This window comes from Trichosurus vulpecula, chromosome 1 (assembly GCF_011100635.1).
Source record: "Trichosurus vulpecula isolate mTriVul1 chromosome 1, mTriVul1.pri, whole genome shotgun sequence".
Classification (NCBI taxonomy): Eukaryota; Metazoa; Chordata; class Mammalia; order Diprotodontia; family Phalangeridae; genus Trichosurus; species Trichosurus vulpecula.
Window position 1 is genome coordinate 3,718,088 of NC_050573.1, and position 71,884 is coordinate 3,789,971.

Here is a 71,884-nt window from a genome sequence, read left to right on the forward strand (position 1 = left end):
ACTCCTCACTTCCATCCATCCTGTGTCACCAGTCACTGCCAAATCTTGTTATTTCCATCATTGTGTCCCCAATGCAGCCATGTCAGGCCCTCACCCCCTCTCCTGGCCTACTTCAATAGCTTTCTGACTGGTCTCATTTAAGTCTCTCTGCACTCTAATTCATCCAATGTGATGTTTAAAAAGCACAGGCTTGACACTCTACCCTGAGCTCCAGTCATTCCTCGCACCTTCAGCAAGAATTGGAAAGGGCTTCTTGCAGAAGGTGGGACTTTCGCTGAGACTTGAGTGAAACCAGAGAAGACTGGAGGTAGAGACCAGGAGGGAAAGCATTTCAGGCATGGGGATAGCCTGAGAAAACGTCCAGAGGTAAGAAATGGGAGGGTTGTGCTAGGAATGGCAAGAAGGCTGGCATTACTAGATCATGCAATAAAAGGAGGGGAGGAAGGTGTAAGGAGCCTAGAAAGGTGTTTGGGGGAGGGGAGCCAGCATATGAAGGGCTTTGAATGCCAGAGGATTTTCTATTTGATCCAGGAGATAATAGAAAGCCACTGAAGTTTATTGAATAAGGGGCTGATATGGTCAGACCTGACCCCATGCCTAGAATGCTCTGCCCCTACCCCTTCATCTTAATTTCCTCATTTTTCAAGACTCAGTTCATCCCACTTGTGCAGGAGTCCCTTGCTGGTCCTCTACACTGCTCGGGCCTTGTCCTGAGATTACCTACTGCGTCCAGACCTCATTATTTGTATGATGTTTCTCTTACTAAAATAGGAGCTCCTTGAAGCCAGACACTGTTGTAGGCTTTTTCTGTACCCACTACGCTTACTTAGCACATAGCGGTACTTAGTAAATCTTTACTGATTGAACAAATGCATGCTAATTGGCTGAGCTCTCCCTGAGGCCCTGATGTTGAAAGCCCATCATATCTGGCAGGCCCTAGGCCTCAGACCTTGCTCACCTACAACAATCCTCTTGCCATGCCACCCTCAATAAGCACATTCAGAGAGTCCTTTAAGGTCTGCAAAGCATTTTAAACCTTACTTCATTTGGTCCTCACAATAAGCCTTTTATTATCCCCATTTTACAGAGGAGGCTGGAGAGGCTGGGTGACCTGGCCACAGCTACACCACAGCTAATGTCTCGGGCCAGATTTGAACTCTAGGCTTGCTGACTCCATCCACCATGTCAGCTAGTTATGCTGGACAATAATTTTCCACCTCTTGCTCTGAGAATCACAAAGACCTGGAAATAAAGTGGATGTCTGCCAGTTGGGGAATGGCTAATCAAATGCTAAATGGAATGGATTTTTGTTGTTGTTGTAAGAAACAACAAATAAGAGGGACTCAAAGCAGTATGGAAGTACATTGACTTATGCAGAGTGAAAACAGGAAGGCCAGCAGAAAAAACCACACACGACTTCGATGATGTACAAGAAAACAGCCCAAAAGCAAGCCAAATGATGATTAACTGCAATAACCTTCTTGGTTCAGGAGAAATGAATTGAAAAAACATCAATTAAGTGCTTTGTCATTGAGTTTCGGCTGTGTCTGACTCTGTCACTCCATCTGGAGTTTCCTTGGCAAAGATACTAGAGTAGTTTGCCATTTTCTTCTCTGGTCCATTTTACAGATGAAGAAACTGAGGCAAGCAGGGTTAAGTGACTTGCCAGGGTCACACTAGTGTCTAAAGCTGGATTTGAACTCAGGTCTTCCTAGCTCCAGGCCTGATACTCTATCCCCTGCACCATCTAGCTGCCTTCTAATGGTGGAGACAACACACACAAGAAGGCTGAAAAGCAAGAGGACAGAAGAAAGGGAGGAAAGAGAAGGAACACAGTGAAGCAGTGGGGTGGGAAATGGCCTGTCTGAGGGGCTATGAGCCTCAAGATGCAGCAACAAGATGGCTGGCAATGCCCTGCCTCTAATGCCTTCTTCACCAATACAAATCAGCTTCTGAGCTGGAACCACTGGACACAGCCAAGGACTTTGGTGAGAAAAGCTCTCTTCTATGGGTCTTCTGGAGCCGTGGCCAGGCAGCATCTCCATAGGTCTACTTCCTGACATGATGGCTGTGGAGGCTGAGATGGAAGCAGGGCCATAGGCTAGAGGGTGCTGCCACTTCCAGAGCTTACATGCCCACTGGTGACAGTTAGTGTCAGTGCTGTTCAGGAACATGGGTCCTCATCTCTTCAACAATGGCTGTGGGAACCAGTCTGGAAGTAGGGCTGGTACTCTGAAGGGCAGGGTTTTTCCCAGAGCTCTTGGGTCCAGGGTCCCAGACTATCCAGAGTGGGGTCTGTAGGGAGATGGTGACCAAGGTGGTTGCCATCTGCCTTGCCTGGCACGTGTTGCCTCCTGTCTGTGCTTTGAGGTGCCCACTGCTTCAGTGAAGTAGCGTACCTGGCCCTTAGGCTGGGGAGGGGGGCAGGAAGGGGAGGAGAAGAGAATCGTTATTTAGCACCTACTGTGCACCAGGCACTAGGTGCTTTACAAATATCTCATTTGAGCTTTACAACAACCCTGAGTCAGGTGCTCTCATGATCCTCATTTTAGTTGAGGCAATGGGCAGAGGAGAAGTGAATCATAGCTAGTAAGTGTCTGAGACTGGATTTGAATTTAGGGTTTCCTGACTGTGCACTGTGGGGTGCCCTCGGCTCCCAGTGGCCTCATGAGGAATTAGCCCTTCCTGACTTCAGGCCTAAGTCTCCCTACACTGCGGTGCCTTCTAGCAGCCTCTGTAGATGGGGGACCATCTCTCCTTCCTCGAATTGTGGCTTCCCTGTTGACGGGAGTGGGGGTGGGGCATGCACTGCTTCTTCCAAGGCTCTTGGGCTGTCTCCATCTGGGTTTGAGAGGAAGTGATGACAATAATTCAGGGTGCTTGGTTGCAATTGCTTACAAAGAGGATTCTCTGTGAGACTAGTGATAAAGGAACTGGCATAAAAAGGTAAGTCATCATTAAAACCACACACACACACACACACACACACACACACACACACACAGCTGTTGTCCTTCACTCTCGAAGTGGACCGAAATGGCATCACAACTTTAGAGTCAAGTTCCAATGTGTTCTACTGTAGGTGATCAGACCAATACAAAGTCAGAATGCTCTACCACAGGTTGGGAACAAATAGTCCATGTAACGTTTGGGGTAGATTCTCCAAATTTACACATCTTGCATTTCTTTTGAGCTACTTCAATTCTGCTTTGCTCATAAAGCCCTGATGAGGGCACGCCATGCTGGGCAGAGTGCCTCCAATGTCACACAATCATTTTCAAAGTTCTTCAGAGAGACCTTGAGAATGTCTTCGTATCACTTCTGACCACCATGGGAGTGCTTGCCCTGTGTGAGTTCTAATAATCTTTTAGGCAAGTATATCTTTGACATTTGAACAAGGTGGCCAGTCCATCGGTGTTGGGCTTTCTGCTGTAGAGCGATTGCTTGGCAGTTCATCTTGAGAAAGGACCTCAGCGTCTGGTCCCTTATCCCAGGTGATCTTCAGAATCTTCCTGAGATAATTCAAATGAAAGTGATTCAGTTTCCTGGCATGGCGCTGGTAGGCTGTCCAGGTTTCACAGGCATACAACGAGGTCAGCACAATGGCTCTGTAGACCTTCAAAGCTAGTCAGTCTAATACCTCTTCTCTCCCTCTTCTCTGAGAGGGAGCCTCCCCAACACTGAGCTAGCCTGACACACAGACCAAAAACAAAACCCCAGAGCCTGGTATGTGGTAAGCACTTAATACATACCTTATCTAAATCAAACAATTACTCCTCTGAAATCTTGGCAAGTCCCTCCCCTCTGTAAAATGAGAGAGTGGACTTACAGTTGATCCCTTCCTCCCTGGCTTAGCACTTCTTTGAGAATATCTGTCCATCAGACTTATTTATGAATAAATCTCTTTACAGCAATTATTTTAAAAGAGTGAAGTTTTACTGTAGACGGTGACAGTAAGTAAAAAAGACACACCTAGGCCTTGGTCAAGAGTAGACAGACTTCTTCTAAAGAAGAGAAGTTGGGAGGGATTTGGGTGCTCGAAGAACTATGATGTCTCAACTAGAACAAAATACCACCCAGGGCTATTGCTTTCTTTCCAGTTCACCATGATATCTATCTATCTATCTATCTACATTTTTTTTTGCCACATCAACTAAGAAGAGTGACCATGTTTTTTTTTTTTCCACCTTTTCTATAATATTCGTATGCCTACCCTTCCTATACACACACAGCATTCTTATATATGGAGCTAGAATTCCTGACTTCCTGAGTCGGGGTAGGGTTAGGGAGAATTCAAGGGCTATTTTGCCCAGAGAAAGCTAGGACCAAGGTCTGGGTCAGGCTGTAGAGTGAAGTCAAGGCTGTCTATAATCAGGTGGAAGATCTGACCTTTCCACCCTGGACATTCCCTCTACATCAGAGGTGTCAAATGTGCTTGGCCACATGTGGCCCCCAATATTCCTGAGTGTGGTCAAACTAGATTAAAATATAGTGGGAAATAAGTAATAAAATAAGAATAAAATATAAATGTTAATGTGTAGCTTTCTAAGTCACTATGCACCTGCAGGTATCCTTACATATGGCTTAGTGGCCTGTTTCTGCTTGAGTCTGATGCTTCTGCACACTGGATGGGGAGAGAGGAGCACCTCAGTTGATAGATCCTCTAGAATTTGGGCTGATATTCTGAAAGGGATTTTGAAACCCAAGATCCCCTTAGGAGGAGCATCCAAGGCAGCTTGGGGAGAGTTCTGGACCTAGTGTCAGAAAGACCAGAGATCAAATCTGGCCCCACACTTACTGGCTGTGTGACTAGGTAAGTCACAACTTCTGTCTGCCTCTGTTTCTTCAACTGTAATGGGGATAACAGTAGCACCTAGCTGTCAGGGCAGTTGTGAGGATAAAATGAAGTATTTGAAAAATATTCTGTAAAACTGAGTGCTCTATAAGGGCTAGCTATTTTTATCCTCAACGAACCAAGCTTTTCTATAAGCAGAGAAAAATTTCCTAAATATCCCACCCCATCTAGGTCCCCTAGATCTCATCTAGAACCCATTCCAGTCCCACCATGGCCCTAAGTTTTTATACAGCCATATCTTTTGTTTCTCTCTGAGGTAGTCTACACCTTCAATATACAATAGTGGCCAAGGGAGGCCAAGCATCCCCCTTGCCCAGCATCCCAAAGTGGGTTATTGGAAGAGCCAATACTAGAACTCAAGTCTTGTCTCTCTCAACTGGGCTCCTTTCTTCTGTGTTGGTGTAATGGTAATTTAAATTTGAAGATCTTTCCCACCCATTAATAGGCCCATGTGACCTGCTTATGTCACAGGAAGCGTAAGTCACATGTGTTGGGATTAGCTTGCTGAAGGAGAGGAACTGGAAGGGTGGAGCAAAAAATTCTCAGAGGGGTTAGATCTGAAGGAGAGAGCAGACATGTGCTAGCTGTGCTGTGAGTGTTGGTTGGTGGCGAGGCCTAAGCAGGGGGTAGGAAGGTTATGGGATGGCTTGGCTCCCTGCTGTGATGTTGTGTTTTAGGTTTTTTGCTGTTATTATAAAGTGGACTTACTGGTTCTGGAATTTGCTTGCTGCTTGGATGGGTTGGACTTATTGGTTTTGGAAGAGTCTTCGATAAATGTTTACTGGAGACCATTAGAGAAGGGTGGAGAGAGTGGAAGAAAGAACATGACAACTGGAGTAAAGTTCTGGAAAAGGATCAAGGGTACAGAAAAAGGGGCTAACTTCATCAAGGGGTCAAGACAAGTTTTCCTCTGTGATGTGAACAAAGGAGAGACAGATAATTCTCAGAATTTTGAGAGGACCATTGGAGGAGCAAGGACATGACACATCACCCCAATACTCATAGCCAAATAAGAGTAACCATAACGTAGCATTCATACATTCTCTTCTCTGGGGCATGGCAGGAAAGAAGACCTTGGAAGTCCAATCTCTTCATTTTATAGTCAAGGAAACAGATGCTCAGCGAAGTTGGGTAACTGGCCTAGAGTCACAAAGGTATGAAGTGACAGGCAGAATTGGAACCTAAATCCTCTGATGCCATACCCAATGCTTCTCATCCTGTACCATGCAGCCTCTTTTGGGTAAACCACACTCTCAGGACAAATGACATCAGGTTTCTCTCCAGTGTGAATCATTTTTTATGTCAGGTGTTGTCCTACCCACATATTCATTATATATACAAGTAAAGATACTTCTGACTTTGGAACCAGAAGAAACTGGTTGATGATTTTCATGATTTTTAAGAAGGAGCAGAGCTGAGGAGATGAAGGTCTGCCCGATGGCTATGATAGTCTTGATAAATTAGAATTAAGACATAGTCACTTGCACAAAACGTAGGGGATGTGGGTGGGATGGTGTTGTCTTGACAAAAGAAGTGAAAGATCTGGGACAGCTGCTGAGAGAAAGTAGGCAAAGATTGATTTGTTTCATCTTTAACACTTCTTTTTGCCTGGAATTTTTCATAAGGGATGTAGCTCTGGCTGAAATCCTTCCTGTGTTCATTATATTCATGAGACTCCTATCCAATAATAATTATCTGATATTCAATAAGCTTTTTGCTCTGGCAGATGGGCTTTCAATTATATACATAAAATTTCCCCCTCCATTAAAGAACCAATTCTTTAGGAAAAAAAGTTATTTTTATTATGAACTTAAACAAGAAACATGAACTCATACATGCAAAGAACATAATTTGAAATGGAATGTTATAGTTTGATCTCTCCTTGTTAAGGAGTGTACTAAATATGGTAATAACAAAACTGTCCTGCTTGTCTGTGTCTCCTCATCATGAACCAATGTTGCGTAAGGTGATTGTTCAGAAGGAAGATCTTCCCTCAGTCACGACATTCATAAAGTTTCTTTCCAATATGAATTTTCTGATGTTGAGTAAGCTGTGATCTCTGGCTGAAGGCCTTTCCACATTCACTGCATTCATAAGGTTTTTCACCAGTGTGAATTCTCTGATGTAGAGTGAGTCCTATCCTCTGACTGAAAGCCTTTCCACATTCACTGCAATCATAAGGTTTCTCACCAGTGTGAATTCTCTGATGTAGAGTGAGTCCTATCCTCCGTCGGAAGGCCTTTCCACATTCATTACATTTATAAGGTTTCTCTCCAGTATGAATTATCTGATGTTGAGTAAGTCCTGACCTATGACAGAAGGCCTTTCCGCACTCACTGCATTTATAAGGTTTCTCCCCAGTATGAATTCTCTTATGCAGATTAAGTTGTGACCTTTGGCTAAAAGCCTTCCCACAGTCATTACAATCATAAGGTTTCTCACCACTATGAATTCTCAGATGTAGATTAAGCTGTGACCTTTGGCTAAAGGCCTTCCCACAGTCATTGCACACATAAGGTTTTTCTCCAGTATGAATTCTCTGATGTAGATTAAGTTGTGATCTCTGGCTAAAGGCTTTCCCACAGTCATTGCATTCATAAGGTTTCTCTCCAGTATGAATTCTCTGATGTAGATTTAGTTGTGACCTCTGGCTAAAGGCTTTCCCACAGTCATTGCATTCATAAGGCTTTTCACCAGTATGAATTCTCCGATGTCTAGTAAGGCTTATTCTGTATCGGAAAGTCTTCTCACACTCATTACATGCATAACGATTCTCTGTGGTATGAATTTTATTATGTTGATAATTATGTTGAGTAAGTTGTGCTCTCAGGCGGAATGCCATCCCACATTCATTACATTCATAAGGTTTCTCTCCAGTATGAATTCTCCGGTGCCTAATACGGTGTGTACTTAAGCGAAATGCCATCCCACATTCACTACATTCATAGGGTTTGTCTCCTGTATGAATTCTATTATGTCGATTAAGTTCTGTTTTGTGACTGAAGGCCTTCCCACATTCACTGCATTCATAAGGCTTCTCTCCTGTATGAATTCTCTGATGTTGATTAAGCTGTGTTCTCAGGCGGAAAGCCTTCCCACATTCATTACATTCAAAAGGTTTCTGTCCTGTATGAATTCTCTCATGTTGAGTAAGCTGTGACCTCTGGCTGAAGGCCTTCTCACATTCATTACACTCATAAGGCTTCTCACCAGTATGGATCGTCAGATGTTGAGTTAGCTGTGTTCTCAAGCGGAAGGCCTTACCACATATATTACAGTCAAATGGTTTCTCCCCAGAATGAACTGTTTGATGTTGAGTAAGCTGTGAGGTAAGGTAGAAGGCTTTCTCACATTCATTACATTTAAAATGTTTCTCTCTAGTATATTTTTTATGATTTTTAATAAGTGCTAAATTATACCTAAAGGATTTATCACATTCATTATAACTGGAATATATTTCCTTTAAGCACATTTGATTATATTTTCTATGATCTATATACAGTTTGTGTTTTTTCTTGGTAGAATATTTATGGGAACTCTTTCCCACTATTGTCTGTTTTGAAAAGACAGTTGGTCCCAGACTGAAGTTTCTGCTATATTTACCATATTCACAGACTTTCACTTTATTTGTAGATTTATTTACCATGACTTTTGACGGTTGAAAATATTTTTCTTCGTTGCTTTGCTGTCTCTTTAACCTGGCATAATATTCCCAGACTCCTCCCAACTTGGAGATGAAAGGATCATCACTTTTGAGTATTTCTTGGGATAATTTTTCCATAGAAATGACCAACTTTGGAGGTGATTCCTTGACTTCAAGTAGAGTCTCCCAATCTGAAAAATATAAGAAATGTAAACATCTTCCATTCACCTGTCACTTAGTCATGTGCTTTATTCTCCAGCAAAAATATATTTTTTAAACCGATTTCCTCCCAAAGCAGCCCTCCAAACAGCTTTTTCCCAAAGAATAATTTGCTCCCCAAGCTGGTGAGTTTGCTTCTAGACTTCAATTATCTCATCCATTCCATAAATTTACTTTTTAAACAGTGTAGAAATCTGTACAATTACTGTTTTATGATGTAATATTGAGAGCTCTTACAATGTTAGACCTTATCTTTTTGAAAAATTATTTCCTTTGTTATACCTGACCTTTTGTTCCTGTTTTAAAACTACTTCTTGGAACTGTGCTTGAAAATAGCATAAAACTACCGATTAAGGCAATATCATTTTGATTGTGTTGGTATGGCCCATCCATGGATACCGAATACCTCTCAAAATTATCTGTCATCTTATATTTCCATGAAAATAATACAGTATTGGTAGATGTGATAGGCCAAGTTCCCCTAACCCTCTTCTCACCTCCTTTACCATAGAAGTTAGCCTAGTTCTCTTCCTAAAAGCTAAGGAAGTTGTCCCCAAGACTTGAACGGCATAGGGGACGAGAGTTCAAGCCCCTTGGCTATATTGATGTGGATGAACAGAACCGACCACACAGAACAGACCTGGCAGATGTCCCAAGTCAGACTCAGTATGGCACAAGAGGTTATCTTGGTGACAGCTACCATATACAGCATCTCCTACGTGCAGGCCTGTTCTAAGCGCTTTACAAAGATTTTCTTATCTGATCCTCACAACAATCTTGGAAGGTAGGTGATTATTACTCTCGTCATACAGATAAGGAAACCAAGGCAGGAAGGGAGTAAGTGACTTCCTAGGGTCACCCAGATAGTAAATGTCTGAAGCCAGATTTGAATTCAGGTCTCACTGACTCCAGGCACAGCACTCTACCACTACACCAGCTGGCTGTCTCCATATCTGGATGGTGGCTCTTCTATATAAAAAGAAATGTACAGTAGATAGAAGCGAGGTAGGCAACGCTGGATGAATCTGAATATCCAGAGAGGGTATATACTTGTACGCTGCTATTGTGATAAGTCATCTCCATTAGTTTTTAGACTCATTTTCTAACTGTTACTCAGTTATCTTATCACCTACAAAATACTCCTACCTCCTCTTCATCAATACTCAGTCTCTTAATTTGTTTTTCATCTTTCTGCCATAGATAACTTTTCTAGTACTAGTAACACAGCAATAGAAAAGAGGGTCACCAGTAAAGCCAGAGCCAGGGCAAATAAGCCAGTATCTCAACAAGACTAGAAACTGGCCAGTGTATGGACTGCGCCTGGAAACAGTAAGAGAGGAAGGCTTCCCCAGAGAGTTCCAAGGGGATGAGAAACCTACAGCTGGTACCTTAGAAGATACCAGGAATGTCAGCATAGCAGCACTCATACCAAGATGGCATAGAGGCTCCTGGCCCTCTGTCCTGAGATACCATAGAGGACCCTGAACCTCAAAGATCTAGGGAGGCTTAATTCAGAACTTGGAGGTCAGTGTAAGAAAGCCCAGGCTAGATCCAGCAGGGGAGAGACAACACATAACCAATGACCCCACTCAGAAGCCCAGTAAAGGAACTAAAACTGGAAAGATGAGTAAACCAAAGAAATCACTGGTGTAAAAAAGTACTCTATATCCAGATATGCCCAGTGATCCAGTCTAGGACCCAATAACAATATAACCGTAGAGATTTAAAAGAAACAAACGGATTTTTCACAAGGATTACGTGAATACCTAGGAGAAATGTATCAAGAGATTAAAAAATGTAATAGCTCCGGTGGTAAGAATTAGAAGGAAAATAAGTAGCTCAGAAAATGGTAAGACTTACCCACAAAATGGGACTCTCTCTGAAAACTAAAACAGACCAAAGAGAAATCAGTGTCTCAATAAGACCACAGGAAATATTCAAAGAAAATAAAAATATTGAAAACATACAAGAAAATGTGAGATATTTAATGTAAAAAAACTGACCTGAAAAACAGGTCAAGGAGAGAAAATTTAAGAATGAGTGGACTCCCTAAAAACCATATTTTTGGACACTATTTCAAGAAAGCAAAAATGAAAATCATTGATCACCTCCTCAAAGAAACCCCAAAGAGAAAAGTCCCAAGAATGTCCACCAACATCCAGCATTCCCATGTCATATTGCCATCATCCAGAAAGAAGCTGGTCAAGCCCCAGCAACCACAGCCTGGACCATACAAGAGCCGGCAGCTTCTACTCGAACTGAAGAGATTCTATGATACAATATTCCAAAGGGGAAGACTGAGGCTTCCTTAACTTAGTTAAGACTAACTTAGCCTATGAGGGTGAGTGGCAGACAAGGGACCCTAAGAGAACAGGCAAGGGGGCAAACTTTCAAGAATCTCCAAGTGTCCCCCGGAGAGGGTCCCATGTGACATGGTGCTAACATTCAAAGTGGTAGGGAAACAAGTATCCCGTCAGAGCCTTAATATCTTCAAAGCAAAGATCCTACAGCTGTTGTGTCAGGCTTTATTCTGCAGTCTGGTGAAGTTCACGGTTCCCTTCTTAGAAGAACTGGTTTCTTATAACTGAAGTAAATGCCAAATCTTAGTTAGGCGGCAGTGAACAGAAAGCTATTTTTCGCCATTCCAGTTCAGAGATCCCCTGAAATCTATCCCACAGGGGTCTGTAGATCCCAAGTTAAGAACCCTTGTTTTAAAGGGTACAGAGAGAATTAAGAAAAAGACAGCACAGAAATAGACTGATTCTGATCTGAGGGTTTAAAGATGAGAATAAGAAGGTAAAAGTAACATACTAATGTAGAAAGAATGAAGAAGGGGTGGAAATTGCTAATTCTCATTCTTGAGGTGTGCGAGGAGAGAATACAAACATAAGAGGATATTGGAGAGAGTATTATTTATTCAGACTTGCCCTGTCTATACCAGTCAAAGGACAGACAGGCTGAACATGCAGAGAGCTTGGTATAGAAACACATTAAACTCCAAAACACTAATTATTAGAGAAATTAAAGTAAATCTGAGGTTCTACCTCACACGTATCTGATTGACAAAAATGACAAAAAAAAATAACAAACAATGGAGGGGTTGTGGAAGGACTGTCACATTAATGCAATGTTGGCGGAGAGGTGAACCAGTCTGGCCATTTGGGAAATGCTCACAAAGTAATTAACTCCCTAACCCAGAAATGCCATTACCAGGCTCAGATAACTGAAAAGATCAAACAAAGAGGAAGATGCCCTATATGTACAAAATTATTTATGGTGGCTCTTTTTCTTGAAGCAAAGAAATGGAAACTAAAGGGGCACCCATGCTCTTCTGGAATGGCTAAACAGATGTGACCCATAAATGTACATGAATATTGTTCTTTCATGAGAAACAACAGAATAGACCATGTCATTGAAACCGAAAAATACCTGTAATGAAATAGTACAAAATGAAGCCAGGAGAACCAGGAGAACAATTTATACAGAGAAAACAATGTTGTAAAGAAAACCCCTGCAAGATTGAAGGACTTTGGTCAAAGCATTGACCACTCAGGTCTCTAGGGAGGACTGATAAGCAGGCCTGGGACCCACCCTGACACAGGACACACATTCATGAGGCTGTGAGAGGCGTACACTATACGGGATGGTTTTGCTTCACCATACTTGCAGTAAAAAAATCTCTGTCTTAAGCCTTTCTACTAGAATTTAACATTTAAAATCTATTTTCCAAAAAATAAACCATATAAAAGGTCATATGAAATAAGTAGTTGTCTTAAAAAAAATTCAGTAAGCCCATGAACGTTTGGTCAAAGGATAACAGTCAGAAGAAGTAGGTTCTGCTGATGCCTATCCTAGTCACCTGGTGCGGCTCACTGTCTCTCTGGCCTCTGAGCTATCTCGCAGCTCGGAATCTGCCCAACAGCCTTGCACCCATTAACAGATTTTGTATATGTGTGTAACAACTACAACCATGTAAGTGGAAACAAAGCCAGCAATTCTAACAACCACACGAAGAGAAAGTGCACCAGTCCCACTTTCTCTCCACAGAGGTGGATCCTATGCTATGGCACAGTACACAGACTGCAAGCACCAGTGCTGCTGTGGCAGTGGTGAGTCTGGGGCTTCTGCTCGTGCTCTCTCTCTCTCTCTCTCTCTCATTCTTTCTAACAAAGATAAGGTAGGGGAGAAGTGAGGGATACATTTGGGAATGAAGGTGATGAAAAAACAAATGGTAAATAAAATGTCTAATTAAGGGGAAAATCCCCAAGACAGGTCCAAATGACAGAATTAGATGGAGCTGTCAGCAGGGACTGACCCAGCAATGCCCTCCTTAGCCATCTTTCCTCAATAAACATATTAACCCAGCTTCATTTATAGAAATAACCCATGTGTTCAACAGTAGAGATGTAGTAGCCTGCATCACTATGGCTGGAAGTACAATTTGAGCAAAGCTAACTTTGAAAAATTCTAACAATCTTAAAAAGAACACAGACGAAAAGTAAATCAGAAGGGGATATGGAAGAAAACAGGATTCTGTTATTTTGTTTAAGTTACTAGATACCTCAAAAGAGAAGAAACAGGCATGAGTAGTCAAGGCAGGCAAAGAGGATGGAAGCGAATGAGGTCATCCCAAAGAGAAGAAGACTAAAATCAATCCCCCACCAAGGCGCCTCTTTCTTTGAAATTAGACAAGGCTGTGACAGAGGCTACAGCGCCAGATCCACATTTCCTTCCCAGTCCTGGGAATTCTGAGGGGAGTGCCCTGTCCTATGACCTTGTGAGGATGCTCCCCTGCGGATGGCTGGGCTGGGACTCACCTGAAGAGTTGCTTCTCCAGCCTCGTCCCCCTGGCTTCCATGGTACTGCCCTTCGCTCCAGCTGATAAATCACAGATGGTTTGGATCCCACAAGCCCTGCTCATCAGCAACAGGAAAGTGTTAGGAACAGAAGCTACCTCAAAACCCAATCCCTGTCCTTGCTACTTCTGGGGAAACTGGGCAGGCTAGGAGGGTCCAGAAGAGGCTCTTCTAGAATGTCTTACTAGCAAGTAAGGTGGTACACACCTCAGAGTAGATACGGACTAAAAAAAGTCTCACTAGTTCAATTTCTGAAGAGGAGGGCAGTCTTCTGTTCTTTAAATATCCGGATCTGGGGCTTTAGGGGAGAGTCTAAGACCTAAGGGAAGGCAATGGGGACAGCTTCCCAAGCGTATAAAGCAAAGCTTTTAACTTGCAAACAGGGACTTTCTACTTACAAACGAACACTCTCAGTTGGCCACAAAAGAATTAGCCATCTCAGACTTATTCAGGCCAAATGATGGTTGCTCAGCACTGAAGATGCCCCCATAAATATTTACTTAGGGAAGAAGCAAGGACCATCCCTGGGAAGATCCCAAGTTCCAGCAGAGCTTCCTCACCCAGGAACACCAGGTTGCTGAAGTTCTCCAGCATCACCTCCCGGTACAGCTCCTTCTGAGAAGGTTCCAGGTGCCCCCACTCCTCTGGGGTGAAGACCACAGCCACGTCCTGGAAGGTCACTGATTCCTGAAACACCAGACACGAATGCTTATCCAGGGACTCTACCTCGTACAGACTTATAGATCTAGGGAAAGAAAGAAAACTCCAAGACAAGGGTTCTTAACAATTCTTGCCAAGGGCCCCATTCTGGTATCTAGTGTTTTTAAATGCATAAAATACATACATAGGATTAGGAAGGAAACCAAACCAAAGGCTGCTGAAAATGAAGATGCCCTGTAATAGAAGAATAAAAGGCTTGCCCTGCAGTCTGAGCAGTCACATGATGCTGGACTCAAAGGCCCACCTTGCATGCACCTTAGCTCTGAGCACTGGATGCTCCACCTTCACGGAAAGTTCCAGCATCAAGGCAATCAGGACACTGCCTTTAAAAACGCAACTTTGTACTGTCTGAGTCAGGAGAGTCACATGACTGCCCCCAGGCACGACCAAAGGGAGCAGGGGGGAAGTTAACCCAGGGCTAGGATGATGTGAAGCTAAAGTGGCCAGACGGAGGAGGCCTTTAAAAGGTTCAGGATTCAGCAGATTCTGAGTAAGGAGGACTCAGGGGCAGCTGGGTGGTACGGTGGATAGAGCGCTGGGGCTGAGGGAAGGAAGACTCATCTTCCTAAGTTCAACTCTCGCCTCAGGCACTTACTAGCTGTGTGATCCTGGGCAAGTCATTTAACCCTGTCTGCCTTGGTTTCCATCTGTAAAATGAGCTGGAGAAGGAAATGGCAAACCACTCTGCTACCTCTGCCAAGAAAACCCCACATGGGGTCACGAAGAGTCAGACAGGACTGAACACCACCAGCTATGACTCAGTTTATACTAGATTCTGAAACACGCAGTGAAGTAATTGCTTTGTTTAAATATGTTCTGCGTTATAAAAAGTGCTTAACTTTTTTCTTTTTTACATTTAAGTTTTTTTACTTTTTCAATTACATGTAAAAAAATTTTTAACATTCATTCTTTTAAAATTTGGAGTTCCAAATTCTCTCCATCCTCCCCTGTCCTCCTCCCCCCTTAAGAATGCAATTTGATAGTCATGCAAAACATTTCTATATTAGCCATGTTGCAAAAGAAAACACAGACTGAAAAAAGAGGAATAAAGAAAGTTTTTAAAAAGCATGCTTCAACTGGCATTCATATGCCTTCAGTTCTTTCTGGTGGACAGCATTTTTCATCTTAAGTCCTTTGGAACTGTCTTGAATCACCATACTGATCAGAACGGCCAAGCCATTCACAGCTGGTCACTGTACAGCATTGCTGTTACTACTGTACACAGTGTTCTCCTGGTTCTGCTCACTTCACTTTGCCCGAGTTCGTATAAATCTTATCAAGTTTTTTTCTGAAACCATCCTGCTTGTCATTTCTTATGGCACAATAGTATTCCCTCACAATCATATCCCATAACTTATTCATTTATTCCCCAACAGAAGGGCATCCCCTCAATTTCCAATTCTTTGTCACTGCAAAAAGAACTGTTGTATTTTTATACATTTATGTCCTTTACCTTTTTCTTTGACTTCTTTGGAGTACAGACCTAGTAAAATGCTATTGAGAGATCAAAAGTTATGAACAGTTTTATAGCCCTTTGGGCAGTTACAAATTTTTCTCCAGAATGGATGGCTCAGTTCACAACTCCAACTTTTCCCCCACTATTACTGTCCCAATTTTTCTATACCTCCAACAGTTGTCACTTTCCCTATATGTCATATTAGCTGATCTGATAGGTGTGAGGTAGTACCTCAGAGTTGTTTTAATTTGCATTTTCTCTAAAGAATGGTGAGTTTGAGCATTTTTTCATATGACTGTAGGTAGTGTGGAAAATATTATACTATTTTATATCATTTTTGTAATTTCAATAAGACTCAGGGCCTGAACTACTTAACCAGAAGAAAAGCCTGATCCTAACAGTCTCTTTGTTCTCTGAGTAAGCTCAGAGATATCTCTATCTTATATCAACAAAATCCAGATGGAGTATTCCTTGCTCTATCCATGGCCATTAAGGGTGAAAACCTTGACCCCAGACACTATCTTGAATTATGTGACTTTTCCTTATCTTAATATTTTATGGGCATATACTATGTTGTGGAATGTTAATGGCAAATTAAACACAGAGATACTGGGGTTGTAATTCCAATTGACACTTTGTCAACTATCTAATTTGTTATATTTACAATCTATTCCATTAAGGAAAATCCTCTTGTATCATGGTTAAACATACATGGGGGTCATAAAAATGAGGTCATACAGGCTTGCTAGCTCTGCTAAAATAACATATATAAGTTTTCTCATTGCTTTGTTCAGGCAGCCAGAGTTCATACTCTGACTCCTTGTACGTACAAGTAAGCTAGCTCCGCTATGCTTTAAGGGAAAATAATAAACAACATGGATTTTTCTATCACCTAGCTCTGTTGTTTTCTTCAACCAATTTTCAGGTTTAACAGTAGCTTTGATTTCTTCTTCTGAAAACTGCCTGTTCATATACTTGGACCATTTATCAATTGGGGAATGACTCATATCCTTACAAATTTGACTCAGTTCTCTATATATTTGAGAAATAAGGCCTTTATCAGAGAAACTTGCTGTAAAAATTTTTTTCCCAATTCCCAGCTTTCTTTCTAATCTTGGCTATGTTGCTTTTGTTTTTGTAATTTTTCTTATTTGATGTAACTAAACTTTTTTTTTATTTGATGTAACCAAAATTATCTATTTACATTTCATAATGCTATCTCTTGTTTGGTCATAAATTCTTCCTTTATCCATAAATATGACAGATAAAATATTCCATGCTCCCATAATTTGCTTGTGGTATCACCCTTTATTTCTAAATCATGTACCCACTTTGACTTTATCTTGGTATATAGTGTGAAATACTGGTCTATACCTAGTTTCTGCCAAACTACTTTCTAGTTTTCCCGACAATTTTTGTCAAATAGTGACTTTTTGCATTCATTGTGCCTTCATTAATGCAGATTGAGGCACACTTCAAGCTCGCCTTTTTTTCCCCCTTTTTTTCTTCTCTTTTGTGTTTGTTTTTGGGTTGTTGCTTTTTTTTTTTTGTTCTGTTTCTTCTTTCTCATGATTCATTCCATTGGTCATAATTCTTCTCCACAACTTGACTAGTGTATAAATTAATTCAATGCAAGTTATACATGGTAGTTATATGAGATTCCATGCTGTCTTGGGGAGGGAGGGGAGGGAGGGAAGAAAATCTGGAACTCAAAATTATGTAGAACCGTGTGTTGTAAACTAAAAATAAAAAAAAATAAAAATAACAAAAAAACAAATAGTGACTTTTTTATCATTTGGGTTTGTCACACACTAGATTACTATGGTCTTTTACTGCATATTCCCGCTCCATTGATCCGCCAGTCCCTGTCTTGGCCAGGACCAGACTGTTTGGAGAATTACTGCTTTGTAATACATTGGAGATCTGATGCTGCTGAGCCATCTTCCTTCACATTTTTCTATTGATTCCCTTAATATTCTTGCCTATTTTTTCTTCCAGATGACTGTTTTAATTATTTTTTTCTAGCCCTGTAAAATAATTTTTTTTTGTAATTCTATTGGTATGGCACTGAATTAATTCTCCCCAACTCTGTGAGGCAAACAGCACAAGTAAGTACTCTTCCCATTTTAAAATCAGGGAAAAAAATCTAATAAAGAGAAGCCAATGGATCACATAATTTGCTATAGCTAAAGTTGACACTGTATGCTATGTTGGTCTACATCACTATGACCAAAACACTCACATCCTGAGAGAGAGTGGATGGACTTAGAAGGCAGAATGAGCCATATCTTTTTTTGACTAATTATGCATATTTGTTATAAGGGTTTTATTTTTCTTCCTTTTTTTTTTTCAAGGAAGAGAGGGAGGAAGAAGGCTGGGGAATATATTTTTGTTAACGGGAAAATTTTTTTTTTTTAAAAAAAGAAATCAAACACACATGTACTTTGCCCCCAGAAGAACTAAGTCACACCTTTCTATCTTGTTATTTATTGAAAATCATCCACGTTTTCCACATCTTATTATTAACGTACGATCAAGTATTAATTTACATTTAAAGAAACAGCAGTAACACTGCATTAATAACAAATAGGATTTTGATTAGATGAAACACTCCCACCTGCTTCTGCTATTTCTTTGGCACTGCACAGTCTCAGACTAATTCAGCATCTTTCCTGGAGTGGCCTCCATGTTACTTCCACCTCAACTCACACAAGTTTACCTTTGGCTAGGCCTAGAAATCGTAAAGAGAGTTTCCTCCAAAGTCACCTTTTACTAGGAACTATTAAGGCCATTTGTTTCTGGTCTAATGGCTAACATTATTCTAGTGTTTTGTCTTCACTTGTCTTCACTGCCTCACGGAGTTGTCTTCACTTCACTTCACCTTACAAACATGTAAGGTATAATTATCTAGTTTTTACAGAACAGAAATCTGATGCTCGGAGAGTGTGACCTCGGCCTGAATGCTGGTGACTCCTTCCACAAGACCAATACACGTCTAATTCATTACATTTAGCTTGCAGAGGAAGCTGTTTCTGATTCTCCTCCCAGCCTGACAACCCTTGGTATGGTTTCTAGTCTTCTCGTGACTTCCTGACCACCTGTTGGACAACTTCACCTAGGTATGAACCAGACTCGGAGGTAGCCACCTTCCCCATTGTCTGCTCATACCTATCTTAATGACTCCACTAACCCCCAAAGAAGAGAACATGGGACTCAAAGCCTCAACAAGCTCCTCCACCCTCTTCCCTCTCTGACCACCCCCAGCACTTAATGCCTTCTAGACCCAACAGGGAGCTTCAACAATAGAAGGTGGTACAACATCAACCCTTGCCTGCCCCCATTAGTCTCCCCTCCAGTTTTGCATTAAAAAGAGACACTGGGGACAGTTACAACCTTCTCTTTGGTTGGGCATTGGCATCCTGGTTCTAATACTTTCTCTTTCCCTAAGTTCTACCTTGATGCCTTCCTCATCAAGTAGGGGGCTCAGTGCCAGTGAAAACTGCAGTCAGTCACTAGCAAAACCCTCACACAAGAGCAGTGCAGAGAAAACATCCTCTACAGGCCATGGCATTGAACAGGAGATGCCAGACATGTCCATCTCCACTTTCCATGCCATCCCCAGGCAGCTGGTAAGGTGGAACACCAGCTTCTCATCACATGCCCAGGAGGCACTGGGGGAAAGTTCCAATTTCCCAGAGATAGATCAATCAATACTAACCCAAGAAGGAAAAGGGTTCTTCGCTCCGGGAGTTTCTTGGCTCCAGCCTTTAGGAGGACTTGCCTCATCTGCTAACCTTCTGGACAGAGTCCCAGCTGACTCTCTCTAGCCCTTCCTTAAGTCCATCCAGGCCTCAAGACACCCTCCGCTCAAAAAATAAAAATAAAAATAAAAAGATCTTTAGAAACAGGGGAAGTGGAAATGGTTCAGACAGCTCCTTCCTAGAAAAGTTCTGGGGGCCAACTTGTAGAATGATCGAGGGGGGCTTTGCTTTTTAATGATGCATGTGGGAAAGATAAAACTTTATAATTATGGTAAGAAGAGCTCACCTGGAAAACAAAGGGGATCCTTTGGCTGGCTTGGTCATAATCTTGGGAGTTCTCCTTTGCCATCAGGCCTGAAATGGCCTCTTCCTGCAGTTCCTGGTTCTGCTTCCTAGACCAAGACTTGCATATCACCATCAAGTCCTGAGTCTTCTCTTCTCCAGGTTAAAACAAGCCCAGCTCCTTCAATCTACAAGCATTTATTAATGACTTACTGGGTCGGGCTGTGCAGCTAGGGGGTGCCATAGTGCATAGCATGCCAGGTCTGGAGTCAGGAAGATTCGCCTGAGTTCAAATCCAGCCTGTGTGGCCCCGGGCAAGTCACTTACCCTTTTGTCTGTCTTAGTTTCCTTAATAATAAAATGAGGAACATAACAGCACCTACTTCCCAAGGTTGTTGTGAGGACAAAATGAGATATGCACAAAGTGCCTGACAAAAGAGCTAAGAAATGCTTGCTTAAAAGAGGGCCTTGATCAAGCATGCTCGGGCATTAAGAAGGGTCAAGATTTTGTTATTCTGGATTCCTCGCTGGACTGGGAGCTCCAGGGCAAGGATGGCCTATGTTTGTAAGAGCTTCTGTGGAAAGCAGGTGAAAATCAAGGAGGGAGGAGGAAAAAGAGACCCAGCTGAGGTTAGATCATCCAAGTACTGTAGACGAATATCTCATTACAACAACTCCGTGAGGTAGGTGCTGTTATCCCAATTTTTACAAATGAGGAAACCGAGGCAAACCGAGGCTAAATGACTTGTCATACAGGGTCATACAGCTAGGAAGGGTGTGAGGCTGGATTTGAACTCAGGTCCTAGGCCTGGTGCTCTGGGCACTGAGGCACCAGCTGCCTCATGAACTAGATGTCAATATAATGTTGAACCGGTAAAGTGGGTCAAGATGGGGAAGGAAGTTAGGAGAAATGATGGCCAGGGACAATATAGACGTCAGCAGAGTGACTGGAGGGTGGGGTGAGGAGACAATGAGATGAAGAAACAAGAGTTTTCTATGGAGGCCGGAGAAGTCAAACACTGGGGCTGGGTGTGGTCCACCACGCTCCCAAGTGTAGCCCAAAGCAGATGACAAGGTAATTGGGAAACAGTAAACAAAATAAATCAAAATGCAGCGAAACATAAAGAACATCACATTCTAAAACTAAATCAATATGCACCCGAGTGGTCCCCAGGGCTTTGAGTATGATGCCGCTGGCCGCTTTCTTCACATACAATTCCATCTCCAGTCTCTATGCACAAGCTGTCCACCATGCTGGAATGCACTTCAACCTCAGCTAGGGGGCACCACAGTGCGCGGAGAGCCAGGCTGGTGTCAAGAAGACTCATCTTCCTGAGTTCCAATCTGGCCTCGCACATTCACTAGCTGTGTGGCCCTGGGCAAGTCACTTAACCTCCGACTGCCTAGCAAGATGGATCCCCTGGAGAAGGAAATGGCAAACCACTCCAGCAATGTTGACAAGAAAACCCCAAACAGGGTTACGAAGGATAGCACAACAAAAGAGAAGGAATCATTAGAGTGCCTCAGAGGGACTAGCGAAGGCAGTCAGAAGCGGGATTTGGGAAGGAAAAATTGGGCGAAATGTGGGAGAAAATGTAAAAGCATCTGAAGGAGAACAATCTTGGTATTCCAGATCTGCTTTCTGGCTGGAAAAGAAACAAGAGGAAGATATAAAGAGGACACAGGAGGAGGACTGAGGACTTGGAGTCAGCACCTCACAGCTAGACTGTGGCAATGACTGCTGGGGGTCTGCCTGCCTCTGATCCACGCTCCATCCACACACCAAAGCACATGTCGGATCACGTCACACACCCCTCCCTGCCACATAAACTCCATGGGCTCCCAGATCAAATACGAAAGCCTGTGGCCCTTTCCATCTTTCTAAGTCTTCCTTTGCCTTACTCCTTCCAGTACTGTTTGTCCTTCATTTCAGAGAGTTCCAAGGGCGTCATGGGGTGATGGTGTGCCTCCGGCATGAACTGGATTCAAGTGAGGCAGGGTGGCACAAAGTCGTCAGCCTCACTTTCTCTTTCAGTCATTGAAGTACAGTGACAGGACAAAAGTCAGGATGACTGGCGATAGCCCAGGATGGCCCAGTGGATGACCTGGGCATCTTCAATGTCTGACCAAGCTCCAAGCACTTCACAGCACCTGCTTCAGCTGCTTTCATGGCCACTAGAACTGTTCGCATCCGCCCACATCAAGAGGTCTTCATATGCTTGGGGTAAACATCCCCTAACTCACCAAAGGGTTGGAAGCCTGTTAATTACCTTCAACCTGGTTTAACCTGTCTGCCAAGACAGTTTGGCAGGTTCCAGGGCTGTATCCCAAAGAGATCATAAAAATGGGAAAAGAACCCACATGTACAAAAATACTCATAGCAGCTCTTTTTGTGGTGACCAAGAGCTGGAAATTGAGGGGATACCCATCCATTGGGAAATGGGCAAATAAGTTGTGATACATGAACGTAATGGAATCTTCTTGTGCTATAAGAAATGATGAACATGCAGACTTCAGAAAAACCTGCAAAGACTCATATGAACTGATGCTAAGTGAAATGAGCAGAACCAGCAGAACATTGTACACAGTAACAGCCACAGTGTGCAAAGACTGATTTTGATAGACAGCCCTTCTCAGCAATTCAAGGACCTAAAACAACTCCAAAGGCCTCATGATGGAAAATGCCATCCACATCCAGAGAAAGAACTATGGAGCTCGAATGTAGAGTGAAGCAGACTCTTTTCTTTTTTGTTTTGTTGTGCTTTTCTTTCTCATGGCTTCTCCCATTCCTTATAATTCTTCTATGCAACATGACTAATGTGAAAATGTGTTTAACAAGAATGTATATGTAGAGCCCATATCAGATTAACGCTGTCTTGGGAAGGAGGGAGAGGAAGCAGGGGGAGAAAATTTAAAACTTACGGAGGTGAATATTGAAAACTAAAAATAAACTAATTAATTAAAAAAAAGGGGGAAAAAAAGACACTTTAGTGAGGTGTGGCCTCTTCAAGGCTGCTTATCCACCTTCACCCAGCTCTCACTTGTGGTTCCACAAAGCCGTAGCTTATGCAGCGGCCACATGTTGCATCAAGAGTGGCCCTCCCACCAGAGGTTTGAGTCCCCTGCAGAGACACTGGCCAGCTGGCCTGCTGGCACTTAAGACCCTCCATCTCCAGACTTTAGCTTTTTTCCAGGACTGTCCCACATGCCTGGAAAGTTCTCTCTCCTCACCTCTGCCTCTTGGCTCCTTTCCTGACTCCCCTTAACGATTGTGCCAGTCTCTGCTGTCTCCAACTCATCCTGTCCACGGCTGTTTGCATGTTGTCTCTGTTAGACCATGAGCTCCTTGAGGGCAGGAACTCTGCTTTCTGCCTTTCTTTGTAACCTCAATACTCAGCACTGTGTCTGGTGCACAGAAGGCACTTAACAAATGCTTGTTGACTGATCCACAAAATGGCAAGCCCTCTTCTTTCTAAAATATCTCATATTTAATTACTTTGCATATACTTATGTTAATAAGAACACTTTATATTTATGCTGCACATATTTATATATGTACATGGGAGCAGAGATTGTTTCATTCTTTGTACTTGTGTCCCCAGTGCCTGACACATAGTAGGTGCTTAAGAAATGCTTGTTGAAAGAGAAGCAAGCAGGAAATGAAATGACATTTTGCTTAATGAAGCAGTTCTGATCTAAAACATATGCGCTTAATATTAAAGCAACCAAAGTCTTGGAAGAAAATCTAAGTTAAATTTTATATATAGTAGATGGATCCTTAAGGGGCTCTAGAGACCTTTAAGGATCATCAGTCAGACCTTCACAAATTCAATAGAAGGGTAAACAACATTAAATAAAAAACTAGATTTAATAAATCTAGGGAGGCTTCTAAATGGAAACTTTAGCCAATACATGTACTTCTCAGGGTCTCATGGGACTTACACACACACACACACACACACACACACACACACACACGATCAAGTGTTAGGGCACAAAGAACTTAATACCAACAAAAAAAGGAGGAAGGTTAAAACAAATCACTCCATAACACAATAAAACTGTCATCAACAAAGGAAAAATGAAAAGATGCAAAACTGAAGACCAAAGAATCTGTGGACCTAACAATGAGTGTACCAAGACCAAACCATAGAAACAATAATGATGTTAATAAGAACACAACAGACAACAGAGACCCTCACCTGGTGGTGGCTGGTGGTCAGAAGTACAGGGGTCATTCTCTTTTCAGGGTTGCTTCCTCTTGAAGAATAGAGTTGTCTAAGGCAGAGCTGTGGAAGAAAAGGAATCAGGAGAGGGATTACTGTTTTGTATAATTGACTTAATGCCAACACAGTCAATCAAGAGGCAAGGAAGCTGTCCTTAACTCCATCCAGTTATATAGCTTCGCTAAGTATCCTTCCCCTGTGCCTAATCCAAGCAAACCTACTTTGGGGAGCCATCAGGCATCTAAAAGCATCTACTTTTGTTCCAGTTCCCGCCCTGAAGCACTAGACCAAGCTGAGTTTGGAGATCCTGGGCTGGGGAATGCTTAGACATACATTGGCGCTCCCTTTCTTTACCATGGACTTGGAAGGTTGGGGCTGCTTGGTATTTTATGGGGGGCAGGACCATGCACTTGGGAGGCTGGGGGCTGCTTGGCATTTTACGGGGGGCAGGACCATGGACTTGGGAGGCTGGGGGCTGCTTGGCATTTTACAGGGGGCAGGACCATGCACCTGGGAGGCTGGGGGCTGCCTGACACGGCCAGGATCCTCTGGGGATGCCTGCGGCTGTCGACTCAGGACCTTGCTACGGCATCCTTCTCCTAGCCTGTCTACGCACGTCTTCCCCTTCCCGCCCCCACCCCCAGGGCCTCTGCAAACTCTGGGCGTCTCCCCTCCCCCCCGATCCCTCTCAGCTCTTCCCAGACAGTAAAGGCTTCTGTCCTGCGATCGGGCTCTGCTTCCCGGAGGGTCCCTTCTCGGCCGGACTTTCCTCTCACAGGGTCTACGCCACCTCACTAAAGCGCCTTCTCCAGGAAGCCCTTCCGGATTCCCCCAGTCACCTGCAACAATGTTGCCTCTACAGTAGACGAGCCGTCTCGGGTACGCGTCTCCCCACTTCGGTGCTAGATTACAGTGGGAGGGCATCTCACAGGGAACACGGAAGAGTCCCACTCTTCCCCTCCCCAGCCCCACCCCACTTTACAGTGGAGGAAAACGAGGCCACGGAGACTTAGCAACCCAGCTGAGACTTGAACCCAGGTCCTCCGCCTCCAAATACATCCCAGGCTAAGCCCCCCCCGACCCCGCCCCCACCTCCTGTTTGGGGGTGGAGGGCAGAGGGGAAGGACTCGAGCCCAGCTTCCGTTGGAGGCCCCCTCCCCCCGCGAGCCCAGGATCCGTTGATGGGCGGTCCCCCCACCCCCACCCCCGCCTGTGCACGGACAGCCCTGCCCTCGAGGAGCTTCTTCTCTGGCCCCAAGGCCCAAACCTCCAGCCCTCGAGCACAAGCTTGGGGTCCTGCCCAGGGGTCGTCCCACCCCCGGGGCACGGAGGGAAGCAAGGCCATCCAGGTCAGGGTCCAGGATCAGACTGGGGACTTCCAGGTCATCGAGTCTGCTCCGCCCCCATTTTACAAAAAAAGTAAACAGGCCAGAGCCGGCGTGGGGGCGGGACGGAGTGACGCATCGCCAGGGCCCGTGAGGGGCGGCCCGGGGATCGGGAGAGGACACTGGGCCGCTCTCTCCCCTCCTACCTCTCGGGCCGCTCCTCCCCGACTCCCGGCCACGCCCTGGTTCTGGGGCTAGAAGAGAGGGAGGGGAAGCAGGAACCCGGGGGCACAGGAGCAAAGCGGAGGTGACGTCACGGTCCCCGCCCCTGGCCTCCTGCTTCTTAGTACTTGGGGGGAGGGCCTTTCAAGAGCAAAGCCTTCTGGGAAACGTAGTCCGGATGGCCACGGGGCGCCGTGCGCATGCTCGGATCCCGCCTTGGATCCTAGTGGGAGTCCACGCCTCCTTGGTCTCCAGGCGCTTCCCTGCTGCACGGCCTGACCTGACCTGATCTCCCTGGGACCTGAACATCCGCCGACCGGGGGAACCCGACCCAGGCCCGGTGACTGAGCCCCTCCCGTCCACACTCTAGCGCTCTGGCCTCAGTGTCCCCCTTTCTCAAAGGGGCCCTGTCCACTCTGAGCAACTTCGACAGGAGATCGAGGAACAAGCGAAGCCCTCCCTGGGTTTGGGGACCAGGAGGAGGAAGAAGACACGCCCTCTGGGAGCCACGACCGTAGACAATCAAGGCAAGTCACTGGGAAAAAGTGAAGTCGGGAGAGGCCCCGGGCCGGGATCCCTCTGGGCTTCGAGACCGAGCATCCAGGGCTCATGCGCACGTGCCCAGGGCTGGGGTCTGTTGGCTTGAACAGGCATATGTAATCCTAGGATTTTGTTTTTCTTACTCTATTGGGGTGGGGTGGGGCAGGGCGGACAGAGAAAAAAATAAATGCTTATCATTTAAAAAGATATTTATTTTAGAAACCTGTAAGTCAACAATCATCAGAGCTATTGTCTTCTCACAAAAATATGTCTAATTAGCGGAACAGACTAGATACAAAAGAATTAGAAGCATTTGAACTCAGTAACAACTGGAATGCCTGGTAAACTCAACAACATCCACTCCTTGCGGAGCGACTCCCTATTTCACAAGAACTGATCAGAAAACTTGAAAGCAATTTGGGAAAAATAGAGTTAGACCAGCCTGTTCACTTTCCATCACAGTGAGTTCTGATACCCAGCTTGATTACAAAAGGTCATATTTTTTTTTAGCGTGGTAGAAAGTGGATGGACACATATTTGCAACTAAAGCTGAAGAGAATTCTTGACCTATTGATTATCGATAAACTAGAGATTGTTTATAGAAGAATGTAACCAACATGATTAAGGACCTTCAAGACTGTGCCCTATGAGATTCATTTTAAGAAGATAAAGATGACTACATTTGAGAAGAGAAGCTATCATAGACAACAAGCATTAAACACATATGTGTTGTGCCAGATACTGTGCTACAGTGCTGGGAATACAAACCCAAGCAAAAACTGCTTTCAAGGAGCTTCTGTTTTAATTAGGGAAGTTGTTATTTCATCATGTCTAACTCTGTGAACACTCCAGACCCTTCTATTCTCCACTATCTCTTGAAGTCTTTCCAAGTTCATTGTTCCATGATACTACCTATCCATCTCATTCTTTGCCATCCCCTTTTCCTTTTGTCTTCAACCTTTCTGAACGTCACTCTTTTCCAATGAACCCTGTCTTTTCATTACATCCTCAAAACATTTAAGCTTCAGCATTTGACCTTCAAGTGAATAGCCTGAAGTAATTTCTTTAAGCTTTACGAATGGCATCAAAGTCAGCTACCATACTGATGGTAAATTATTTAACTTGAAAAGGCTACAAGCCAAGATTAAAGTGGAGGGAGAGTTGGCATGTGACCTTTTTGTTGACAGGTGATTGTACACTCAATGAAGCCTCTGAGATATTTAAGAGGTCTGCAGAATATGCAGTTTGAAATGTCTCATATACAATTGGTGCTTATGCTAGAAATTATACACATACACACACACATACATGTACATAAATGTGTAGGTATGTATATATTACATATATATATGAATCATATGCATAAAGATCATGGTAAAGTATATGGAAGCTGACGAATTTATTAAGAGAGAGCCCATAGAGGAAGAAGAGGAGAAGGCCTCTAGACACATAGAAGGATAACCCAGAGAGAGCAATGTCAAGAAAGTCCAGAGAATGTCCAGGAGGAAAAAGTTAGCAGTGGTGTCACGTGCAGCAAACAGGTTGAAAAGAATGATGACTGAGGAAAGAATATTAGATTTGTCCATTAAGAAATTGTTGGTCACTTTGGAGAGCAGATTCAGTGGAATGATGAAGTTGGTTACTTGTTTGAAAAAGGTTGGAGTAACAAGAGGAAGTGAAACTAGCAAGAATAAGCAGCTTTTTTTTTTTTGGAGATCCAGTGAGTAGCCATCCTATAGGTGGATGATGTGGACTGAAGGAGTAGGCCATGAGATTTAAGGACAACAAGGAACATGAGGTTAGGGAGTTTGAGGGTGCATCTATGTGATTATTAGTCTCCTAGTATCAAGGCAGCTAAGTGGCTCAGTGGATAGAGTGCCTGACCTAGAATCAGGTTCAAATATGGCCTCAGACACGAGCTGTGTGACCCTGAGCAAGCCACTTAACCCTGTTTGCCTCAGTTTCCTCATCTGTAAGATGACTCAGAGAAGGAAATGACAAACCATTTCAGTATCTTTGCCAACAAAACCCCAGTAAGGTCATGGAGAGTTAGACAGGCCTGAAAACAGCAAGTATGACATGGATTGGGAAGGAAAGTAATCTATAAAGCTATTGAGGTATTGAACTCCTTGAACAAGAAGGGAGAATGATCTGCGGGTCAGAGAACTAAAGCCACTATAACTTGGATTGGGTGCAAATTTAGATTGGAGGAAAGTTTCTAAGTGAAGGAGGTAAATAAAGGGAGATCCTAGGAGTGATGGTGGGGAGCAAGGAATATTCTAACTCCTGTTCCAGGACTAGTTTGTCAGGGGGAAGACTGGAAAAGGGTAAATGTTGTCTTGATTCAGGAGGGGAGGGGGAGAATGAAATCTACAAACTATAGGCCAGAAAGCTTGACTTTACTTCCTGGGAACAATATTTTTTAAAAAATTCTTAAATTTGAAACATTTGCTAAAAGGCAAAAGCAATAATAACCATAACACTCAATAGAATCAAAATATAACAATGCATTCATAAATGTAGGTTAAACTCTGCCATTGATACGTAGAGTGTCTATGAGAAAGAGTAAACACACAGAAACTTACCACAGAGACACATGAGTAGAGAACTGGGGTAACTGACAACTTTGAATGGCAGATCTTGATGTCCTTGGTGCCTTTAAAAAACATTCTTCCTGGGGCAGCTAGATAGAGCACCAGTCCTGGAGTCAGGAGGACCTGAGTTCAAATCCAGCCACAGACACTTGACACACTAGCTGTGTGACCTTGGGCAAGTCACTTAACTCCAATTGCCCTGCCTCCCCCCCCCCAAAAAAAGGAGCATTCTTTCAATTCTAAGCCAAGTATCACCTGCTGCCCAAAATTACTTCTCTATCTGCCCTCTTTCTGGCCTTCACAGGTCTCCTGCTGGGCAAAACTGCTTCTCTGCTATTCTCAGCTACCCTTAAGAAGATGCTATGAAAGTGTTACACTCTTTTATTGCCATGATGTATGTGTTCATTTGCTTTTTTAAATCTCATTTTATCTTTATGAAGATCTGCTTTCTTTCCCACCTTTCCACCACTCACCCCTCCATAGAGAAAACAAACAAACAAAAAACCCAACTCTCTTACAAATGTGTATAGTCAAACAAAACACATTCCCTCCATAGACCATGCCCCCCCAAAATATGCTAAAGTCTGCACTTTGAATACATCACCTTTCTGTCAAGAGGTGGAGCACCTGGTTCATCATGAATCCTCTGGAATTGTGCTTGGTCATTATACTGATCAGAATTTCTAAGTCTCAGAGCTAGGCTTACAACCAAGAATAACCTACCAGCAAAACTGAGTATAATCCTACAGAGGAAAAATGTCCAGTTGTAGTAGCAATTAGATTTGAAGATCTTTCCCATCCATTAATAGGCCATGTGACTTGCTTATGTTACAGGAAGCCTAAGTGGTGGGAGGAGCTTTCTAACAGGAAAAGGAAGTTATGTCACAGGAAATGCAGAGAGAGATGTTATGGCTACTAATGGCTGCCCTCGTGGTTGTTAGAACTGAACAGGCTGACTTAGCTGTACTGTGAGTTTGTTTTTGGGGAAGACCCCAGCAGCGGGTCAGAGAGGCTTTGGGATGGCGAGTCTCCAGGTTGTTATATTGTGTGTGGAATATTTTACTGCTGTGGTAAACTGGATAAATGGCTTGTGGGATATGGTTCTCTGGTGTCTGAATAAATGGTTTACTTCTTCTACCTTCTATGTAGAGAGTCTTGTATACTTTGCAATGCAGAACTACAAAGGCATTTTGACAATTATCATCTACATTGTTATTATTGTCTTACTATTTTATTTGGCAACTAGGAGGATGGGATCGCAAGGTATATGATCTCTAGTTAGAGGTAGAAGGGCTTTTGAGGAAGAAATGGTTGTCCCAGGATGGGAGGATGTAACTTACTGCTCCCTAGCAAAGGAATGGTCTAAGGGCACTGGTCTCTGTGAGGACTGGAAGCAGAAGCTACAGGGTGGAAGACCTAGAGATTTGGAGCTGTGTCTCAGGGAAGTTACTGTTGAGCCAGGAATGGGGATCCCAAGAGTGATCTCTAGACGAGGCTGGATTTTACTCACAACCTATCATATTGTATGTGAACACAGAGACAGACTATTAGGAGAGAGAGCTCAGGCTCAGATGGTTGCTGAAACATCTGAGAATACTTCTATATCACAGCAAGATGGAGAAACTCAAGTGGTAGACTAGCAGGAAGCTAACAGCCTTGTTGTAAATTCAGCTAGAAGGCAGAGGGAACCAAGGAGGTCAAGAGTCACATCAGTTCAGCCGAGGTTGAGCCTAGCAGTCAGCCTGGTTACCATGGTAACAGGCAGAGAATCTAGACAGGAGGATACAATGTCAGAACCTCCAGCACCAAGTGATACTTTGTTGCTCTTTCTCAGAGAGAGTGAGACAGTATCACACCAGACTTCTCAAAGAGAAGTGCGCCCCATAGAGTGGAGGAGGCAGGAAACACAAGATGATACTACTCAGTTTAGGCTGGTTTTGGAAGACTTTACACAGCAGGAAACTACAGATATCTTGAGTAGGTTCACCCAGAGAATGGGAGAATTGTTAATATCTTGGATGGTAAGAATTAGTGATGAAGGGGCTGAAGGAGTGTCTATAGACTCTGTGGATTGTATGAAATTCATAAGTATTAGAATTCTTTTGTGCAGCAAGCTTTTAGGGATTATCATTTGCAAAGAACTAATCAAGCAACCAATTTGTTGGCTTTGGCTGTGACAGGCTGTAAAGAGGAATATCCTGCTGATACTACGTAGCCTTCTGCAGATAGACCCTGGTATTCAATTAGGGATTGTATGAGAAAGTTAAAGGAGGAGGTAATGAAGACTACTATTGCGTTGGGGAATGCTTAAGTTTATTATGAAACTCCCTTAGGAGTCTCTCATAGGAATTTGATAGTTAAGATGGCACCCCCCACTTATAAACATGTAATTCTGACCTTGCTGATTGCAGAAGTAGGGAACCCTCTTTCAGAGGTGCTGGTTAAGATTTCACAGTTAAGTGACTTAGGAGACTGGGGAATTAATAAATTTCCTTGGGAAAGAAGGGTATGTAGCCAATGGATTCAACATCCAACGAATAGAATAACAAGGAGAGAAATGTTTGCTGCTCTAATGAAAGCAAGTGTAGATTTTAGAAGAATACATGGCATTCCAACTGATAAGCTATACAAAATGTACCAAGATAAGGGGCTTAATAGCAAACAGAATAGAGAAGCAAGAACTGCCCCTACAAATCCTACAGATCTTGAACCCTTGTATCCAAGTGAGTCACACCTTCAAGGAAACTAGAGAATAGGCCAATCCCCAGCTCAGATTAATGAAACTCACAGATGGGATTACAGACCCCATATTAGTCTGACTATATATTGGAAGAATGGATCAAATACTACAACTACAGCATTGATAGATACTGGGGCAGAGGCCAGCTTGATTTATGGAAACCCTGATAAATTTAGGCGTGGAACTCCTATTACCATCACAGGACTAGGAGGGGCTGAAATATCAGCCAAACAATTCAAATTGATGATGAAAATTGGACAGTTGCCTAAGAAGAATATACCATGGTCATTGTATCCATTCCTGAATACATCATTGGACTAGATATACTGAAAGGCATGACTCTAAATTTACCTGAGGAGAGATATCAATTTGCAGTAAGGAAGACAGGAATTAATACAGTTTTGGTGGGAAAAGTAAAGATGGACCCAGTCCCTTTACCTGAACCTTCTAAAGTAATTACTTTGAAGCAGTATCGTGTGCCAGGTGGGCAGGATGAAATTGCCAATACTATAAAGGAATATATTGAAGCAGGAGTGTTAGTCCCTGCAGCCAATCAATGGAATTATCCTGTATGGTCAGTATGAAAGTCAGATGGAGCATGGAGAATGACAGTGGCCCATAGACAACTGAAAAAAGTGACTCCTCCCTTGTATGCTGCTGTTCCAGACACTATTACCTTAATAGAAAGGATCCAGAAATATGATGGGACTTGGTATGCAGTTATTGATTTGGCCAGTGCTTTCTTTATGATCCCAATAGACTCCAAACAATGGGACCTGTCTGCTTTCACGTGGCAGGGCTGACAGTATACTTTTACCTGATTGCCACAAGGATGTCAGCACAGCCCAATTATTTGTCACAGGATTGTAGCTGAACATTTGGATGAATTGAAGTTACCTGGTGTACAGCTTACCCACTACACAGATGATATTTTGATACAGGGAGAAAACGTAAAAGAAGTGGAGAAGAGTTTGATACTTTTAATTGAGCATGTGAAAAGCAAAGGATGGGAAATTAACCCTCAAAAACTCAAGGACCAGCTCAAATTGTAAAGTTTTGGGGCATACAATGGAATAAAGGACTGCAAGAAATTCTCCCACAAGCTTAACAAAAGATCCAAGATTTTCTTGTCCCCACCAGTAAGAAAGAAGCACAAAAGTTCATAGGACTATTTGGATATTGGAGGCACCACATCCCACATCTTGGACAAATTTTTAAGTCCTTATATAAAGTTACCAGGAAAAAATACGAATTTGATTGGGGACTTGAACAGAGTAAAGCTATTGAAGAGGCTAAAGCTGCTATACAATTGGCTCTGGATTTATGGCCTATGCAAAGTGGACCAGTGGAATTACAAGTGACTGTACAAGATGACTATGTGAATTGGAGTTTATGGCAGAAACAACAAAGCAGAAATCCACCCTTAGGATTCTGGTCAAGGAAACTACCTTCATCTGGATTACAATATATACCTTTTGAAAAACAGTTGTTAGCTACATATTGGGCTTTGGTGGAGACTGAACAACTGACTCTGGGTCATGAAGTGATATTGAGGCCTGGAATCCCAGTTATGACTTGGGAAATGAGTACCCCAGCATCTCACAGAAATGGAGATGTGCAAGAGGCGAGCATAATTAAATGGAAATGGTATATTCAGAGTAGATCGAAAACAGGCAAAAGTGGAGTTTCTGCCAGTTAGACGTACTGTACACTGACCCCTGCATCATGATGTCATTTTGGTCTTCTTCAAGTACAAAGGGCAACAACGAACAAACTGCAGGAATATCATTTCCCTACTTCTGGAAGTTCCATTCCTCGAAATGCAGCTTAAGATGGCATTAGCTTTTGATCGTCATATCATCGTGCAGATTCATTTGGCGCTTGCAGTTCACTAAAACCCCCAGATCTTCTTCAGAACTGGTTCCCTATGTTACACTTGTGAAGTTGACTTTTTCATATGCAGACATGTGAGTTTTCACTTCTCTCTATCGAATTTTATCTTGTTATACTCAACCCAGTCCTGTTGCCTTGTCAAGATCCTTTGAGACCCTGATTCTGCTCTCCATTTGGTTTATTTCTCTCCTCTTTGTGTCATCTGCATATTTTATGAGGAAGCCATCTATGATTTTATGAAAGTGATAAAAATGTCAAATGGCCCATGGCCAAGCACAGAACTCTGAGGCATTCCGCTGGAGTTCTCTTGCCATACTGACGTTGAATCGTTATGACCTTCTAATCCACTTTAGATCAGTATCTGACACCACACACCACAATAAATGGAAAGTCACATAACCATATAATTTCAACTGTGATAAAATAGAACAAGGAAGAAATTGATGTGGGGTGCTCTTTCCTTCTCTTGCTATCCAAAAGTAAACAAGGCAGACTTAGAAACCTGGATCCTTTACTGCACCAATTCCACGGTAACAGAAGTGGAGTCCCGCCTGTAATGAATGGAGGAATGCTGGGTAGGAAAGAACTTCCGGGAAATGTAGTGCAGTGGTCACATTCTCAGAAAGGCAGCCTAGGTTTAGCTAGGTCCTGATGTCCAGCAGAACCCAGCCCACATTTTACATAGGTCCCTGTCCCAACAGGTGTTTCCTGTCGGCTCCCACATTCCTGTTCCCAAGTGTGCCTTCCTTCAAGAAGTCTTTCTTGAATCTTCCAGTTGTTAACATCCACCCGTCATCATTGCATATTTATTCTGTATCTTGCATTTGTGTCTGTGAAAATGTTGTTCTTCCCTAGTTGAACATAAGCTCCTTGAGGGCAAGGATGGTCAATGCTTTTTCTGGCATCTCCTACCTCTATCAATACCTGACACACACTAGATATTTAACGAGTGTTTGTTGATGGCCTGGTCCCTATCTTGGATGCCTTTATAAGCATAGCCTCTGCAGATGACCCAAAGTCTCATGTGATTTCTCTCAGTAAACTGTACACTTTGTGTCCCATGATCTGGGAGTTTGTGTTAGGATGTATTTGTCTCTGATGGCCTAAGGAAACAATGAAACATTAACTGATCAAGTGCCAGACCAAGAGTCAGGAAGACCTCATATTCTTGTTAGTACTAGTGTCAAAAAGGGCAAGTCACAACCACTAGAGTCCTCAGTTTCCTTATCTGTATGTAACCTATGTCCCAGCCAGCCAGACTCTGGGCCAATAACAATGATTTGGTAAAGTCTTGGGAAGATCCCCTCCATTGTTTTTCTCTGACTCCTATTTGCCGTTGTCCAGTTCCCCTTAGGAAAAGTCTTAATATGGTATGCAGAAAGCTTCTGTGTGCAGCATAAAAAGGAGGAAAAAGTGCTGAAGCTCTAAAAGTAAACTGCACATATCATGAAACGCGTTGTTCCTTCAAACAGAAAGCTCTGAAAACATGTCTGTTAGGCAGTGGGTTTGGGCCTTACAAATGTGTTAATTCCCAGTATCTCTTCGAGATCACTTTTATCAATGATAATTGATACAGGTATTTTCTCATGATTTTACTTATTCTAGCTTCAGATTTTTTTTTCACTGACAAGTTTTAAAATTTTGTGTAATAAAATTATTTTGTTTTTAATGATCACCTATCTATTCCTTGTTTGGTTAATATTCTTCCCGTCCATCCAAAGTTGTCTAAGACACAACCTAACAGGTTCTTCTCATTTATTTTAAAAGAAAATCTTTTATATACAGGATTCAAATCATTTGAAACTAGTGTGGTATATGGTGCAATGCTGATTTAAATTTGATTTCTACAAAACCAGTTGTCCCCAAAATTCTAGTCAAAGAAGTTCTACCTGGAAGTTAAGTTCTTGAGGTTACTTCTGAGGAGTGGAGGTCAAGTAGAGAGCACCTATAAAATTATCCCAAATCTCCCCGGCAAATTAAGAATCAAGGTCAGGTGCAATTAAGTATGAGGTTTCTGGGAGGGAGATGGCTGTGAGCTTTAGGAGGAAAAAAATTTAAAATAGCCAACATGGGAAAGGAGGCATGGATTTGCTTCGTCTACAGGGTTTTCTTTTGGTTTCAATTCTCTCTCAACAAAGGATTGTAATGCTGGCTGAAATCATTCTTATTTATTTTCATTATTTTCATAAGGCTTCATTGCAGCATGAAATATAGGAAACAGCTGGCTAAAGGGCTTTCCACCTACATCACATATCCCAGCCTAAAATGATGCTGTGTAAAGTTTGTGGTGGAGGAAAGCCTTCCCACAATCATTAGTAAATTCACAGTTTCTTTTCAGTATGAATTCTCTGATGGTGAGTAAGCTGTATTTTCAGCCGAAAGGCATTTCCACACTCATTACATTCATAAGGTGTCTCTCCAGCATGAATTCTTTTATGTCGAGTAAGGTGTGTGCTCAAGCGGAAGGCATTTCCACATTCATTACATTCATAAGGTCTCTCTCCAGTATGGATTCTTTTATGTCGAGTAAGGTGTGTGCTCAAGCGGAAGGCATTCCCGCATTCATTACACTCATAAGGTCTCTCTGATGCCTTTTAAGTTCTCGGCTATGACCAAAGGCTTTGGCACATTCATTACATTCAAAAGGTTTCTCACCAGTATGAATTCTCTGATGTTGAGTAAGCTGTGTTCTCTGGCGAAAGGCCTTCCCACAATCATCACATTCATAAGGTTTTTCACCAGTATGAGTTGTTTGATGTTGATTCAGTCCAGTCTTCTGACGGAAAGCTTTTCCACACTCATGACATTCATATGGTTTTTCACCAGTATGAATTGTTTGATGTTCAGTAAGAGCAGTTCTCTGTCGAAAGGCCTTCCCACATTCATTACATTCATAAGGTTTCTCTCCTGTATGAATTATCTGATATTGAGTAAGTCTTGATCTTTGACTGAAGGCTTTTCCACACTCATTACATTTATAAGGTTTTTCACCAACATGAATTCTCTGATGAACAGTAAGTCCTCTCCTCCAACGGAAGGCCTTCCCACATTCATTACATTCATAAGGTTTCTCACTACCATGGGTTCTCTGATGTAGAGTAAGCCCTCTCCTCCAGCGGAAGGCCTTCCCACATTCATCACATTTGTAATGTTTCTCTCCACTATGAATTGTCTGATGTAGGATAAGTTCCTTCCTACAGTGTAAGGAATTTCTACATGTGTCACATTTATAATATCTTTCTCCAGTACGACTTATCTGATGTTGAGTAAGTCCTGACCTCTGACTGAAGCCTTTCCCACATACGTTACATTCATAAGGATTTTCTCCAGTATGAACTTTTTGATGCTGAGCAAGTCCTGACCTCTGACTGAAGCCTTTCCCACATACGTTACATTCATAAGGATTTTCTCCAGTATGAATTATCTGATGTTGAGCAAGTCCTGACCTCTGACTGAAGCCCTTCCCACATACGTTACATTCATAAGGATTTTCTCCAGTATGAATTATCTGATGTTGAGCAAGTCCTGACCTCTGACTGAAGCCCTTCCCACATACGTTACATTCATAAGGATTTTCTCCATTATGAATTGTCTGATGTTGAGTAAGTTGTGTTCTCAGTCGGAAGATCTCTCCACATATATTACATTCAAAAGGTTTTTCTCCAGTATGAGTTGTGTGATGTTGAGTAAGTCCTGATCTCTGATTGAAGCCCTTCCCACATATATTACATTCATAAGGTTTCACACCAGTATGAATTGTCTGATGTTGAATAAGTCCCGACCTCTGTCTAAAGCCCTTCCCACATATATGACACTCATATGGTTTCTCTCCAGTATGAATTCTCTGATGTTGAATGAGTATTGATCTGAACCTGAAAGTTTTCCCACAATCGTTACATGCATGTTTCTCTCTAGTACATATTCTACGATCTTTAAGTAAGCCTAAATTATACCTAAAGGATTGTCCATATTCACTATACTTAGAAAAATTTTTTTTGGAGCATGTTCCATTACCTATCCTTAGGTCTGAATACATTCTGAAGCACTTTCTGTGTGTAACACACTTGTCAAGACTCTTTCCTCCTCTTTCTGATGGAACAAAAATCACATTGCCAATTCTAACATATTTACTATATTCACTGTCTCTTAGCTTATTAGAAGGTTTCCTTTGTGTGATTCTTACTTGCTGAGCACATTTCTTCTCACTGCTTTTTTGACTCTCTAACTGGGCACGCCATTCCTGGACTACTCCCAGTGTGGCAACAAAGGGATCATCTGTTGAGAGTCTTTCCTGGGATAATTCTGCCATTGAAATGCCCAATTCTAGGGATGACTCCTTGTTTTCAGGCTCAGTTTTCCAATCTGAAAGAAATAAAAAATGCAAATATCCTCTTCTTCCTTTGATGAGCACCTAGTGTTTTCTAGCAAAAAAGATTATTTTCTAAACCTCATTTCCTGCTAAACCACTCTTTAGTTTTCTCAGCAATTTGCTATTTTGAGGATGATTCAACAAAGTTGCCACAAATATCCACTCCCATGCCATGCTTATTAAGTCCATTCCACTAATCTATTTTTTAAAAACTGATTAACCAATACTAAATAGTTTTAATCATTACTGCTTTAATCTTGTAGTGCGAAGATCCTCCCATCTCTAGTTTTAAAAATTATTTCCCCATTATATCTTGGATATTTTGTTCCTATATATGCATTTGTCTAATTCTAACCAAATTAAGTTGTATTTAGTCTTTAAAATTTATTTTTATTTAGTTGATACGGCCTACCCATGACCATTAAATATCGCTCCAATGATTTTACTCTTCCTTCAGCTCTGTAATGACTGTTCTACATTCTTATGTTTCTATATTTTGATCCATTAACTACCATATATTTTGTATATATGTAAGTGGAGTATCAATTTCTATCTTTACCTTCTGCAGTTTGTTAGTCAAGCAGAAATGATGATGATGATTTTGAGGGTTCATTTTTCATCCCACTACGTTGCTGGGGTAAATAACCTCAGTCTGTTTTAAGGTTGATTATCTCAAATTTTCTAAGTAAACCATCATATCTTCTTCAAACAGAAGGATTTTTGTTTTCTCTTGGCCAATGGTTACTCTTCTAATTTACTTTTCCTGTCTTTCTGCTTTACATAGCTGAGGTGGATAAAGTAATAGTGAAGACAGGAGTCATCCTTAATATAGAAAAACCACAGAAATAAAAAGAAAAAACAGGATGGAAAGTAGCGTGCACACTTTCCCTAACCGACACACGTCTAAACACAAACACCCAAAGGTTAGGCATCAAACAAGAGGGACCGGAAGTCCTAAGGTAAGAAGGCAAGTTCACCTCTGAGGTATCACTGAACATTGGTGGCATAAAACGAATGTCTGTGTTGGGGCATTTTTTAAAGAAGAGATAAAATTCACGGTAACATCACCTATCAAGGCGAGTAAATCCAGGACCCGGAGGAGAGAAGTACGGAGAATACTTGGGTGAGGCCTAATGGGGAAGAGACAAGAGACGTTGTTGTGTACCGCACGCCAACTGGGTAGAAAGGGAATAAATGAGGAGTGTGGAGACAGATCCAAAGCCTGGTACAGAGTTATGCCATAGCAGCGGGCGCGTGTCTGTGTGTGGAAGGAATACTTCGGTTGTCCAGACATCTGCTGTACTGCATGCACACACTCGGTCTCTGACAAAAGAACTGCCTTCTTGATCTGCCACGGGGATGATTTTATCCTTCACACGGTGGAAAATCCAGGAAGAGGAAATCCCATTTTGAATCTGATTATCACTAACAGGGAAGAACTGGTTGAAGGTATGGAAACCTTGGGGGTGAGGGATCAGTGCCCCTAGTTTTTTCCCCAGTTATTTTTTCTTTTCTCATCTTAGCTGTAATGTCTTTGTTTATGGAAAATCTTTTTGATTTTACATCAAAATTATCCATTTCATCTTCAGTGATCCTTTCTATCCTCTGGTCATGAATTCTTCCCTTAACCACAGATCTACTGGGTAATCTCTTCCTTGTTTCTCTAATTTGTTTAATACCAAATTGTTTTGAGAACTGCTGCTTTGTTGTATATTTGGGATCTAGTATCACTAGGCCCCCTTTGTTTCTACTTTTTTCGCTACTATTTTCCTTAAAATTCTCAATCTATTGTGCTTCTAGATGAATGCTGTTGCTATTCTTTCTAGTAGCACAAAGTAATCTTGTTTCTCTGGAATTCTCTTAAGTATACTGTATCACCTACAAAGTTTTAATCTTGCTTCTTTGCTTATGGTTTTTTTTCTTATTGCTATAGCCAGCATTTCTAGTATTATGTCAAACAGAAAACATGAGAGTTGATATCCTTGTTTTACCCTGATCTTACTGGAAAAAAATTATAATCTAACTCTTTACATATAATGTTGGCTCTTAGTTTTAAATATGGTGTTCATCATGTAAAGGAAAGGTCCATTTATTTCTATATTTTCTAGTGTTTTTAAGAGAAACAGCATTAGAGACAGCTAGGTGGCACAGTATATAGAGCACTGGTTCTGGAGTTTGGAAGACCTGAATTTAAATCTATCCCGAGAAACTTGCCAACTTTGTGACCCTGGGAAAGTCATTTAACTTTTGTTTGCCCAATTTTCTCACCCATAAAGTGTTTATCAGCCTTTATTCAGAGTCTTTGGCTTGCTAAGGAGCTAAAGACCTCATTTTGATCATTTCTTCTTGATTTCCAGGATCTCTATTTTGGTCTTTACTTTGGATTTTTAAAATGCTTTTGTTTTCTAATTTTTTTAGTCTCATGCTCAAATTGTCGATCTATACTTTCCTTTTTTTTTTGTTAATAAAGTTGTTTAAAGATATAAAATTCCAGAAGGACTGTTTTGGCTATATCACAAAATTTTTGATATATTGTCTCATTGTAATGAATTTTCACATTGTCAAATTAATGAGATTTGCTAGAGTTTCTCTGATTTGTTCTTTGACATACCAGTTCTTTAGGACTGTTTACTTAGTGTCTTACTGATTTTTAATACTTTTTCTTCAGCCTTTTATTAAATATTTTTATTGCACTGTAGTCTATAAATAAGATGTGTTTAATATTTCTGCTCTTCTGCATCTGTTTGTGAAGTTTTAGGACCTAATAAATGGTCAAGTTTTGTAAAGTGCCACACACAGCTAAGAATATGCATACTCCTTTCTATTCCTCAAAGGTCTACTATATCTACCTTTTCTAAAATTCTATCCAGATACTTTAGATTATTTTTTGTTTAGAAATATCTAAGGCTGAAATGCGTACATTAAGGTACACTTCAGTTGGCTTTCAAAGAGTGCATAGGAAAGATAGGTAGGACCTGTGATATAAAATGCTACCTGAGAAGTGATCCCAGAAAGGATGGGAGATGTTTAAGGATGAATGCTCCAGTACTTAGCAAATTACTTAGAATACAGCAGGCACTTAACAAATCCATCTTAATTGATCAACTGAATAAATTCTGAAGACAGAAAAGGAAATAGCTGTAGTGAGGAGGAAAAACTGGGATTTGTCTGAAGAGTGGATGACCCAGGAATCTCCCTAATCAAATTAGTCTAAAAATGGAATGTATAGAAAATAAAAGCAAGACTAAGCAATTGAGGCCCATGCCTACAGAAATAGTATTAGGTATGCTAAGCCTCAAAATGAACTCAGGCAGGCAAAGGAAGCTATAGACAATGAGAAGACTGTTGCTGTTGTTATACTGGGAGACAGAGGAGGATCAAAGAAAGGAGCTATGTGTGGAGTGGGTGGGATAACAACACTTGTTTTGTTTCTGTTTTCTCAGGCAAGGCAAGGACCAAACAAACAGGACTAGAGAGTTGATACCCAGTGTAAGCAAGGAGAAAGTAAGAAGTATCTAGTTTTTCCTAATGAATCTAAGTCATTTGGCCCAGATGAAATAGAAACAAGTCCTGAAAGTTCTAGCAGATTTGATGGCTGAGCCACTGAAAGGTCTCTTTCAGTTCAGCAGGAGAGGTGCCATTAAATTAAGAGGTCAAATGCCCCAATTTTCGAAAAAGAAAACAGTCTACATCCACTACAAGCCACTGAGTTTGACTTCAATTCTTGAGGAAATTCTAGAATGGATCACTAAAGAGATGGCTGATAAACGTCTAGAGAAGGAGCAGCAATTGATTACAAAGTTTCAACATAACAGCTTCATTAAGAATGAGTTATGGTCGATTCACATCCTTTTCCTTTTACCAAAATGACTGCACGACGACTCAAAGCATAGCTGTGAACAGCTTGATAGATGGATTCCAAGAGCACCTTACATGTCTCTGATTAGCCCAGTGCTATTTAAGATTTTTAGCAATGCCTTACAAAAAGGCAAAGATCAAATGTGCTCATCAGATCTGTAACTGACACAAAGCTGGGAGGGGTTGCCAACACAGTGAATTGATGTCAGGATCCAAAAGGAGTGGGACAGCCTGAAGCACGGGGCTGAATCTAAGAAGATGACATTCGGTAAGGATACATGTAAAGTCTTACTCTTGAGAATTAAAAAGAACACCTCACAAATAAAAGATCAGAAAAGAATGGTGAGGCAGTAGTTGTTCTGAAAAAGATCTGGGGGTTTCAGTGGATATCAAGTCTGATATGAATTAATGATGCTATGTGCCTGCCAAAAGAGTGAGTGTGATCCTGAATTGCAGAAAGCAATATTCACAGTCCTATTTGCCTCTATTTCTTTTTTCTTTGTTTCATCCCCAAGAAGCATGGAATTGGGGCCAAGAAGATCTGTGTTCTCGTCTTTTCCCCCAGTTCAGCTAATGTAATATTTTTGTTACTGCCAGCCCCAGGTCATTCTGAGGTTGCCCACTCAGTCATACCACTATTCTTTTTGGTTTTTTATTTTCACATTTGTCATGTTGTAAAGAAGAATTAGAACCGATGGGAGGAACCACGAGAAAGAAGAAACAAAACAAAGCAACAACAAAAAAAAAGAGTGAACAGTCTGCTACCATCTACATTCAGACTGGATGTGGATAACATTTTCCATCATGAGTCTTTTGGAGTTGTCTTAGATCCTTGCATTGCTGAGAAGAGCTAAGTCTATCAAAGTTAGTCACTGCACAATGTAGCTGTTACTGTGTACAATGTTCTGCTCACTTCACTCAGCATCAGTTAATATATGTCTTTCCAGGCTTTCCTGACATCCTCCTGCTCATCATTTCTTATAGCATAATAGTATTCCATTACATTCATATACCATAACCTGTTCAGCCATTCCTCAATTGATGGGCCTTCCATCAATTTCCAATTCTTGGCCACCACAAAAAGAGCTGCTCTAAGTATTTTTGTACATGGGGATCCTTTCCCCATATTTATGATCTCTTTGGGATACAGCCCTAGAAGTCACACCACTATTCTTTAGGGACTACAGCAAGCTAACACAGCGAAGAATCCCTATGCCTCTAAAACTCTCACCGGACCCTGATATCCCATCAAGCCGTTGATCTTTTCCTCTTCCCAGCCAAACTTCTAAAAATAGTTGGTACATCTATTTCTCCCACTTCTTTTCCTTTCACTCTTCTAAACCATATGTAATGAAGCTTTCAATTTCATCATTCAGCTGAAACTACCCGCTGCAAAGTCATCGTCCATTTCTGAAATGTCCACTCTAATGACTCTTTATCCATCTTCTGGACCTTTCTGCAGCATCTGACAGAAAAGGGTGCAGGACAGAACTTGCGGTGATACCCCTAAGTCAGTGAGCTACTGAAGGAGAATGAAGGGGAGTGGTCAAACAGGGAGAGAACCAAGAGAAAAAAGTGTCATGAAAATGCAGAGTTGTGGCATTCCCTCATCAATAGGTCACCTGAATGGCTTAATGAGCTACTGCCTGCAAGGCCCAAGCTGCCTCACCTGCACAGCTGCTTCTTTGGGCGACATCTCTTCTTCGCATCGATGGTACTTCCCTGTGTTCCAGCTGGCAGATCACATGTGGTTTGGAAGCTACAAGTCCTGTCCGTTACAAATGGGAAAGTGTTTTGGGCTAGCTGACAACCTTAAGATTCAATCCTAGGCCGTTTCTCTTTGGGGTTAAGAAAGCACAATAGGGACACCCAAAGGGTGGCAAATGGACCTCTGGAGAATACTGTTTCTGATACTAGGAAGTACAAGGAAATAGGTCACAGAATGGATTTAGGCTTGAAGAGAAAATGAGTTCATATGACCTTTCTTGTCTTCAGGCCTCTGTAGAGGGATGTCAGAGGGCAATCTTAGGTCTGAGGGAATGGGGTGGAAGGTCAGTTTGCACCCAAGGGACAACAACATCAAGCTGCCAGGTTCCAGGTATACAAAGTAAACACCTACTCCAAACATCCCTGGAAGCAGCAAGGTACCAGGGAAGAAACACTGGCTCCAGAGGACCTACTGCTGATGGTTGCTACCCGGGTGAATGTGGACAAGTCTCAGTTTCTTCATTTGTAAAATGAGGGCATAAGACTAGGGAGGCTCTAAGGTCAAGATCTAGGATCTTATGACCTTTAACCTGTGAATAGGTCACACTTCCATCCTATCTCTCTTGTCCTCAAAAGGATCAGGAATTACTAGAGACACCCTACAATAGTTACTAAGAGAAGAAGCAAAGACCCTCCAGGGGGCAAATTCTGAGTTTCCCAGGAGCAGCCTGTGGTCCTCACCCAGACAGAGAAGGTTCCTGTAGTTCTCCAGCATCACCTCCTTGTACAGCTCCTTCTGAGAAGGGCACAGCTCCCTCCACTCCTCGAGGGTAAAGTTCACAGTCACATCTCTGAATGTCACTGACTCCTGAAATATCAAATATACTCAGTTAGCCAGGACACATCCCTTATATAGATGTGGGAAGAGAAATTATGTTGGCAGTTGTACTAAGTTTTTCTCAAGAATGTTCAGAGCCTCAGTGTTTTCACTAGACTCTCCCAGAGAGGTCTGAGTTATTGTGACTGTATCTTTTTTATTTTTTCAAGTAAAATTTTTTTCTCTCCCTCCTGCCCTGCCCCCCCAACTAAAAAGAAAAGAACAAAACTCCGGTAATAGATATGCACAGTCAAGAAAAACAAATCCCCACATTGGTCATATCCAAAAATGCATGCCTAATTCTGCATCTTGAGAACATAATTTCTGTCAGGAGGTGGGTTGTGTTTTTTATCATTGCTCCTTTTAAATCACAACTGGTCATTGCCTTCATCATAGCTCTTAAGTCTTCAAAAGCTGATTGTCATTACACTGTTATCGGGATTACAGAAATTGCTCTCCTGGTTCTGCTCACGTCACTCATCACTGTAACTTTAAAGGGCAAATGCAACGCTGTGGAGATGGCAGGGTATTTTTTAACTGGCACCAGGGGTAGGGAAGGGGAGAAAAGGACTTCCAGCAGCCAGCGGCTACAAACTATCTGTGTGCTGCATGTGCTTTGCAAGCATGGGGCCACTTCCCTCTGGACTCTAGAAAAACTGGTAGGAAAGTACATCGCAGATGTGTGTGTATTGGAGGGGAGGGGAGAATGTTTTATACAAAGTGTTCTCATTCTTGTGTTAGTAAATACCCCTTTCTAAAAGCCAGTCCACTATAGTTGACTAAATGCCCCCAGTGGGGGCTCGTGAGCTACTGCAATAGGAAAAGACAGTACCTCGACCCTACATAAAGGACCTAATAACCATGTTCTGTACAAGTGGAAGCTGGCAGAGTGACTTTAGAGCATGTGCTGCACAGATCTACACAAAGCAGATTCATCAGAGATACTAAGTGACAAGGGGCTGGAAAGGTACTTAACAACTAGAGATAAGGAAATGCTTCTGGTAGGCAATGCTTGTAATGAGCCTTTAAGGCAGCGGGCGAGGAGAGCGCACATTCCAGACACAGGGTAGACGTAGCTGATGCAAAGGCAGGAATATGGGAGAAACTAAGGATAGTTTCTTGGGTGATATAGTATGTGAAGGGAAATGATGCGTGAAAAGGCAAGAAAAGCTGTCAGAGGTCGGGTTGTGAAGGGCTTTAAATGTCAAACAGAAAAACTGACACGGGAGCCACTGGAGAATAATGAGGGGAGGGAGGCGGTCAGCCCACACTTTAAAAAAACCACCGTGCAGCTATATGGAGTGGGGCAAGTCTTCCGAGGCAGACGGACCAAGAGAAGACCACTGAGGTGAGGTGATGGGGGAGTAGAAAAGCCGGCAGGGAAAGAGCAGATGGAAGCGATGTTGCTGACATGGAAAGGACATGATTTGGAAACTAACTGGACGTGCGGTATGTGGGAGGCAAGGCCTGAGGATGACTCTGAAGTTACCAACCTTGGAAAATGGAAAAATGGTGCGGCCCTTAGAGAAAATAGGAAAGTTTGGAAGCAGGAAAGAAATACGAAAAGACTGTAAGAGGTCTGCAGGGGAAAGAAAACATTTGGCTGTAAACTGGCTCAGTTTGAGAAGCCTACAGGATACCCAGTGTAAAGAGTCAAAAGTCAAGACCAAAAATGACATTAAAGAAAATGACAGTAATGAATAGGAAATGGAGAGATAACATTTCACAAAAGAACAAACAACCCCTTACCTGGGAGGCCCCGGGAGCCATGGTCTCCTCTTCAGAGCTGCCTCTTCTTGGTCAATCAGAAGGCAGAATTGGGGAAGCAAAGTGCACCATATGGTGGGGGGGGGGGGGCACTGGTCCTCTCTAGAGTCCTCAGGCCCATGGGCTGGGCATCCCCAGGAAAGAGGGGGGTCAAAGGATATTCCTAGAATTTAATCCCATTAAACAAATATTCATTACGTGCTAGATTACAGTGCTGGGTACAGAGGGTAGCCAAGACCTGCTTGGTCCCAAATCCACAGAACGAGATGCCCCTCCTCAAATAACCCAATCTTGGATATGCTCAGCAGCTCCCCACCTCCCTTGGCCTCCTGTGCCTTGAGGTAGGAAGGCTTGAGGCTGCAGCACTCAGTTCCTCCCAAAGCTTCCCTTTAGAAGGCAGAAGCAGGTTTTGTCCTTCATTCTGATTTTTACCTACAACTCTGCTTGGTCTCAACCCCATGGAACAAGATGCCCCTGTGTGGGCATGCCTGCTGTCCTTCAGCACTGCCCTGCCCCCCTTCTAGCTTCCTCTTATGTGTCTTTTCCCATTAGATTGTAAGCTTCTTGAGGACAGGGACTATCTTTGTAACTCCCAGCACTTAGCACAGTGCCTGGCGCACAGTAGATGCTTAATAAGTGCTTTTTGAATTGAATCTGGGAAGAACAGAGATCAAAAGCCTGGTGCTGTATGCTTCTAGCCCTCAGCGTCAAGCTCATGACCTCAGGATTCTGCAAGAGAAGTGACAGCATCTCTCTGGGGGGGGGGGGAGGGCGGGGCGGGTGGCGACAGAGGACAGACGTGTTCTTCCAGGAGAGATGGGGAGAGGCTACAAAGAGGGGTAAGGAAAGATGATTCAATGGGCAGCCTGAATCTCAAGGGACACTGTCCATACCCAAGGAGATCAGGTTTCTGTAGTTCTTCAACATCACTTCCTTCTGGGAAGGGTCCAGCCATCCTTACTCCTCCAGGGTCAGGTCCACACCACATCCTGAAACAGCACATACAGTGTGTGCTGAGGCAGGGGCCATCACTCACCTGCACCTTATTGCTGGGACCTTGGCCCTGAGGTGATCTCCCATTTGCCCTGTCTCTGACCTGTTTGCCCATAACTGTGTCCATGTTGACTCCCCCATTGGACCGTGAGCTCCTGGAGGGCAGGGGCTGTTTTTACCTCTCTTTGTATCCCTGAGGCAGCCACCGACATTATGTGCCCAGCACACAGTAGGCACTTCATAAATGCTTGCTGCCCTGAGTTTCTGGGAGGACACAACAGTGGCAGGGCCCGGGGGGGCAGACATCTCCTGCGGTTCAGGCTTCAGAGTGTTTCAATGCTCCTTGGCCTGCACCAGCTCCTCAAAAACAAAACAGAACAAGAAAGAGGGAGCTCTCCTCAACGGCCTGGAGGCTTTATGAGCACTCTCCTCACCACTTCCTTCGGAGCACGAGGGCTAAGAGAAGCCCCAGGAAAGAAGCAAGCTCAGGAAAACCGGACAAAAGGGCACCGCCGTGCAACCCCAGGCTGAAGCTGGAGGGCAGCTGGGGCGCCGCCTTTCCTGGAAGGCCCGTCGGGGCCTCCTCCACGCTGCACCTGCTCTTCTAGCGGCATCACAGAAATGAGAGACGGCGCTGAGGGGCTGGGATGCAGGCGGGAGGCCGGATCCGCTGGGAGCAGCCGCGGGGGCAGCACTCGGCGCCCGGCCTCCCGGACCCTGCATTCAGCAGGCTGGGGTGGGTGCGAGGGCCGAAGGAACCAAGGGCGCTGCCAGAGGCGGAGGCATGGTGTGCACTTACACAGTCAGGACGCGCGGCGGTATTCACAATGGGAACACATGTATGACAATAACAGGTAACATACAAATACGCACTTAGATGACGCGTGATCACACGGCTACAACACAGCGCGTTACTCACGACAGAGGACACACAACTGCGGGCAATAGCGGGCGATGACATCACAGCGCACGTGGCCCTTCAGAGAACCACCTACACAATAACTTCACAGGGTGTGGGGGAAAGCCCTCGGGTAAAAGGCGGGGTGACAGGTGGGCTTTGCCTGGATGGGTGACCCGGGGCGGGTCGCTTCACCGTCTGCCTCAGTTTTCTCATCTATAAACTGGGGGTAACACTGAGATCTGACCACGCCTGGGCTCCCCCTCCGGCACTTCCGCCCTCCCTCCTTACCTCTTCCCTCCTCCGCGTCAGATAGAGAAGCCTGCCCACAGGCCTCCCTTCAAGGACCCCGCCCCGCCCCCCTACAGCCCGGCCCAGCTCCCGGCACCCCTTCCATTGGCCGGGGACGCATTGGCACCTCTAATTGGGCAGGCCTCACACCGAGCTGGCCAATGAAGGTGTGCGTTCGCGGAGGGGGCGGGCTGCGGACCCGCACTGCGCACGCTCATCTTGCCTTCTGGTGGGGAGGCCCTGGCGCCTCCGGCTCGGGCTAACACTCACCTTCCACCTCCAAGACTGACGCCCCAGCGTCTACCCCGGGGCGCGGAAGCGCTTTGGCTCCCAGGTAGAGGCTATGGTGTGGCAGGATCCGGAAACGGAAGTCACGAGGGACACCACGGTGGCCTTCCGACCACGCCCCTCGCCGTCTCTCCCAGATTCATTCAACACCTTCCCCCCCACCCCCATGGTAACCTCATGGGGCTCTAGGCTTGTAGGAAACCTGATGCGGCTTCCGGGGCGTTTGTGCGCATGGCCTACGGGGCAGTGCGCATCCAAACATAGACATCCCGGCTTCCTATGTCTTTCGCAAGGTTCGTGCCCACCCAGTCCCCTCCCTGGACTCTGACTGCCTGTCATCTCCGTAAAGGAGCTAGCTGGTCCACAGGTATTCTCCCCGCCCGCCATCTTGGTAAAGGAGCTAACGCCTTGGAAATGGATTCACCGGCGATGGGACCCCAAAACTCCTCCCCAGCACCCTCCTCTTCGGACTGAACCTGCGTGGACTTTTGAGCTCTATTTTCACATCCACTCTTTCCCGTCCCTTTTTCCTCATTGTTCACTCAGCTCTCCATCTTCTTCACAAGAATCACATTTGCCTCCTCCACCTCAGAAGCTCCCAACCCCAACCCCTTTGAAGCTTCACTGTTTTTTGTTTTCTTTTTTGTTTTTTTTTTTGTTTTTTTTTTTTCATTAAGGAGCCCTACATTCGCTCTACAAACCTGTAGTAAGGAGTTGAGGATGGTGATCAGCCTACCTTGGGACTACGGAGTAATTGATGGTCGCTCGCTGTGGCAGAAATGCACATTGTACTCTCAAGCCACTGCACAAATTCCTCTCCTCTCCCCTCCATAGGAAAGAGTGATGAAGGCTGAACTGTAATCTCATGGCTAAAGAGGACTCTTGGGGGAGGAAAGGCCCTCTATCCATGCAGACTGGCACCTTGCCCTAATTGCTTAGATCCCTGAGAATTCAAGTGACTTGCAGGATCAAACAGGCAGTATTTTGACAGAGACTAGGTAGTCAACAGTCAATAAACTTCTATTAAGCAGGCACAGAAAAGTGCTACAGATACTTTCCAGAGTTGTGATGATCAAGTGAGATAATTATAAAGTGCTTAGAACCACACCTGGCAGGTAGTAAGCACTATGTTAGTGTTAACTTATTATTATTATTATTGTCAAGTGATAGTCCCTGCCCTCAAAGAGCTCACAGTCCAATGGGGAATACAGTAAGCAAACAAAGATATACAAACAAGTTGGTTGCTTGTCCTCTTCAAGAGGAATAAAATGACATCACTATGCTTGAGTCAAGATTGAATGTGTCTGTGGCTGATCAGGCCAATACAATCTCAGTCTGTGTGAACATTTGGGGTGGATACTCCAAACTTGTGCATCCTGCATTTCCTTTGAGCTGTTTCAATTCTGCTTTGTTCATAGAGCACAGCACTTCCTCTGATGTGGGAACACCATGCTGAGTGGAGCTGTGCCAATGTCTCCCATGTCACAAACGAATTCCAAAGTTCTTGAGAGAGACCTTGAGAGTGTCCTTGTATTGCTGCTTCTGACCACCATATGAATGCTTGCCCCATGTGAGTTCTCCATAAAATAGTCTTTTTCAAAAGCATATGTTTTGCATTTGAAAGTGGCCAGCCCATGGGAGTTGCGCTCTCTGAAGCAGAGTTTGAATGCCTGGCATTTTAGTTTGAGTAAGGACCTCAGTGTCTGGTGCCTTAACCTGCCAGATGATCTTCAGAATCTTCCTAAGACAATTCAAATGGAAGCGATTTAGTTTCCTGGCATGCCGCTGGTAGACTGCCCAGGTTTCACAGGCATACAACAATGAGGTCAGCACCACAGCTCTGTAGACCTGCAGTTGGGTAATCAGTCTAATACCTCTTCTCTCCCATACTTTCCTTCAGAGCCTCCCCGAAACTGAGCTAGCTCTGACAATGTATATGTCAACCTCATTATCAATGTGTACATCCCTGGAAAGTACACTACCAAGGTAAGTTAACTTATCCACAGCATTCAAAACTTCTCCATTTACTATAACTGATGGTTCCACATATGGATGGTATGGTGGTGGCTGATGGAACACTTGTGTTTTCTTGGTGTTAATTGTTAGGCCAAAACAAGCACAAGCAGCAGAGAATTGATCCATACTTTGTTGCATCTCAGCTTCAGAGGCTACATTGAGTACACAATCATCTGCAAACAGAAAATCATGCACCAGCACTCCCTCCACTTTGGCTTCAGAAAGGGCCAAGGTATAGTCGATATGGTGTTTGCTGTCCGACAACTCCGGGAGAAATGCCAGGAGCAGAATAAAGGTCTATAACAAAGGTATACAACATTCGTAGATCTGAGCAAGGCCTTTGATACTGTTAGTCATGAGGGCTTATGGGAAATTATGTCAAAATTTGGTTGCCCAGAGAAGTTCATCAGCATTGTATGTCATTTCATGATGGCATGCTTGCCCGGGTTCTAGATAATGGACAATGCTCTCATGCCTTCCTAGTCACCAGTGGAGTGAAACAATGCTGTGTGCTGGCTCCCATGCTTTTTAGCATGATGTTTTCAGCCATGTTGTCAAATGCTTTCAATGAAGATGAACACGGTATCAAGGTCAGCTACTGTACTGATGGTAAATTCTTCAACTATGAACAAGTTATATACAAGATTAATAAGAATTAAGAAAAGGAAAGACTGGAATTAAAGAGAAGTTAGGAAAGACTTCTGGTTTAGATGGGATTTAAAGGAAGCCAAGGAAATTAGTAGGCAGAAATGAAAAGAGAGAGCATCCCATGGAGGACAGCAAGAAAAAATGCCCCAGGAGCTAGAAAATGGAGTATCTTGTTCCTGAAATAGCAGGGAAACCAGCGTCCGTGGACTGGAGGCCAGTGTCCATGGATTTGCTATGTGGCAGGGAGTAAGGCATAAGAAGACTGGAAAAGTAGGAGGGGCTAGGTTATCAAGGGCTTTGAATGCCAAACACAGTATTTTGCATTTGATCCTGGAGACAATAGGGAGCCACTGGACTTAAAATATTGAGTAGGGGGATGATGTGATTGGACCCACACTTTAGGAAAGTCACTTTAGTAGCTGAATGGAGGGTGGATTGGAGTGGGGAGAGACTGGAGGCAGGCAGAAGAACCAACAGCTATTGCAATAATCGAGACATGAGGTGATCAGGCCCTGGACCAGAGTGCTAGCAGTAGGAGAGGCTTATTTAAGGAATGTTGTGAAGGTAAATCAATAGGCCTTAGCAATAGATTGGATATGGGGAGGGAGAGGGGGAGAGATAGGAGTCAAGGATAACAATTAGATTGTAAACATGAGGGACTGGGAGGATGATGTTACCTTCTACAGTAATAGGGAAGGTGGGGGGCAGGGTTTAGGAGGAAACATAATGAGTTCTGTTTTGTACATGTTGAGTTAAAAATCTCTACTGAACACCCAATTTGAGATCTATGAAAATGGCAGTTGAACATATGAGATTGGAGGGCAACAGAGAAGTTAGGGCAGGATATGTAGATTTGAGAATTGTCCACATAGGGAAGATAATTAAATCCTTCAGAGATGATATTACCAAGTGAAGTAGTATAAAATGATAAGAAGGCCCAGGACAGAAGCTTATGAGATATCTACAGTTAGAGGGTGTGATGTAGATGAGGATCTAGCAGAGGATACAGAGAAGCAATCAGATAGGTAGGAAGAGAACCAGGAGAGAGGGGTTGAAAATCTAAAGACAGGAGAGTATCAAGGAGGAGTGATCAGCAATGTCAAGGGCTATAGAGAGGTTAAGGAGAATGAAAATTGAGAAAAAGGCTATTGGATTTGGCAATTAAGAGACAGTCAGTAAGTTTGGAGAGAGCATTTCAGTAGAATGACGGGGTTGGAAGCTGGATTTGAAGGAATTAAAAGAGTGAGAGGTGAGAAAATACAAGCATTTATCATAGATTGCCCTTTTAAAGAGCTTACCCACAAAGGACAGAAAACATATAGGACAGTGGTTGGCAAAGATGGATGTATCATGTGAGGGTTTTTTGAGGACTGGGGAAACATAGTCATTTGTAGGCAGTATGGAGTCGGCCAGTGGACAGGGAGAAAATAAATGATAGAGTGGGTATGATGGAGGGAGCAGGCTGTTAGAGAAGACAGGATGGAATGGGATCATTTTAGCAGGTAGAGTAGTTAGCCTTGGTAATGAGTAAGGCCACTTCTTTGTGTGAGAGAGAGTCGAAGGAGGAGATAGTGGCAGAAAGCCTCTGAATGACAGGAGATGAAGAAGGGAAAAGGGAGTTCACAGTGAATGGCCTCCATTGTTTTCTATAAAACATGAGGTAAGATTCCCAGCTGAGAGAGTGCTGGAGGGGGAGCCAAGAGAGTTTCGAAGATGGATGGATAGGTTTAGAAGAGCCACTGTGGAGAGAGGGATAGTGAGCTGATGTGGGAGATATTGTAGGATTGCTTAGCAGGAGTGAGAGCAACTAGGTGTTGCAGTGGATAGAGTGCTGGGCCTAAAGTCTAAGAGACTCATCTTCCTGAGTTCAAATCTGGTCTCAGATACTTAGTAGCTGTGTGACCCTGGGCAAGTCACTTAATCCTGTTTGCTTCAGTTTCCTCATCTGTCAAATGAGCTGGAGAAGGAAATGGCAAACCACTCCAGTAGCTTTGCTGAGAAAACCCCAAATGGAGTCAGGAAGAGTCAGACACAACTGACAAATGACTGAACGACAACAAAAACTTATTTCCCCCATTATAATCTATACTCCTTGGATGGAAGGAAAGAAGCATTCATTAAGTGACTACTATAGGGCAGGCAAAGTTATTTTACAAATATTGTCTCATTTGATCCTTACAACTCTAGGAGGTGACTGTTATTGTATCCATTTTATAGTTGAGGAAACTGAGGCAGAGGTTAATCAACCTGCCCAGGATCACACAGCTAGTAAGTATGTGAAGCTAGATTTGAACTCAGGTCTTCCTGATTCCAGATCCCAGCATTCTATCCACTGTTCTAACTAGCAGGGATTATTTCATTCTTCATACTTGTATTACCAACTCCTATCAAAGTTCATGGCACATAACAGGCACTTAATAAATGCTTATTAATTGATTTCTCAATTGGAAGTGACTACACCCTAGTCCATTCAAGGACAGGGAAGTGTTTTCCAGTCAGTGCCTGTGGACCAGAGGACCTGGATGCTTTATTACTGTTTTGGCAAGGGTACTTCTACTGTTAAGCCAAGCCAAAGCTCGTGTGTAATAAACCAGCTTTAACTGTGACCCAAAGTCAGTAGTGTGCCTGTCAAGTCAAGTCGAACAAAGCAAGTGCTGACTAGGAGCCAGGCTCCGTGTTAAGTCCTGGGAATACAAATACAAGCAAAAAGACAGTCCCTGCTCCCAAGAAGCTTCTGGGGTGGGGACACAACACACATAAGTAAATTGAAGTTTGTTGGGGGCAGGGGAGGCTGGAGAGAATGTTGTTGTTTGTCCTTCATTTTTCAAAGAGGACCAGTGACATCACAGGATGATGTCTTGACTTGCACTTGAATTGGATTGCCTTCCCCTCCAAGGCTACCCTGCATTAGCTTTGTACATGCATCTATACTGCATAGAGGGACTTGTATTTCCCTGCTCCCTGAGGGTAGGGACTACTTGATTTTTGTCTTCAAATGGCCAGCACCAAACACAGTGCTTTGAAAACAGTTGTTGTTTGCCCTTCATTTTTAGAAGAGGACCAGTGACATCACAGGATGAGGTCTTGGCTTGGGCATGAATTGGATTCAAGTGAGGCAGCCTCACTCTGTCTTCCAGAGTCACTGAAGTCCAGTGACAGGACAAAAGTCAGCATGACTGGTGATGGCCCAGGATGCATTAGATGACCGTGGCATCTTCAATGTCTGACCAACCTCCGAGCACTCCAGAGCACCTGTTTCAGCTGCCTTCATGGCCAGTGGAACAAATTGTTCTCATCTACCCATTCCACCAGGGGAGGTCTTCACATGCTTTGGGTAGATATCCCCTAACCCACCCACAGGTTTGAGGCCAGTCAGTTAACCTTAACCTGGTTTAAACTGTTTGCTGAGACATGCTGCAGCTTCTTGGAGCCACAGGTGAGAATTGGGGTTGCCTGGAGCAATGAGAGGTAAGTATTTTTGCCTAGAGTCACAGCCAGTATGTATGGGACTTGAACTCAGGTCTTTCTGGTTCCAAAGCCTGGTCTGTAAACACATTCTCTTCTGTGATTGGACAAATGAAGAAGGCATAGAATAAGAACTGTGCTCGGTGTCCAATCAGATAATTCAGGGAAGTTTCATTTATGTAATAAAGATAGTACGTGATATGTCTTCATCTCACTCCCATCACTAGTACCAGGAGCCATGGCTGTATTTCCTGGTAAAATGCAGTAATGTCAATATAAAGAATAACATGGTGATCAGTGGTAACAATGGATGCGGGAATCACTACCAACCCTTTGTATAACTATTGAATCCTGAGTCTTTTTCAAATGGGGCTGTTTATTGACTCACTTCAAAATCTATCCATGCTGCTCCTAGCTTTCAGATGAACTCCAGTTCTGCTTTGGTAACTACCTTCTCAACGTTGCTGTTTCCTGACAGCCCATAAATGTATTAAATTCCATATGCCCCCAAATAGAACTGCATCTTCTTCAGAATTCCCTGAGGGTCATCAGCCTCCTACTAACCCAGTTTCTTAACATGGGTGATTGAGGGAGTAAAAAAAGCCCACAGCCCAGGCTAGAGAGTTAGCTTAGGCCTTCTGTCTCTAAATTGTCGGGCTATTTCCACAAATGTGGTCTTGCATGGGATTGGATTTCTGAGAAACTCTTCTGTGCAGGCTTCATGCTACATAAAGAAAGGTGCCAAAGTTTTCCATAAAGGTCTGAATTTGTCTTTTTGACCACTTTTCAATGGACCCTTGCTGGAGATCCTGACCCAACAATGAGGACTTTTCATCCCTAATCACCAAGATCTATCTCCTTTATGGATGGTTTTTCTTGTAGTGTCAAGTCCAGTGCTTGGAACATGGTTGGTGTTTTATTGATTAACAAGTTTCTCTACACTGTCTTTTCATTTAGCTCCAAGTGCTTATTAAGCTATCTCTTAATTTCTTTTAGTCTTTTTTGAGTTCCTCACTGACTAACCCTGATTCAGTTGCAAATTTCTGCATGTCTCTGTGTATTAACTAATTTTGATTTCTTTTTAGTTCTACTGTTAATTTTAACTTTATGTTTCTCTGCTTCCTAATCATGTTTCAAATATTCCAGTTATGTTACTCTAGTCTACCCCCACTGATTCTTTTATAAATTATGACATTCTCTGTATTAAATATCTCACCTTGCTCAGATCTCAGCATGCTACCCTTAACACTCAAAGTAAACTAGCTGCCTTTTAGTGCCACGAGTATCACACTTTTGACAAAAGTTATAAAGTCATTGCTTCATTTTGCTAGTGGGTGGTCAGAGATGAAGCTTGCAGATTTGCAGGGAGTTTCTCATTTTGCCACAAGGAACATTTGCCAATTTGGTCTCTTAAGAACCTGAACCTGCATGATCTGTCATCATTTTTCCCTTTTCTTTCTGCCAATTTTTAGATGACCTTGCTTCTTATTTATTGGGCAGTTTAATTGTGCTAAATCATTCAGGGTGGTTAGGCTGATCACACTCTTCCTAATTGGTCTGCATCTCTACCCCCTCCCTAGAGTTGCCTCCTTTCTTCAAGTCTATATTTAAGGGTTAAAAGATAAACTTCTTCCTCCAAACTGAAGAAAAGTTAGTAAAGGGCAGTATTTGTACAATAGGGTTCTTGAGCACACGACAAAGCTGCAAACTGCTTTAGAGGCTTCTATGCCTTAGGAATCACTAAAGAGAATTTAAAAAGCCAAAACAAACTTTTAAAACTTCTTGCAATTCTTTTAGGGTTTGGACACTTTTTACTGAACAGATTTCATTACATATATTCATATGCTATACCCACAACTTGTACTCACATTCATGGGTTGGGTCCCCAGATGTGACTACTACCTGGGACCCTAGAAGTAATCTTGTGAGCCTATACTTTAAAAAATTATAAGCTCACAAGCCCCCATAGGTAAACATAATTAACTCTCAGGAAAAACATTTACTTAAATTACTGTCACAGTGGTGACAGTAATTACAAAGCTGTAGTCCCTTCACCCCCATTAACATGGGGATCACACAAACACAATGTGCATGGGAAAAGTGAGCTCAAAGCTCTTTGGTTTTGTCCTCAGAACAAGTTTAATGGAGATACCAAAATATCAGATGGGCTTTAGATCCAGTATTTGACTATGATACAAACATTGCTAACACAATATTTGGTCATTAGAAAGTGAGAGGGAGACCTAAACCCAAGCATTAGGCTGCCACCCTGTGGGAGAAAGGAATGACCTCAGATTCAGGTCCTGTGAAGAAAGGACTATTAAATCTACATTATACCATCTTGGCTCAGCCTTCTAAGGCCTTAGAGTTTTAAAGCATGCATGAAGGTATCAAACAGTTTTCTACTTTTTGCACTAAGAAAGCAAGCTAAGTCTATATCCTTGAGGTATCAAGCAGAGAGCTGTTCGCTTTGTTTGGAGAAATATTCCCCACTACTCTGTACTGGATCTCAGGTTTTATTGAAGTGCTCCAAGTTTGAAAGCCATGTGGATATACTTCATTATGACTATTGGTGAACTAAGGTCCTCAGGCAGGTCACTGATGGTGATCTGGCACACGATCTTCCCATCAGCCAGGAGAAAAGACTCTTGAATGAAATTCCCTTGTTTGCCTTTAAGACTATAATTCTGAGACCCCATGAAAACAGCATCTTACCAGAGCTTTCTCACAAGTTCTGTCAGATGGCTCTAAAAAAGTGAATCTGAGCAGATTTGAGAGAGTTAGAAGCCACTAGTAGACTGAGTGTGGCAAATTTCCAAGCCAGGAGAGTCCACAAAGTCCACAGGATGGATCTGTAGGCTGGAAGAGTGCCCAGCATGGAGCTGCACCAAGCCACACCAAAGCAGAAGCAGCTGTGGAAACCAGCAAGCCATCCAGGCTGGGAGAAAGCTGGGTGCACCAAACTGGTGGAGATCCCCAGGCCTCCCAGCACAGGATGGGAGTCTGTCAAAGCGACAAGAGGCAGCAGCACAGTGCCTGCAGCTGTGAGACAGTGACTCCTGAGGCTTGCAGTCCAAAGGTTTGAAACTTGCCTTCTTGAACTTTCGGGAGCCATAATGGCCAGGTAAACATCTGTCATCCTTTCCTCCCTGACCAAGAGAATACCTTGGGAAAAACCCTGGAATAGAGGAGCCAGAAGTGGGGCTTCAGTAGCCAAACAGCCAGAGTTCCTGGGTTCCAGAAGGGTGGAGCCAGCAAGGGTCAACATCAGGAACCCAGAAGTGCCTTTGCACAGCCAGGGGAAGCGGCAGACACCAACACAGACAACCACTGAGACCATCGGTGCTGGAGAGCAGCCTCAGGGGAAGAGGAGACTTCCCATAGCCAGACAACCCCTCCCCCACACCTCAGGAAACCAAATGCCATACACAAAGCCAGTAACTAGGCTCACAATTCCCAGAACAAGAAATATGGGACAGAGCTCGCTGAGCTCCAAAAGCAGAAATCCACTTTAAATCCAGGAAAATGCTAACCAACATGAAGAAGCACATGAAAAAACCAAGGACCATTGATTCTTTTTATGGAGACAGGGAAGATCAAAATACCAATTCAGAAGAGGACAGCATGGACACTATACCCATATCTGATACCTCAAAAGGTAATGTGAACTGGTCTCAAGCCCAAAAAGCATTCCTGGAAGAGCTAAAGGAGGATTTTAAAAACCAAATTAGGGAGGTAAAAGGGAAAAAATGGAAAAAAATTACTGATGAGATCAAATCTTTAAAAAGCAAAATTGGCAAAATGGCTAAGGAGATTCAGAATCTAAATAGAGAAAATGACACCTTGAAAGGTAAAATTGACCAATTGGAGAAGGGGACTAAAAAGCAAAATGAAGGCAAAAATTCATTAAAAATTAGAATCGAGCAAGTGGAAACTAATGACTCTGTGATGCACCAAGAAGTAGTCAAACAAAATGTAAAGAATGAAAAAATAGAAGAAAATGTGAAATATCTGATTGGAAAAACAACTGACCTGGAAAATAGATCCAGGAGAGATAGTTTAAGAATTATTGGTCTACCAGAAAGCCATGATGAAACAGACAGCCTGGCCAGTATCTTCCAAGAAATTATCAAGGATAAGTTCCCTAAGGTCCTAGAACCAGAGGGGAAAATAGTCATTGAAAGAAAACACAGATCACCCCCTGAAGGAGATCCCAAATTGAAAACTCCAAGAAATATTACAAACAAATTTCAGAATTATCAAGTCGAGGAAAAAATACTGTAAGCAGCCAAAAAGAAACAACTCAAATGTCATGGAATTACAGTCAGGATCACACAGGATCTTTCAGCTTCTACATTAAATGACAGGAGAATTTGTAATATGATATTCCATAAGGCAAAGGAGCTTGGACTACAACCAAGGATCAACTACCCAGAAAAACTGAGCATAATTTTTCAGGCAAGGAGATGGACATTCAATGAAATAAGGGAATTCCAGACCTTCTTGATGAAAAGGCCAGAACTCAATGGAAAATTTGATCTTCAAATACAAAACTCAAGAGAGACACAAAGAGGTAAACAGGGGGGAAAACCCTACAAACCTTGTTAATCAATAAAGGCAAATTGTTTACATCCTTATATAGGATTATATTGTTTTATATATGTGTCAAATATATGTATATGTATAGTATATGTCAGTCTTGAGAATAGCACAGTTATTATGACAATTGAAAGGGATACACATAGACTGTGGGCATCAGTATGTAATAACTGATATAAGGATAAAAACATAATTAAGAGATGTAAAGGGAGGGCTCTGGGAGAAGAGGTAAGGAGGTAGTAGAAAAGGGTAAATTACATCACATGAAGAGGCATAAAAAAATATTATAGTAGAGGGAAAGAAGGGAGGGAGAAGAGCAGTATTTGAGCTTTACTGTCATCAGATTTGATTCAAGAAGAGAATAACATACTCTGATAAGTATATAAAACAAACTTGTCCTACAGGCAGTAGAAGGGGAAAGGGAAAAGAAAAGGGGGGGTGGTCAGAAGGGAGAGAAGAAGTAGCAAGGGGAAAAGGGTAAGATAAGAGAGGGGAATCAAGAGGGAAGGTAAATTGAGGAAGGTGGTGGTCAAAAGCAAAACTCTTTTGAGGAGTGGAAGGGAGAAGGGAGAAATAAAAGCATAAATGGGGGAGGGGATAGGATGGAAAAAAAGACACAGCTTGTAATCATAATTGTGAATGTGAATGGGATGAACTCTCCCATAAAAGAGAGGCAGATAGCTGAATGGATTAAAAACAATAATCCTACAATACGTTGTTTACATGAAACACATTTGAAATGGGGATACACACAGGGTAAAAGTAAAAGGCTGGAGTAGAATATATTGTGCTTCAGCTAAAGTAAAAAAAGCAAGAATAGCAATCCTAATCTCAGACAAAGCAAAAGCAAAGATCTAATTAAAAGAGGTAAGGAAGGACACTACATCCTGCTAAAAGGCACCATAAACAATGAAGCAATATCATTATTTAACATATATGCACCAAGTGGTATAGCATGCAAATTCTTGGAGAAGTTAAGGGAGTTACAGGAAGAAATAGACCGCAAAACCATACAAGTGGGGGACCTCAACCTTCCCCTCTTTGAACTTGATAAATCTAACCTCAAAATAAACAAGAAACAAATTAAGGAGGTGAATAGAATTTTAGAAAAGGCAGATATGATAGACCTCTGGAGAAAACTGAATGGGGATAAAGAGAAATATACTTTTTTCTCAGCAGTACATGGCACATACTCAAAAACTGACCATGTACTAGGGCATAAAACCCTACAATCCAGTGCAGAGAGGCAGAAATAGTAAATGCATCCTTCTCAGATGCAATAAAATTATTTGTAATAAAGGACCATGGAAAGATAAACTAAAAATTAATTGGAAACTAAATAATCTAATCCTAAAGAATGAGTGGGCCAAAGAACAAATCATAGAAACAATTAATAACTTCATTCAAGAGAATGATAATAATGAAACAACATACCAAAACTTATGGGGTGCAGCAAAAGCAGTTCTTAGGGGAAGTTTTATATCCCTAAATGCATACATGAATAAAAGAGATTAAAAAGGAGATCAATGAAATGGGCATGCAACTGAAAAAGCTAGAAAAAGAACAAATTGAAAATCCCCAGTTAGATACCAAATTAGAAATACTAAAAATCAAAGGAGAGATTAATAAAATTGAAATCAAGAACACTATTGAACTAATAAATAAAACTAAGAGCTAGTTTTATGAAAAAAAACAATAAAATTGACAAACCCTTGGTCAATTTGATTAAAAAAAAGAAAGAAGAAAATCAAATTACCAGTATCAAAAATGAAAAGGGTGAGGTCACCTCTAATGAAGAGGAAATTAAAACAATAATTAGGAATTATTTTGCCCAATTGTATGCCCATAAATTTGACAACCTTAGGGAAATGGATGAATATTTACAAAAATACAAATTGCCCAGGTTAACAGAAGAGGAAGTAAATTACCTAAATAACCCCATCTTAGAAAAAGAAATTGAGCAAGCTATGAATAAACTCCCTAGGAAAAAATCTCCAGGGCCAGATGGTTTTACATATGAATTCTATCAAACATTTAAAGAACAATTAATTCCCATACTTTATAGACTATTTGGGAAAATAGGCAAAGAAAGAGTCCTACCAAATTCTTTTTATTACACAAATATGGTACTAATATCGAAACCAGGAAGAGTCAAAACAGAGAAAGAAAATTCTAGATCAATTTCCTTAATGAATATTGATGCAAAAAATTAAATAAAATATTAGCAAAAAGATTGCAGTAACTAATCATGAGAATAATACACTATGACCAGGTAGGGTTTATTGCAGGAATGCAAGGCTGGTTCAATATTAGGAAAACTATAGCATAATTGATCATATCAACAACAAAACTAGCAGAAACCATATGATTATCTCAATAGATGCAGAAAAAGCTTTTGACAAAATACAACACCCATTTCTATTAAAAACACTAGAAATCATAGAAATAAATGGAGTCTTCCTTAAAATTATAAATAGCATCTACCTAAAACCATCAGCAAGCATTATATGTAATGGGAATGCATTCCCAATAAGATCTGGGGTGAAACAAGGATGTCCATTATCACCCCTATTATTCAATTTGATACTAGAAATGTTAGCTTTAGCATTAAGAGAAGAAAAAGAAATTGAAGGAATTAGAACAGGTAAAGAAGAAACTAAATTATCACTTTTTGCAGATGATATGATGATTTACTTAGAGAATCAAGTAAAAAACTACTTGAAATAATAGACAACTTTAACAAAGTTGCAGGATATCAAATAAACCCACATAAATCCTTGGCCTTCCTGTACATTACTAACAAAACCCAATAGCAAGAGATAGAAAGAGCAATTCCATTTAAAGTTGCTGTAGATACTATAAAATATTTGGGAGTCTACATGCCAGGACAAGCCCAGGGCCTGTCTGAACACAATTAAGAAACACTTCTCACACAAATAAAGTCAGATATAAATAGATGGAATAACAACAGTTGGTTGTCGTTAGGCTGAGCTAATATAATAAAAATGACAATTTTACCTAAATTAATTTACTCATTCAGTATCATACTAATGGAACTACCAAAAAAGTATTTTATAGAGCTGGATAAAATAATAACAAAATTCTTCTGGAAGAAGAAAAGATCCAGAATATCAAGGGAATTAATGAAAAGAAATTCTAGGGAAGGTGGTGTAGCCATACCAGATATCAAACTGTACTATAAAGTCACTCAAACTACGTGGTAGTGGCTAAGAAACAAGGTGGTGGATTAGTGGAATAGGTTTGGTATGTAGGACGCAGTAGTCAATGACTATAGCAATCTACTCTTTGATAAACCCAAAGAATCCAGCTTCTGGGCTAAGAATTCACTAATTCACAAAAACTGCTTGGAAAATTGGAAAATGGTGTGACAGAAACTGGACACAGACAAATATCTTACACCATACACCAAAATAAAGTCAAAATGGGTTCATGGTTTAGAAATAAGGGCTGATACTATAAGCAATCTGGGAGAGCATGGAATAGTTTACCTATCAGATTTATGGGAAAGGGAAGAATTCACGACCCAACAAGAGATAGAGAGCATTACAAAATGCACAATGTATAACTTCGATTATGTTAAATTGAAATGTTTTTATATAAAAAAGCCAATGCAACAAAGATTAGAAGGGAAGCAGAAAATTGGGAGAAAATCTTTACAACCAGTGTCTCTGATAAAGGCCTCATATCTAAAATATACAGGGAATTGAGCCAAATTTATAGGAATAAAAGCCATTCCCCAATTGAGAAATGGTCAAAGGATATGAACAAGCAGTTTTCAGAGGAAGAAATTAAAGATATCTATAGGCATATGAAAAAATGCTCTGGATCACTGCTGATTAGAGAAATGCAAATCAAAACAACTTTTAGGTATCACATCTCTCCTGTCAGATTGACTAACATGAAAAAACAGGAAAATGATAAATGCTGGAGAGGATGTGGGAAAACTGGAACATTAATACATTGTTGGTGGAGTTGTGAACTGATCCAGCCATTCTGGAAAGCAATTTGGAACTATGCCCAAAGGGCTATAAAAGTGTGCATACCCTATGACCCAGCAATACCACTCCTAGGGCTATATCCCAAAGAGATCACACAAGTGGGAAAGGGACCTGTATGTACAAAAATATTTATAGCAGTTCTTTTTGTGGTAGCAAAGAATTGGAAATCAAGGGGATGCCCATCGTTTGGTGAATGGCTAAACAAGTTGTGGTATATGAATGTAATTGAATACTATTTGTGCTATAAGAAACGGAGAAGATACAGACTTCATAATAACCTGGAAAGACCTGCATGATCTGATGCTGAGTGAGGGGAGCAGAACCAGGAGAACATTATACACAGCCACAGACATATTGATTTTGTGATGACTAACTTTGATAGACTTGGCTCTTCACAGCAATACAAGGCTCAAAGGCATCTCCAAAGGACTCATGATGGAAAAAGCTATCTACATCCAGAGAAAGAACTGTGGAGTCTGAATGCAGATTGAGGCAAACTATTTGCTCTTTTTTTCTCTTCTTTTTTGGTTTTGTTTCTTCTCTCTCATGATTCATTCCATTTGTCATAATTCTTCTTTACAACTTGACTACTGTGTAAATAAGTTTAATGTGAAGGTATATATAGAATCTATATCAGACTACATGCTGTCTTGGGGGGGGAAAGGGAAGGAAGGGAAGAAAATTTGAAACTCAAGAACATGTAGAACTGAGTGTTGTAAACTAAAAATAAAAATCTAATTAAAAAAAAGACTATAATTTTGATCAGTGCATTTTGGTTCAGCGACCACTGAGATATTCATGGTTTTCAGCCTACCCTACTTCTTGGGGATACTGCAACTCTGCTTCAGTACAGCATTTCTGTTGGTTAGGCTACTCCCAAGGTCTGCTCCTCTCCATAGCAAGACTCTTCTTAACTGAGAAGGGTCCCATTTCTCAATGCTGATTCTTCCCGCAGATGGCTGTCTTTCTGTATCTCTGCCTCAGTTGTGGCCCAACTGTCTCATACAAACAAATTCTTGATCTGCTAGATGGGGCATCTCCCTCCGGCCAAATCTTTGCTTGATGCTATGGGCAGAGGGCAGGTAGGGAGAGAAGGAAGAAATCTTCACACATACAGAAGTCTATTACACAAAGTGTTCCTCAGCCTGACTGCTTCAGCCTCCTCAAGGCTTAGCTATTTAAAGCTTCCACAAGGATGGCTAATTTGTTTTTTGGGTTTTTTTTTCTTTAGCCCAAACTGTTTCTTTTCTCAGGTTTAAGCTTTATGAATGGATCATGGAGTAGACACATTTTATTTACTCATTACAACCCCATCATGTATGGTAACTTAGGTGGGGGGATCAGTCAACAAACATTTATGAAATGCCTATTATGTGCCAACCACTATGCTAAGTGCTGAGATACAAGAAGAGGCAAAAACTTTCCTTGCCTTCATGAAACTCACAATTTAGTGGGGTGTGGGGAATACAAGCAAATAAATATGTACAATCTATCTATGTATGGTGGTGGAGGGGAGGAAAAACTAAATAAAAGAGGGATGGCGTAGAATTAAGAGGAGTTAGTAAAGACTTCTCTTAAAAGATGGGATTTTAGTTGGGACTTGAAGGAATCCAGAAGGTAGAGATGAGGAGGGAGCATGTTCCATGCATGGGGGACAGGCAGAGAAAATGCTCAGAGCTGAGAGATGGAGGAGAACCACATTTCTTCTTACATATGTAAAAGACTAAAATGAACACTTCTTTGCTGGCAACCCATCATTTACAAACTAATTTTGTTTTAGATCAAAGTTTCCTTCTTTTGAAAACTTTAGACTTTCTAGTAGTCTCTAATATGCCATTTCCATTTGTCTATAAATTATCAAGTTTCTTTCATGAAGTGAGTGTGTATAATAAGCTGTTTCCAGGAAAGTGCTATTTTATCCTTCAATACCCTTATTTTTCCATATTTGTATTCCCATTCTGTGGTTCTTCCAACTTTTTCCACTGAACATTCCTTTCTCAAGCTCATCAAACCGAAGGAGCCTGTTCTGACCCTCACTGGCTCAGGGCATCTGGCTTTAGGCCTCACTGGATGGCAGGAATGTGGCTGGGCTTCAATCAAATGACAAGGAACCTCATCTCATTCTGGCCACACTTATGCCTGCTCTGCTGCATTTCTTACTTTCCTCATTGGTTTTTTGTCTATAGGCCAAAGGCTATTTCAAGGAATCAAGATCCTGGAAGACTGACAAGGTCTTTGATTCAAGTCAGACCAAGGACTTTTTAATGCTCATTTTTTCCTAAAATAGTTAAATTTTTTTTTTCCAGTTCTATTTGTGTCCCTAGCTGATTGCCCTTGTCACCAAGCAATTACAGAAGAATAAAATTCAGCCAAAAGACAACACTGACAGCAGTATTCTACCATTTTATGTGAAGAAATAAAGGAAATATTTAACTTTGTTGAGATCTAGTCCTCTCTTCAAAGGGAGAGGGTTATTTTTTTTTCCCTTTCAGCATCCCAATTTTGATTGATCTATAGATAGAAAATTAGGGTGTATAAGCTATTTCAATTAAGCAAATAATTAAGTTCTGATTTAAAGAAACTGAGGAAGATTTTTTTTCTATAATCCTTGTAGTTTGTTGTTGCTCAGAAGCTGGAAGTGTAAGGTCAACATTGCACTGGGGGTGAAGATGGATTACAGTAGATCCATCCGTCAATCTCTACAGTCCTTTTTGTTCCACATTCCACTGGGAAACATCCTAAATGAAAGCACTGAGCCTCTTCTCAAAGCAGGCAAGATTGCTTACCTCTCTTGGCCATAAGTTTCTTAACTGACAAATGGTATTAGTACTGACTGACTTCTAGCAACCTACATTGCTCACCTATAAAATACCACCTCCTTTTCAGGTATGCAAATTAAATACCAAACTCCCTTTCCAGGCCAACAGGGTCCCCCCCTCCCTTTTTTGGATACTGGATAGCTTATGGCTATGTTATAACAGGGATCCCAAGAATCTCTCACTGTAAATCTCAATCCAAAGAATATTCTTAAGGACTGTTGCATTATTTCCACTAAGATTAGGCTCCCAAAAGTGTCCAGAATAACAGCTGCTCAGAAAACATGGCAAAGGAAAGTGAATCTTCGAGCCTATATCTAGCTGTTATTTCTGGCCTCTCTCTTATAAGCTCCCCTTTGATATCTATTAGTTACCAAGAGTCATCTCTCAAAAATAGTCATACCATTAAGCACAATATGGAACAAGACCTCCTCAAATCACAAGGTTTCTTAAGAATATGAATTTTCTAATGTTGAATAACTCTTGCCCTCTAATAACAGGCCTTCTCATATTTATATGTCCAAAAAGTTACTCTCCAGGATGACATGTTGAATCTTTGACGTTGAATGAGAACTGCCTTCTAGCCAAAGGCCTTCCCACATTCATTGATTATATTCATGATTTCTCTCCAGTATGAATTGTCTGATGTTGAATAAGTGCTACTTTCCATCGAAAGGCTATATCACATTCATTACATTCATAAGGTTTCTCACCAGTATGAATCCTCTGATGTTGGTTGAGTTGTGCTCTTAAGCGGAATGACTTCCCACATTCATTACACTCATAAGGTTTCTCACCAGTGTGAATTCTCTGATGTCGAGTAAGATCTATCCACTGACTGAAAGCCTTCCCACATTCATTACATTCATAAGGCTTCTCACCAGTATGAATTCTCTGATGGTGAGTAAGTCCTGCCCGCCAGCTGAAAGCCTTCCCACATTCATTACATTCATAAGGTTTTTCACCAGTATGAACTGTCTGATGATGAACAAGTACTGTCCTCTGGCTGAAAGCTTTCCCACATTCATTACATTTAAAAGGTTTCTCACCAGTATGAATTCTCTGATGTCGTATAAGCTGTGCTCTCAAGCGGAAGGCCTTACCACATTCATTACATTCATGAGGTTTCTCACCAGTATGAATTGTCTGATGTTGAGTAAGTCCTGTCTTTTGCCTAAAGGCCTTCCCACATTCACTACATTTATAAGGTTTCTCTCCAACATGAATTCTACTATGCTGTTTAAGTAGTGGCCTATGACTGAAGGTCTTCCCACATACTTTACATTTATGCAGTTTTTCAACAGTATGAATTCTCTGATGATGAGTAAGTCCTATCTTTTGAACAAAAGCCTGCCCACATGCATTACATTCATAAGGCTTCTCTCCAGTATGAGTTCTTTGATGTTGAGTAAGCTGTGATCTCAATCGGAAGGCCTTCCCACATTCAATACATTGAAAAGGTTTCTCACCACTATGAATTGTCTGATGGTTATTAAGTCCTATCCTCTGGCTAAAGGCCTTTCCACATTCATTACATTCATAAGGTTTCTCACCAGTATGGATTCTCTGATGTCGAGTAAGTCCTATCCACTGGCTGAAAGCTTTGCCACATTCACTACATTCATAAGGTTTCTCACCAGTATGAATCCTCTGATGTTGAATAAGTCCTACCCTTTGACTAAAGGCCTTTCCACATTCATTACATTCATAAGGCTTCTCAGCTTTATGAATTTTCTGATGTTGAGTAAGCCCTATCCTCTGGCTGAAGGCCTTCCCACATTCATTACATTTATAAGGTTTCTCACCAGTATGTATTGTCTGATGTTTAGTAAGCCCTGCTTTCCACCTGAAAGCCTTTCCACATTCATTACATTCATAAGGCTTCTCTCCAGTATGAATTCTATAATGTTTTTTAAGATTTTGATTTTGAGCAAAGGCCTTTCCACATTCATCACATTTAAAAGGTTTCTCACCAGCATGAATTCTCTTATGTTGAATAAGTCCTATCCTCTGAATGAAGGCCTTTCCACATTCATCACATGCATAAGGTTTCTCACCGGTATGAATTCTCCTATGTTGAGTAAGTCCTATCTTCAGGCTAAAGGCTTTTCCACAGTCATTACATTCATAAGGTTTCTCACTAGTGTGAATTTTCTGTTGTAGAGTAAGTCTTGTCCCTTGGCTGAAGGGCTTCCTATATTGAATACATTTGGAAAGCTTTTCTTTGCCATCATTTTTCTTAGGAAATATCTTATTTAAACATATTTTATTACTTTTTCTTAAATCTGAATATGCTCTGAAGCATTTTTTCTTTGTATAACTGTTACTGAGACTCTTTTCTCTCCTTTGTTGTGGAAAAGTGATGACTGGCTCTAGACTGAAGCTTCTGCAATATTTATTATATTCATGGTACTTCTTTTGAGTCATTTTTACTTGGTGAAAATGTTTTTCCCCATTGTTCCATTGTTTCTTTAACCTGCCATCACATTCCCAAGCTTCTTGAAATTTCAAAAAACAAGAACCATCCTTTGGGACTCTTTCCTGAGTTGATTCTTCCAAAGAAATACACAATTCCTGGATTGACTCATTGGTTTTGTGGTAAGGCTCCTGATCTGAAAAAAATGAAAAAATGTAAATATATTTTGCTTCATGAGCTTTACACACAGTCCTGTCCTCCATTTTTTCATCAAGAAAAACCATTCCCTATTTTATGCCAAACTGCTACCCAGTTTCCAAGCAGATTTTGTCAAAGAAAGAGTTCTTACCCTACTGATGTATATTCTTAAGTTGATCTAATACCAGATTGATAGATGTTAATAGATATATTTCTTTTTAGATCTAATTTTTCTAGTTTATTCTACTAGACTAGATTTTAACCAATATGAGATTATTTTTATAATTATTGCCTTTTCATATAATTCTAAGAACTTATAATGCCAGTGCCTCTTCATCCCTGCCTTTATCCATTATTTCCTTTAATATTTTTGGCTTTCTGTTCTTCCATGAGAATCCTATTGTTTCATCAAAAATCTAGAAGTTATTCTTTTTGTAATATGATTGAAACAGCTTTAAATCTTTTAGATTATTTAGGTAGTAATGACTAGCGAACCTACAAATAAGATGTAATGTAGTAACAAAATGAAGAAGTAATCTGAAGATACAGACTGACCCAAACTAGGTAAACAAAAAATACATATATCAGAAGAGGATACAGAAGAAAACAAGGTATCTGTTATTTTATTTAATATCCAAATGCTAAGGTTGAGTTGTGATCTCATTGGTGGCTCCAGAAGGTACCTCCAACTAAAGATGTAAAGCTCTACCAATACCTGACTATTGTGTATGAATAATGTACATACATAAACTTCCATTAATTCACAACAAGGTGTTCAGCCAACAGGCTGGGGGCCAATGGATCACAATTATTCTAATTATCCTTCATGCTCACCACACAATCAGCTCATTTTCCTTTTCAATTTTACATTGATTACATCCTTCACTCTGGTTTTGACTCATAATTTCTTATTGGCGATATGTCACAGTCAGCTCACATTCACCCAGTTTATCAAAGACCACGTTATTCTGTGATTCAATCAAATAACATTGTAAGAATACTAGCATTAAAAAGATGGGTCTTTGTTTCAAGAGTAATGATAGAGTCATCAAACAAACTTTGTGATTACCTAAACACAATCTACCTAATTTTTGGCTTAATTCATAATCTATGTGCAGTATCTGTCATATATTAAGGCAAAGCAAGGCAAGACAACAAACATTAAGTGTTCATTATGTGTTAGGCATTGTGCTAAGTGCTAGGGACACACAAGAAAAGAAATAGAAACAAAAAGACAGTCTCTGACGGGAAGGCTGCTACATCCTAATGAGGGAAGACAATGCATAAAGGAAACTAAAACCTGGGGGCTGCTAGATGGCACAGTGGATAGCACACTGGGCCCAGAATCAGGAAGCCCTGAATTCAAATCTGGCCTCAGACACTTACTAGATGTGTGACCCTAGGCAAGTCACTTACCCCTGTTTGCCTCAGTTTCCTCATCTGTAAAATGAGGTAAAGGAAATGGCAAAGCACTCCAGTATCTTTGTGAAGAAAACCCCAAATGAGATCATGAAGAGTTGGACATGACTGAACAATAACAAAAAAAGTTGGAGGGGTAGGGGGGAATTACCAAGGGAAATTCTAGAATGAGAAGGCATCTGAGTCATGGCAGTAAAGTCCTTAGTCAGAAGGCAGGAGGGCAATGCAGCATACACATGTTTTGGACACATGCATATACATGTACATATATATTTGTGTATATGTATATATACTTCTGAATGAGACCTATAGATTGTCTCTTTAAACCATAAGTCATAGCCTTGACAGCAGACATTTTTCTTCCACTTAGATTTCACTGTATCCATAGTAAGGTCAAACTCTTTTAAGTGGTTATTGATCTCATTCAAGAGATTACAAAATGCTCTGGGGTTAAACAAAACCAGCATGGTAACATCTGATAACATCTGAAGGGCTTCACCTTCTTCCACTGATACCCTTTGCTCAAGCTCCTCCACAATAGTAGCTAGCTCCTTCAGTAAGCATCCATCTCCTGCTTTTGTATCTAGTTTGATATTAGGAATCAAAGGGTCTTTAAACAAGCTTTTCTTTGTTGTTCTACCTTTAAAGGATTACAGTTTTTGTGTATGTCTGGAGATCTTCCAGTACAGGCTATGTGATCACTTGTTGGTCATGCTGTAGGGAGACTTCTTTTCGGGTATGAGTTGGACTAAACAAGCACTGAAATCACTTCTGACTCAAATGGAGGAGAGTTTATCATGTGCCATTTTGTTCTACTGAGGAAACTGATCTTTCATTGTCAAGAAAAAATAAGAGCTTGAAGGGTCCTCTGAAGTCACCTAGTTCAACCCCTCATTTTAGTTTATCTTAATTTCATTTTAAATATTTTGAAATTAAACACAAAAATCATATATGTGAACATAAAAAAGCATTGTATATGAAAGCATGAATCTCCATTTCTGACATGTCTTATTTCATATAATACTTTCATTTAAAAATATTTATTATCTTTTTAAAATTTTTTTATTTTTAGTTTCAACACTCAGTTCCACAAGTTTTTGAGCTCCAAATTTTCTCCCCCTCCCCCCCCAAGATGGCATGTAATCTGATATAGATTCTACAAATATCTTCACATTAAACTTATTTACACAATAGTCAGGCTGTAAAGAAAAATGATAACCAATGGAATGAACCATGACAAAGAAGAAACAAAGCCAAAACAAGAAGAAAAAAAAGAGAGCAAATAGTTTGCCTCAATCTGCATTCAGACTCTGTAATTATTTCTCTGGATGTGGATACCTTTTTCCATCATGAGTCTTCTGGAGCTATCTTAGAACCTTGTATAGCTGAGAAGAGCCAAGTCTATCAAAGTTAGTCATCAGAGATATCGTATATCTGTAATCATGTATAATGTTCTCCTGGTTCTGCTCCCCTCACTCAGCATCAGATCATGTAAGTCTTTCCAGGTTATTATGAAGTCTGTCTGCTCTTCATTTCTTATAGCACAATAGTATTCTATTACATTCATATATCACAACTTGTTTAGCCATTTCCCAATTGATAGGTATCCTCTTGATTTTCAATTCTTTGCCACTACATAAAGAGCTGCTATAAATATTTTTGTACATACGGGTTATCTTTTTTTCTACCACCAAAATTTCTTCCAGTATCTCTCTCCGTTTCTCTTTCCAGAGCCATTCCACATAACAAATAGTATTTTTAAAGAAAAAAGAGAAAGAAAAAAAATCAGCAAAACCAATCAATACATCAAAAAGTCTGAAAATATATACAGTGTTCCACACCCATGGACCTTTCATTTCTGCAAAGGAGTGGGGAAGGGAGGGTCACTTCTTAATAGATTTTCTTTGG

General features: G+C 41.8%; 3 protein-coding genes across 4 annotated transcripts in view; all 3 read right to left on the reverse strand.

Annotated features, from left to right (window-relative positions):
• Positions 1-6,637: 6,637 nt before the first annotated feature.
• LOC118834910 (zinc finger protein 345-like) lies at positions 6,638-25,655 on the reverse strand. Of its 2 annotated transcripts, none has more exons than XM_036742349.1 (6): positions 25,550-25,655; positions 24,723-24,857; positions 23,995-24,081; positions 14,134-14,260; positions 13,535-13,630; positions 6,638-8,689 (listed from the first exon to the last, which is right to left on the reverse strand). In XM_036742349.1, the coding sequence occupies exons 3-6, from the start codon at positions 24,028-24,030 to the stop codon at positions 6,849-6,851; spliced, it is 2,100 nt and encodes a 699-aa protein (XP_036598244.1). In that variant the 5' UTR covers positions 24,031-24,081; positions 24,723-24,857; positions 25,550-25,655; the 3' UTR covers positions 6,638-6,848. The 2 variants fall into 2 exon arrangements, with proteins under 2 accessions (XP_036598244.1, XP_036598243.1); XM_036742348.1 differs by lacking the exons at positions 24,723-24,857; positions 25,550-25,655 and adding exons at positions 24,858-24,920; positions 25,286-25,381.
• A 9,998-nt stretch (positions 25,656-35,653) lies between these two features.
• Positions 35,654-45,937, reverse strand: LOC118834329 (zinc finger protein 184-like). The gene is made up of 8 exons (XM_036741778.1): positions 45,893-45,937; positions 44,008-44,134; positions 43,229-43,327; positions 38,979-39,160; positions 38,770-38,831; positions 36,611-37,204; positions 36,299-36,442; positions 35,654-35,762 (listed from the first exon to the last, which is right to left on the reverse strand). The coding sequence occupies exons 1-8, from the start codon at positions 45,911-45,913 to the stop codon at positions 35,654-35,656; spliced, it is 1,338 nt and encodes a 445-aa protein (XP_036597673.1). The 5' UTR covers positions 45,914-45,937.
• Positions 45,938-65,361: 19,424 nt separating this feature from the next.
• The window catches only part of LOC118834347 (zinc finger protein 260-like), a 13,960-nt gene continuing 7,437 nt past the window's right edge, over positions 65,362-71,884 (reverse strand). Inside the window, exon 4 of the mRNA XM_036741802.1 lies at positions 65,362-68,555. Within this exon, the coding sequence (XP_036597697.1) occupies positions 66,559-68,555 (1,997 nt within the window). The 3' untranslated portion in view covers positions 65,362-66,558. The remainder of the gene's footprint in view (positions 68,556-71,884) is intronic.

Coding starts and splice junctions, on each gene's coding strand:
- LOC118834910 (XM_036742348.1), bottom strand. CDS start 25,363: ATGGCCTTGCTTCCCTCCGTGCCCCGGGGGTGGGACGACCCCTGGGCA. Junction 24,921..25,285: donor CTTGTGCTCGAGGGCTGGAG/GTTTGGGCCTTG, acceptor ACTGTAATCTAG/CACCGAAGTGGGGAGACGCG. Junction 8,690..13,534: donor CTGGAGAAGCAACTCTTCAG/GTGAGTCCCAGC, acceptor TATATTTTTCAG/ATTGGGAGACTCTACTTGAA.
- LOC118834329 (XM_036741778.1), bottom strand. CDS start 45,913: ATGGCTCCCGGGGCCTCCCAG. Junction 36,443..36,610: donor GGGAAAGGCTTCAGTCAGAG/GTCAGGACTTAC, acceptor CTTCCGCTGGAG/GAGAGGGCTTACTCTACATC. Junction 35,763..36,298: donor AAACCTTATAAATGTAATGA/GTGTGGAAAAGC, acceptor TCGACATAAAAG/AATTCATGCTGGAGAGACAC.